The following is a 72,089-nucleotide window of genomic DNA, read 5'->3' as shown; positions in this document are numbered from 1 at the left end:
ATAATCAAAGCATTGTTTTAATGTATATTTTATAATTTAAGTGATTTTTAGTTTAATTTTTCTAAGCTGGAATATTTCATATTATAATTACTACTCTTAGAAGATATTTCACTTTTATTTATACAAATATTTAGCATTTATGAGTATATGTATGCCTTTGGGCCAGTGTAATACTAAATTATGGAAACTACTACTATTCATGTCATTTTTATAATTTAGTATTAAACTTTTTCAAATATAGTATAAACATGTCTACCTGGCACATTTTCCTGCTGGACTCTACTATTGTGCTCTATGTAAAATGACATTTAGTTTGCTTCTCATTGGTTATAATCAATAACATAAATTTCAGTTGTGTACTGGGTTAAAATATGTTTTCTAGTTCAGCCACATTGTGAATTAAGTATTTGTGTGGACAGGCCTGAGAAACTGATCATCTTTTGTCATTTCTTCCCAATTGGGAAATGGCACTCAGGGTTCTAAATAATTACCCTCATAACCAAATGTATACAATAAATGTTATTAATAAATTTGGAATCTGCTTTTACTAAGAGGAATACATTAAGATCAGCCTTTTTTCATAAAACATAAATGGAAAACTAAGTCAAGATAATTTGATCAGTCTTTGTTTCTATACCTCAAGATTTCAAGCCAAACTGTGAGCATAATACAATTTAATGTGTATATATGTTGTGATGTCAATGTTCAAGTAAAGTTTTCATTTTATTGGGTTCATCAGCACAATCAGAACTAAAGCCAAAAGATCATGCAGATTCTTTATCAGACTGCTATAACTGAAGGCCCCTTAAAACATTTGGACCGCCGGCGCCGCGTCTCAATAGGCTAATCCTCCACCTGCGGCGCCGGCACACCGAGTTCTAGTCCCTGTCAGAGCGCCGGATTCTGTCCCGGTTGCCCCTCTTCCAGGCCAACTCTCTGCTATGGCCCGAGAGTGCAGTGGAGGATGGCCCAAGTGCTTGGGCCCTGCACCCCACGGGAGACTAGGAGAAGCACCTGGCTCCTGCCTTCGGATCAGCGCCATGCGCCGGCCGCAGCGGCCATTGGAGGATGAACCAACGGCAAAGGAAGACCTTTCTCTCTGTCTCTCTCTCTCTCTCACTGTCCACTCTGCCTGTCAAAAATAAAAAAAGATAAAAAAAAACATTTGGACCAATATGTTGATTCAATAAGTCCACATCTGAGAATTCTATCAAAAAGTCTGTTTTCTGGAACTGTGGTACATATCATACTGTGTTGACTACTCCCTCATTACTAAACATGCTACTGCCTTAGCTTCTGTATTGGTCAATAATAGGCTGGATTATGCTAGAATGAAAAATTAATTCTTAAGTTTCAGTATTTTGCTGTAAATAGGTTTATTCCTCTATGACACTAAATATTCACTGAGTGTGGAGGAAAGAGGGGCAATAAGAGTTTGTTCCACATTGTGACTCAAGAATGCAGGTGATAGATGCTTCACCATCTGGGACTTATTGCTCTTTTAGGCAGGTGAGAGAGCCAGACAGTCCCTAAGGGGCTTTTCTCTGACTAAGCTAAACCTATCACTTCCTTTTGCATTTCATCAGCTGGAATTAGTCATATGGCCCTGGTTAAAAGCAGATCTGATAAGTGTAGTTTTGCATTGCATAAGAAGGAGGAATGTGAATCTGAATTTGGTGACCTAACACTGTCTCTGCCATAATTTTCATGACATTAACTGTACTGGTTCTATTATTCTCAGACTCTATTTTTCTCCATCTCTTCAATGGATTTCTCCTTCTTGATCTCATCCCATCAACATTGATGTTTCTCAGATTACCAAGTCCATTCCACTAATCTTTTCTCTCTGCCACTAACCTCAGATAACTTTACCTACTCCTAGATTTCTAACAAGTAATGATGCACTACTAACTTCCAGATCTATTATCCCAACCCTTGATCTACTCACCAAGGCTAAAACACAATTCCACCTATGATTGTTCATGACCTCGAATTCAGCATTATAAAGCAGAAACTCACAGTTTTTTCCAAAACCTACTTTCTCCTCTTCTTTTGTTCCTTGTCCAGTTATCTGCCGCATCATATTTGCAAGTCTGGAATATTGCTTGTCATTTTCCACCTGTTATATCAGTCTGACCAGGCTCTAGTGCCAACTTGTTTGGTCAAACACTGATCAGATGTTGTCTTTCTTAGATGTGATGACACCCCATAAATATGTACAATTTTTATGTGTCTGTTAAATGTAAGAAAAAGTTTTAAATAAAAATAACATTTAAATCATTATATCTTTAAAAATTTATTTTATTTACTTAAAAGACAGAGTTACAGAAAGATAGGGAGGGAAAGAGAGAGAGTCTTCCATCCTCTGGTTTACTCCCCAAATGGCCACAACTGCCGGGGCTGGGCCAGGCTGAAGCCAGGAGCCAGGAGCTTCTTCTGGGTCTCACCAGTGGGTGCAGGGTCCCAAGCACTTAGCCATCCTCTGCTGCTTTCCCAGACACATTAGCAGGTAGCTGGATCAGAATGGAGCAGCTGGGACTTGAACTGGTGCCCATATGGGATGCTGTTATCATAGGCAGTGACTTTACCTGCTAAGCCACAACTCTGGCCCTAGTCATTAGATTTTTAAGTAAAGCAGATTATCAGCCATTATGTGAGTGGGCTTCATCCAATCAGTTGAGAGTCCTAAAGAACAAAGAGGCTTCTCCAAGAAGAAATTCAGCTTCAAAACCTCAACATACAAACCCTGTTTGGGTTTCCTGATTCCTATTTGCCTGCCTTGCCATAACCTGAGGATTTGACATTTGTTTTTTTGTTTTTGTTTTTTTTTTAAGACATAATTACAGAGAGAGGTACAGACAGAGAGAGAGGCTTTCCATCTGCTGGTTCACTCCCCAGATGGCAGCAACAGCCGGAGCTGTGCCAATCTGAAGCCAGGAGCGAGGAGCCTCCTCCAGGTCTCCCACTCGTGTGCAGGGGCCCATGGACTTGGGCCATCTTCCACTGCCTTCCCAGGCCATAGCAGAGAGCTGTATGGGAAGTGGAGCAGCCAGAACTAGAACTGGCACTCACATGGGATGCCGGTGATTCAGGCCAGGATGTTAACCCACTGCGCCACAGAGCTGGCCCCAGAATTTGACATTTGAAACTATAACATCAAAAGGCATCTCAGTTTCCTTTCCAGCCTGTCAGTTTGCCTTATCAATATCATACTTGCCAATCTCTCTCTCTCTCTCTCTCTCTCTCTCTCTCAAATAGATAAATAATTGTCTTTAAACATTTTAAAATTATACTTTGGTGGCCAGTGCTGTGGCTCAGCAGGTTAAGCTACCCTCCTGTGACCCCAGCATCACATACGGGCACCAGTTCGAGTCCTTGCAGCTTCATTTCAAATCCAGCTCCCTGCTAACGTGCCTTGAAAGTCCCTGGGCCCCTGTCTCTATGTAGGAGAGCAGGATGGAGTTCCAGGCTCCTGGCTTTGTCCTGGCCCAGCCCACCCCCAGCTGTTATGGAGTGAATCAGCTGATGGAAGACCTCCCTCTGTCTTTCCCTCTTTCTCTGTAACTCTGCTTTTCAAATAAAGAAAGAAATATTTTTAAAAATAATAATACTCTGGGACACAAATGTTTGGCCTGGTGGTTACAATGCTAGTTGAGACACCAGAATTCCATATAGAAGTATATGCATTTCAGAAACTCTGCTTCTGATTCCACCTTCCTACTAATGGGCACCCCAGGAGGCAGCAGTAATGGATCAAAGAGTTGGATCCCTGCCACCCATGTGGGAGACCTGGATGAAACTCCAGGCTCCTGGCTTTTGCCTAGTCCAGCCCTGGCTGTTGCAGACATTTGAGGGTTAACCAGTAGATGGAAGATCCTCTCTGTCTCCTTCTGTCTTTGTCTTTTTCTGCCTCTCTATCTCTGCTTCTCAAATAAATAAAATGAATACATAAATAAAAATTTTGAAATATATGAAATACTTTGTAAATTTAATATCATATATTAAATATCTTCTAATAGAAATGATTCATCCATACATTGAATTGTGCATTGTATATATAATATTATGAGAACAAATATTTCTCTACCTTAATCAAAATTTTTATGCCTATGAGAATGTTTCACTGATATGTCTATTTGTTAAAAATATAATATATTTTATTGATTATGTATTTAAAATATATTTCAAAATGTGATAAGTTAGTGAAACAATAATGTTGTAGGTAAAATTCCCACTCACTGCTCTTCTTTTTCACAATTTCTTAGCTCTTTGTAGTATTTATTCTTTCAGTGATTTTCAGGATTACTTCACCAAAATCAAAATGAAATTCTATTGGAATTTTGAGTGGAATTAAGTTAATCCTACATATTTTAAAAAGACACTCATAAGCTAGTTCGTCTTTTTGACAGAAAATATTTGTTAGCCTTATCCTACTTCAGAGATTCTGAAATAGCTGGCTATCCTTTTGTGCTTGAAATTGTCTCTCAAGATGCTTATGAAATTCAATTCATCATCAGTTTTCCTGGCTGAGTATTTCTGACTCCTTATTTTCGTTTTCCAGTGGTCTTCCATTCTGGGGTCCAATCTTGAAGCATATGTCCTCAAAGATTCTGTGTTTGGCTCTCCTCTGTTTCCATCATATAAACTCCCCTTGAAGACCTCATTCTCTTCTATGCCTTCAACCCCTACCTAAGTGTTGATGTATCTTTAACTCAGCATCCTGTAAGTAAAGATCCTTCAATACAGAGACCTTGGTTGCAAAAAGGCCTTGCTTAATTTCCTCCTCTACTGTGAGGTCCAAATGCAATCCTAGGATATACATTCACTAAGATATCTGTCAGGAATTTCAAATGAAACCTCTCCCAAATCTAAACTTAAATATTCTCCTCACCAACCTGCTCTTCCTTTTTTCCCTCCCTCAAGGAGTACATCATCACCATATTCTCAGTTACTCATTACAGAAACCTGGGAGTCAACATTAACCCCTATTTCACCCTCAGATATTCAGTTTTTCACTGGGATCTAGCGTATCTAACTATGTCTTAATCATATTTCACCACAAAAACGCTGCATAATAAACTACTCCAGAACTCAGTGGCATCTAACAATAACATTTGTTCTCATAGTCTGTGATGTTTTTGCACAACTCTGCTCCAGATTGAGTCTGAAGGTTTGGAAGGTCAAGCCCCAGATATCCCTTTATTTACTTCTATGTGTCCCTCAAACCCTCTCTTCCCTAAACCTTAAGAAAGCCTCATTTTTACAATTGTTTGTTTTTTTGTGAGGGAATGAGGGAGGGAGAGAGAGAGAGAGAGCAAGAGAGAGTTAGAGAGAGAGAGAGAGAAAGCAAGAGTGAGTGAGAGAAAGAGATAGAGAGGAGAGAAAATCTCATCCATTTATTCCCCAAATGCCCACGATGGCTGAAACTTTACCAGGGCCATAACCCGGAGCCTGGTAGTCAATCCAGGTCTCTCATGTGAGTGGCAGCAACCCAATTACTTGAGCTGTCACTGCTACCCTCCCTCTAGTGTGTACATTAGCAGGAAGCTGGAAAGAAGAGCCAGAGCTGAGACCAGAACCCAGGCACTCCAATATGAGGCAACAGGCATCCCAAATTTACTGCTAGACCAAATGCACAAACTTTTAGAGAATCTCTTTTCCCCCAGTTTTGAAATATATATACATATTTATATATAACCATATTACATGTATAAACATATATAATACATCTTATATATAAATATATTTTATATATTTATAATTATATAGTTATATAAATGAATTATGTTAAATATATAAATATATATGCATATACATTTGTATACACATGTATATATTTATATATATACATTTATATATATATTCATGAATGTGGAGAAGTAGACTGAGTTACATAAATCCTATACTCTGATAGTCCAAAGGTTAGACAGTAAATATTCTAAGCTTTGTGGGCCATATGGTTTCTATTGAGAGTATTGAACTCTGACTTTGTAGCATAAAAACAGCCATAGAGAATAAGGAAATGAAGAGTGAGCATGTGTTCCAATAAACTTTATTTACAAAAGTAGACAAAGATTGGAATTTGGCCAATGGGGGATGGTTTTCCAACCCGTGCTCCAGATACTTTCTTCCATCCAAGTTCCTTCCACAAAGCCTCCACACTTACTCTCACCTCTTTCTGGGATGCTCTTTTCCCTCTTTTATTTCCTGATTCTGCTCCAGCCTTCAGTCCTCAACTGAAATGCCATGGCTTTGGGGAAACTTTTCTTACATTCTCTTCATCTCTTTATTTCCCCTTTTATAGACACTAATTTATTTCCTCTATTATAGACACTCAGTATACCCTATGCATTTCCACTGGAGCACTTGCTTCTCCAGTTGTTTTATATTTATTTTAATAACAACCTATGTAATCATTTGTTTAAAATCTCCCTCCATATGGCCAGGGGCTCTGTTTTCCATGTTCACTACTGGATTCAACAACAACAAACACTACCTAATCCAGAGTGCTCAGCAAATCTTTGTTTAATGAATGATAGAATTATTAGACCTAAAATTTGACATTTGAACTAACAAGGCAGTGGTAGTACTCCAATTTGATTTCCTTGTTCACAGTGTAAGACAATGTAGTTAATCAGTCCATCTGAAAGGGTGGTTATACTAATGTCCTAGTACTTCTGAGAATATGGAGAAACAGCTAAGTTACACACATTTTAGTGTCAATTTAGCAGCATTAGTCAAGAAGTTATAATAAGAAGCAGTTCACGATGATGAAATGAGAAATTAAAGCCAAAGTGACCACCTGGATTAAGAAAGTCGCCATTACAACGAAAGTGCTGATGGAAACAGCCCTCCACTACTTCAAAAAACAGATTTAAATCCAAGGCTTTCATCCCTGTTCAGTCTCTTTCCTCTTGAGTCTCCACCTTGGGTTGCTCATATCAAGGCTCCCAAGTTCGGTGCTTACGCTAGTTTCACCCGCACTTTTCCTCAGGCCCGTTAAGAACATGAACAGGGGAGGTGGGTCAGCCACAGTGCAATCAAAGAAACAGAATCACTTGTAATGAGGTAAATGACTTAGTATGGGGATTTGAACTTAGAAAACTGTCACGCTTAGTTCCACAGTTTCTTCTGTGTTTGGCACTGATCCTGGAGTCACAGGGCACAAGGTCATGAAGGAAAGATGGATGTCAAATAGAGGAGAGGAGAGCACTGGAAACTACCAAGAATAAGCTGCATCCTGCATCTGTCTCTCGTGAGAATCCATATCTTTCTCTTTTTAAAAAAAGATTTATTTATTTATTTATTTATTTGAAAGCCAGAGTTACAGAGAGAGGGAGAAAGAGAGAGAGGTCTTCCAGCCACTGGTTCACTGCCCAAATGACTGCAATGACCAGGGCTCGGTCAGGCCGAAACCAGGAGTCAGGAGCTTCTTCCGGATCTCTCACTTGGGTACAGGGGCCCAAGCACTTGAAGAACCCATATCTTTCTCTCCCTGTGTCCAAGCCTCCATCTTCACTGCCAGGTGACCTGAGGGAGGAGCTAGTTCTTTCATCATCAATATGCACTTGTTTCTGGCTCATGATCTGTAGAAGTTGAAGCATGATTTATGAGATCTGGAGGAGCTATAGGCAAGGCTACTGCCCATATTAACAAATGAACCAGTATATCCACATAAACCCGTGAAAGTTGCAATAGGGTTCAATCCAGATATACCCTGAAGAGTAAACATGGCTAATGATTCACTTCAGCCTTCTAAGTCTCATGCAAATCACTTGTGTAGCTAATGCTAACAGAGCACATACAAAGAAGGGAATTCTAGAAGTCATAATTCAACTCAGCCACATTGACCACTCATTAAGAAGCCAGGTTCGGGGAAAATAACAATAAAGGGTATGACTATAGTCTTCTTAAATATATCTTTTTAAATATATAGTTTGTGGTGGGAAACATAATTTGCAGAGAAAGTATCTGCACAGTTTCAGTACAAGATTGCAACACAAAATAGATGCTTGGGGAAATTCTCCGTGGCCAACCACAGAAGATGTTTTTATGTCAAATGGTATTTTTAGGGCTTAAACATTTGGAGGTAGTGAAAATTGACAGTAATTCTTCTGAACAAAACATGTTTTTAAAGTGCAAAAAGTTACCAATATACTCATGTTCCCTTATTTGCTTTTTCCCAAAGTTTATGTATCATTTGAAAAGTAGTCTTGGAAATGAATTTGGACTCTGGTTGTAATTGACAGAATACTGGGAATATTGTGGGTCTGTATATCACCGACTCACATTGTAACACTTCTTTTGTGAATCAATTTTGGGTTTCATCTTCAAGAACTCTAAATGGTGGTTTGGATGGTTCTTGACACATTTCCAATTATCTCCTTCTGATTTTGTGCCCTAGCACTTTGTGCTCTTAGGGTCCTACAGTAATCAACCAGAATTCAAGGATTCTAGTTAAGAATTCTTGAAACCCGGAAGTGGATTGAGATTTGGGAGGCTTTGACGAGGAAAGGAAGGCATCGTTTCTCGATCTTATACAGCCAGGTGGCAGTGTTGCTTCTTGGAAGATAGTCATCAGAGGGTTGTGGCTTTGAACTGGGTTTAGAGCTTGACCCTTAGCATTTATTTCATTATTCTACTAATAGTATTCTCCCTGTGCCTATTTCTCCCCAGCCATGTCACTGGAGCAGCAAACCTGGCCTGATTCCCTACTTTTCTCAAAGTATCTTTATTCTTGTTCTTTTTTAAACACACCTCTGATTCCCTGGAGGAAAAATATTAGCCTAAAAAAAAGACAGTATGAGGAAGAATTAAAACATAATTCCTGGCTGCCTTTCCTGCGGAAAGGTTCATTATCATGGCGGCAATAGTAGTGTTTTAGCAACAGATTCCATGCAAACTGATTTGAAACCTGTAGCGAAAGAACACAAAAAGCAGTTTAGTCCAGTCCGTGAGACTGCAGGTAATTAGTGAAACGCAGATTCATCAAAAGCTTGCTAGGCAGCAGGGTAATTTGACTAACTGGGTAATGAAGTGGAGATCGCTCTTGGGATTATACAGAAATCCATTATTTAGAAAGATGCTTTATCTTTTAGACAAGAGATCTTTAAAACTGGAAATATTGTAGCTTTGCCATCTAATTCTGCTTCATGCCCTCACTGACCAAAGTTTGAAGGACAGCATAAGAGAAGGGAATACTTCCGGGAACGCTCTCCAGGACCACTCTGATACCTGTCATCAAAGGTAGAGGATGCATTCTGTGTTCTTCTAGCCCATGGCACACACCATCTTATCTGAGCCCCACAAACACAAGCCTTTTCAAGCAGGTGAATAGTTATCACTCTCACTTTTTCATAGGTGATGATGTTGAATCTCCAAGATGTGAAATGCTAGTTTTGGGTGTAAATACTAAGAGCATGAAGAAACAAGTTTGTTTGTTTGTTTGATTAGCAATGCCTATGGTAGTTGCCAGGCATCCATGCTCAGGCTGAAACTGAAAAATTCTCTTTAAATTTTGCTCAGGTAGGCAGAGTGGAAAATTCCACACACACATTATTTGGCAAATTCTCAGTTTCATGGCTGATATGAGCACATTTTTGCCCAGGTGAAGTTTTCAGAGATAAATAAATGAAAACAGCATCCACTTCTTATTAAATTAATTGAGAAGTTTCACTCTACCAGGAATAATTAGCCTTAGACATGATGGAAAGAGGTGTCTGCCTGTGTGGCAAGTTTCAAGAAGCATTTGACACCAAATGGCTTCTTGCTCAGCCTTCATACAAATCCCAATAGATCTCTGTCCCTTCCTATTACCATTCACCCCATTGGGAGAGTACAGGACTGGAAGTGAATGGTGCTGTCCGCATAGCACAGCACAGAAATTCTAGATCAAGTGGATGGAATGGAACATTTGGTAAAGGAGCGAACAGAAAGAAAACAAATATCTAGACTTTGAGACCTGAAGCATGAGTAGAGTTTAATTCATCTTCCCTGTGAGGGATCAGAAACAGAAAAGAAATCAACAGTGGGTCCAGCATTGTGGTGCAGCAGGTTAAGCCATCACTTGTTTTTTTTTTTTTTAATTTTTTATTTATTTATTTATTTATTATTTTTTTGACAGGCAGAGAGAGACAGAGACAGAGAGAAAGGTCTTCCTTTTTGCCGTTGGTTCACCCTCCAATGGCCGCTGCAGCTGGCACATCGCGCTGATCCAAAGGCAGGAGCCAGGTGCTTATCCTGGTCTCCCATGGGGTGCAGGACCCAAGCACTTGGCCATCCTCCACTGCACTCCCTGGCTACAGCAGAGAGCTGGCCTGGAAGAAGGGCAACCGGGATAGAATCGGTGCCCCGACTGGGACTAGAACCCGGTGTGCCGGCGCCGCAAGGTGGAGGATTAGCCTGTTGAGCCGCGGCGCCGGCAAGCCATCACTTGTGATACTGACATCCCATATCATTATGCCAGTTTAAGTGCAGGCTGCTCCACTTCCAATCCAGCTCCCTGCTACTGCTCCTGGGAAAGCAGCAGAAGATGGACCAAGTACTTGGCACCCTGCCACCTATGTGGGAAACCCAGATGGAGTCCCAAGCTCCTGGCTTCAGCTTGGCCCAGCCCTGCCTTTGGAGACCATTTGGGAATTAAACCAGTGGATGGAAGACCAATCTCTCTCTGTGTCTCTCCCTCTTGGTCACTATGCCTTTCAAGTAAATAAACCAAATCTAGAGTTTTGGCCAGCATTGTGGTTTAGTGTATAAAGCCACTGCCTGCAAAACCAGCATCCCATTTGGATGTTGGTTCTTGTCCTGGCTGCTCCACTTCTGATTCTGCTCCCTACTGATGGCCTGGGAAAAGCATCAGAAGATGGCCCAGGTACTTGGGCCCTTGCCATCCATGTGGGAGACCCAGAGGAAGCTCCTGGCTCCTGGCTTTGGCCTGGCCCAGCCCTGGTCATTGCTGTCATCTGGGGAGTATACCAGCAGATTCTCTCTCTCTCTCATTCTTTCAAATAGATAAATAAAACTACAAAAATAAGAGTTTGTTTTTTAAATCACCAGCAATAATACAACAGTACCAAGACTAGTTCTGTAGGGATTGTGATGCATTATGTTAGCTGCCATGAAGGATGGAAATTGTCCTGCCTTCAAGGAATATAGAGCTCATCATGAGAGAGACAACACAGGTGCATATAAAACCACACCTAACTGTCCAAGGGAGTTTACTGCGAATGTGAAATGACTGATCTCGGAGTAGAGACCTACCTGAGCCAGTAATAAAAGGTGATATCTCTTTTATTTTCTTAATGTTTATTTTGAGATTTGGGAATGCACCAGAACTTTTCTGGGGTTATAATGTAATATTTTAGAGGAGGATATATAGGAGTTCAAAGATGTTATTTTTCCTCCCTTAAAATCTAAAGATATAAAAAGAATCCAACATCGTCTCTCTCTTTTTCCTAACTATAAACCACATAATACAATCAGCAAGAATTGACTGAATTCCACTTATACATGAGATGTCCTATATTTGTGTAACATTTAAAAAATTCCAAAAATACATGCAACTTTATGTTTTCCATGTATCCTCATAATTTCTCTGCTAGGTGGGTGGGTCAGAGATTACTCTGGCAGTCTATGATCGAGACCCTAAGCACACTGTCAAAATCAAAGGGTCCTTGACTACACTGCCTGTTAGCCGATGGTTGTGCCACAAAGTCCATTGGCCCAGTACAGATAGACATATAAGTCACACACACGATAGAAATGGGGGGAAATTATAAAGAGGTAGTAAAATTAAAGGGATCTGGTATCTTGGCCTCTCAATCAGAAAATTTTGGCTTATATCCTGATGAAGCTAGTCATGCCAAGTGAACCCAGACTTCTTGAGATCCTAATTTTTCAGCCATAAAACTAGGCAATAGCTCACTTCAAAGGATTGCTAAGACATTTAATTAAGCTTACTATGTGAATAATCTTTTTTTAACTTTTATTTTAAAAATATAAATTTCCAAAGTACAACTTTTGGATTACAGTGGCTTTTTCCCCCTCTAACCTCCCTCCCACCCGCAACCATCCCATCTCCCGCTCCCTCTCCCATCCTATTCACATCAAGATTCATTTTCAATTCTCTTTATATACAGAAGATCATTTTGGTATATACTAAGCAAAGATTTCAACAGTTTAATCTTTAAAAAGAGCTCTACATAAATGTGTGGCATTCAAACGGGAAAGCATGGGGGAAAGTGCTCGGCATATCTGTTAAGACACTGTTTGTGACACTGGCACCCCATATCAAAGAGCCTGGATTTACTTTGACTATGACCCTATCAGAATAAGATCAAAGTCGGCGAACCCTAAAGGCTTCCATAGCCTTGGCAACTCATGACTAGAGCCTAGGGAGATTACTGACACCATAAACAAGAGTGTCAAATTGTTAAATCAACAACAGGAGTCACTGTGTACTTATGTCTCATGTGGGATCTGTCCTTAATGTGTTGTCCAATGTGAAGTGATGCTATAACTAGTACTAAAACAGTATTTTTACACTTTGTGTTTCTCTGTGGGTGCAAACTGATGAAATCTTTACTTAGTATATACTGAATCGATCTTCTGTATATAAAGATAATTGAAAATGGAAAAAAAACCTGGTGTTAAATTGGAAATTGTATAGAAAATTAATCAATTTTTAAAAAATATCATGTAGGATCTCTGTCTTTAATGTGCTGTACACTGTTATTTAATGCTATAACTAGTACTCCAACAGTATTTTTTCACTTTGTGTTGCTATGTGGGGGCAAACTGTTGAAATCTTTACTTGATATACACTGAACTGATCTTCTGTATATAAAGAGAATTGAAAATGAATCTTGATGTGAATGGAAGGGGAGAGGGAGCGGGAAAGGGGAGGGTTGAGGGTGGGAGGGAAGTTATTGGGGGGAAGCCATTGTAATCCATAAGCTGTACTTTGGAAATTTATATTCATTAAATAAAAGTTTTTTTAAAAATAGCCTGGATTTGAGTCTTGGGTCTACATCCAATTCCAGCTTCTTCCTAATGTGTACCCTGAGAGGCAGCAGATGATGGTTCAGGTACTTGGATCTCTGTTCCCACATAGGAGACCCAGCTTGAGTTCTGGGCTCCTGACCATAGCTGTTGAGGGCAACTAGGGTGGGAACCAGCAGACGGGAGATATCTTTCTGGCTGTCTATCTCTCTGTCTCTGCCTTTCAAATAAAATGAAGACAAATAATGAAAAACAATAAAAAATAAATATCAGGAAGACGTGGAAAAACAATACATCTTGTTAATAACAATAAGAAACATGCACTGGTTGCTTACTATTTCCAAAAGCTGTCATCACTGCCTCTATCTATCTATCATCTATCATCTGCATAACTTTTATTTCCACAATAACTTTTGAAATTGGTACTATTACTACATTTTATAGGTGGGAGAAACTTAATTTAAGATGTTTAATCAGTTATCCAAGCTTACATAGCTAGTATGCATCAGAGCCACTAGTGAAGACTTTAGCATATTGTTTCTGTCATTGTTCTGTGTGATTTCAAGGAGGAAAAACATAGAAGATGGTGAATTATGGTACTGCAATTTCCCTACTGAAGCTCATATTTGGACATTTATTGTGGGATGTTGTTGAATATGTTGATTATCATGAAGAAATTATTAAACAAAAGTAATGTGCTAAATGAAATCAAATTATAGCCTTTTAAAGTGGTTTGTTTTGAAAAAAATATAATTCCAAAATGAACCATTAGGATAAAGTTTACATTTTTGGAGATGCCAGTTAAAGAATACAATGGAGTAGATATGTAGGATATAGCTTACTAGGCTAATCCTCCACCTGCGGCGCCGACACCCCGGGTTCTAGTCCCGGTTGGGGCGCCGGGTACTAGTTCTGTTGCTCCTATTCCAGCTCTCTGCTGTGGCCCGGGAAGCCAGTGGAGGATGGCCCAAGTGCTTGGGCCCTGCACCCACATGGGTGACCAGGAGGAAGCACCTGGCTCCTGGCTTCGGATCGGTGCAGCGCGCCAGCCGTAGCAACCATTAGGGGAGTGAACCAACGGAAAGAAGACCTTTCTCTCTGTCTCTCTCTCTCACTGTCTAACTCTGCCTGGCAAAAAATAAAAAATAAATAAATAAAAAAAGTTTTAGATATATGAAATACAATTTGAGGACTAAAGTAAATAAATTGTGCTTTTATTAGGAAATTTGTTAAATAAATAGATTTTGGATTATCTTGTCAAACAAGTAGCTATGTGAGATGATACATATGCTAACTTGCTTAACTACAGTAAACATTTTATTTGTATGTATCATAACATCACATCATAAATGTCAAATTCACATAATAAAATTTAGTTTCTTAAATTTTTATTGTATTTATTTAAAAGTCAGAGTTGAGTGGGGGGGGGGGGGCGGGGGACAGAGACAGAGCGAGATCTTTCACCTGCTGGTTCACTCTTCAAATGGCTGCAACAGCCAGAGCAGGGCCAGGCTGAAGCCAGGAGTCAGGATCTTCTTTCAGGCCTCCCACTTGAGTGCAACGACTTGGGCCATCTTCAACTACTTTACCAGGCTCATTAGCAGGGAGATGGATCAGAAGTAGAGCAGCCTGGACTCGAACCGGTGCCCATGTGGGATGCTGGCATCCCAGATAGACACTTAACATGCTACACCACAGTACACCACAGCCTCAATAAAATTTATTTTAAAAATTGCTCATTTAAATGTACTGAAATGTTTCCATATGTTTTCTTCTGGTAGTTTCAAACCTAGTTCATATATCTAGGTGTTGAATTTATTTTGAGTTGATTTTTCTGTATATAGTGAGAGATAGAGATCGAGTTTCATTCTTTTACATGTGCATGTCCAATTCAACAGCACCAACTATTAAAAAAGACTGTACTTTTTAAAATGCATATTGTTAGCATGTTTGTCAAAGACCATTTTGCTGTAGATGTATGGGTTTACTTCCAAGATCTATATTCTGTTCCAAATGTCTATGGATCTGTTTTTATGCCAATCCTATACTATTTTAATTACTATGGCTTTATATTGCATTTTTATTTTATTTTTAAGAATTTTAAAGATTTATTTATTTATTTGAAAGGCAGAGTTACAGAGAGGCAGAGAGAGAAAGAGAGAGAGAGAGAGAGGTCTTCCATTTGCTGGTTCACTCACCAAATGGCTGCAATAGCCAGAACTCTGCCAATCCAAGTCCAGGAGCCAGAAGCTTCTTCCAGGTCTCCCAAGCAGGTGCAGGGGCCCAAGGACTTGGGCCATCTTTTATTGCTTTCCCAGGCCATAACAGTGAGCTAGATTGGAAGTGGAGCAGCCAGAACTCGAACCGGTACCCATATGGGATGCCGGCACTGGAAGCGGTGGCTTTGCCCACTATGCCACAGTGCCAGCCCCTATACTGCATTTTTAAATCAGGTAGTATAATGCTTCCTGTTTTGTTCTCTTTGCTCAAGATAATTTTGGCTATTCAGGATCTTTTGTAGTTCCATACAAATTTTAGTAATGTTTTTTCCAGGTCTGTGAAAAATGTCATTGGAATTGTGATAGGGATTGCATTAAAACGGTACATCACTTTGGGTGGTAGGCACATTTTAACAACATTGACTCAACTCATGAACATATGATATTTTTCCATTTCTTTGTGTCCTTTTCAATTCCTTTGAGCAATTATTTATAGTTTTCATTATTGAGATCTTTTACCTCTGTTTAAATTTATTCTTAGGGTGTTTTTTTTTTGTGGTAGCTATTGGAAATGGAATTTCTCTCTTGATTTCTTTTTCAGATGATCCTTGTAATAACAAGGATACTGATTTTTACATGTTGGTTTTGTATCTCGCTACTGCGCCAAATTTGTTTATTAGTTCTTGTAGCTTTTTGGTAGAGTCTTTGGGGCTTTCTATAAATGAGACCATGTCATCTGCAAAAAATTTCACTTCCTTCTTTCCAGTTTGAACACTCTTTATTCCTCCTCTTGCCTAATAGTTCTGGATAGAACTTTCAGTACTATGTTGAATAAAAGTGATGAAACCTCAAAAGTACAGCAAACAAAAGCAAAAACAGACAAATGGGCTTTCATCAAATTGAAGAGCTTGTGCACAGCAAAGGAAATAATCAAGAATGAAGTGCCACATCTGTTGAGTAGTTCTATAATCTTATAAAAAGTGGTATTTCCATTGTGTTTAATGTTTTCTGTTTCTTTCTGTCTCTTGGCAATTCTTTGAGAGCTCTGATGATCAGAACAGAGGCAAAACGTACCACCTCAGTCTAAGCCTGGCTGTTATGAAAGGTCAGTGTGAGTCTAAGACTCAGGCCCTCCCAGTAACTGGTTGCCTTGGAATGCCATTACCATTATTTTCTGGAGACACACCCAGAGGACCAATCTTGGAGGCCAGAGCAAAAATGATGCTGATTGACTTTCTCACTAGTTTAACTCTGGTATATGACATTCATCTCATTGGGGTCAAATCTAGGCAACATAGTGGAGGTGGCTGTTGTTGGATGAACCTGGATGTGGCACAACTGAAGAAAGCTGTGCCTTGTCCTCCTGAAAGTTGAAAACTAAAAACCTAAAATATCATTATTATTAAATGCATGAGGATTAAAAAAAGCCTTCTGTGTGTTCCAACAAACTCTCCTCCTTTTTAATATTGATCAAAATTTACAAATTTACAAATATGGAGTGTAGAATTCCAAGTTCAACTTATACTCAAAATGATTACTGGGATTCTGTTGTGTTCTTCTCTCCTCATAGCCTGCAGAATTTTTAAGATAACAATCAAGATCTATTCTTTTCATAAAACCATCTCTGACATGCCCCATTCTCATAAGATAAAAATTCTGGGCCAATATTTACTGTTTCGATACTTTTCACCATCAGCAATCATCTAATAATAATTAAATAAAATTATTAATAAATAATACTTTGTACTCTAGTTATACACAAGAGGACTTTAAAAAGATTATAAAAATGGAATTCAGAGATGCTTATTTTGGTGCAAAAAAATTCAAATTCATGAAGTTTGTTCATGACATTCATTTTCTATGTTTTTGAAAATTCCTTGTATGTATTGTCTTACTGTGTTTCATATATATCATCATTGTATAAGGGTGGAGTGGGGCAAGTAAAAATCATGATTTTGCTGATAACTTAGATATAGGAAAAAAGTAGATGTTCTACCTTGATATGCATGATTTCAGCATGCTTTAAGAATTGTTACTAAAACAGGAATACATTTTATTCTAACTGAATATTCAAAGCACTACGATCCATTTATAGGCAGAGATGTGATCTAGGGAACCACTGAGACAAGTGCCATTGCCAAAGTTTGTGATCATTTGTTTTCTTTGTGGAGTTTTGTTTCTCCTGCCTCCCAGACAGCAGCTTGCTTTACAGAGCAGGTATCTTAGAGACTGAATGAAGTGAAAGGTTTGCCACCATTATAGCATTCTGTATATTTACTCTTCAAGTTTAATTCTTGTCTTCACAACTCTGCATCTCAGGGCTCACAGTTGTCACATATTCTCATCCATATTGATTATTGATATTTGTTGGAAGTTTCCCTCTTACTTTCTCTAACTCCTGATTTCTTTTTCTTGAGTAACCTTTTCTCATTTCTGTTTTCATAGTTTATTTTGAGCTCATAGATTGTTGTCATTCAATTTGTTTTCTATAGGTATTGCAGAGTTCTTACACAAAGTTTGGTCATTATTACACTTCTTAATATCTGCCAACCTTTGGATAAAGAAACATCCAAGAACCCCTAATATTATTTGATTAAGTTAATATCCAGAATAACATTCGATTTGTATGAAAAGTCACCACTTATCAGTCTTGGGTTAATAGAAACATTGCAAATTAATGGCCAATATTGAATGTGATAATATAATGCTCAAGAAATTATCACACTTTATTTATGACCACTTGTAATTTGAGTGCTAATTATTATGCTTCCAATCCAGCTTCCTTTTAATGCACCTAGGAAGGAAATGGCAGATGACTCAATTGCTTGGGACCCTGGAGTTCCTGACTTCAGCCCAACACAGTTGCAGCCATTTGGAAAGAGAACTGGTACATGGAAGATCTCTCTCTCTCTCTCTCTCTCTCTCTCTCACTCTCTCTTTCTCTCTTTGTATGCCACTAGGTCTTTCAAATAAATAAATCTATAAAAATAAAATATATAATTTTAATAGAAAATTTGATATTTATACTTGTTTAATATGCACATTTACTTAAAGTATAAAATCACAATAACAAAAATAAATAGTTGTTTGTTGTGTTGTTTTGACATGGTAGGCTTTTGATAAACATATAACTCAACAAGTCTGGAATCAGAAAGGCAGAGCATGTGTTCTAAGACATGCCTTCTAGACAGACATATTCAGTCTCTGCTGGGAGTCAGTCCAAATGCTTAGCAGAGAATGCAGGGCTTCACTTAATCAGGATGGTAGTTGATAAGGAGGGCTTAATTAAGAGAATTTTTTGTATAATTTATGGTCTAGAAGATTTTGCAGCACCTACCTAAAGCCACTGACCTTCATTATTTCATTTGTCTGCATTTGAAATGCTTCAGTGTTTTGAAGATACAGGGTTGAATGAACCACACTAGAATAGAACAACAGATAGATATTACAGGGGATGAGACTATGAAAGAAACAGGCCACAGTTTTTCTTGGAGACAACCTGAATTAGCATACCATTTGGCCACAATTTTCTAGAGATCTGGGAAGAACTCAGGGGAGGCTAGATTTGAGTCATACACTATCCAGTGTTTAAAGACTCCTATGTTTTAAGCATGGCAAAGAAGAGACAGAAAAGGGTACCAGGACTCTGAGCAACCCAAAGGTTACCATTAGACCCAGGATTTTTGGCCAACATTGAGAGAATGGAAGTCTGAAGAATGGTTAGGGCAGAATATCTCACTGCCCCTGTAGGTTAATGTACTTGGGGGCCAATTTTGATTTCATTTAAATAAATAATTTATTTTGAAAAACTAAACAAAATTGATACATCATTGGCACAACTAACCAAAAAAAGAGGGAGAAGACCCAAATCAATAAAATCAGAGATGAAAAAGAATATGTAACAACAGATACTACAGAAATAAAAAGAATCATCAGGAATTACTAAAAACAGCCAAATGTCAACAAATTAGAAAACCTAGAAAAAATGCATAGATTCTTGGACACATACAATCCATCAAAATTGAGTCATGAAGACATAAGAATCCTAAACAGACCAATAATCAAGACAAAGATTGAACAGTAATAAAGACCCTCCCAACAAAGAAAAGCCCAGGACCCGATGGCTTCACTGCTGAATTCTCCCAGACTTTTAAAGAAGAACTAATCCCAATTCTTCTCAAACTATTCAAAACTATTGAAAGGGATGGAATACTCCCAAACTCCTTCTATGAGACCAGCATTACCTTAATTCCAAAACCAGAAAAGGACACAACAAAGAGAACTAGAGGCCAATATCACTGATGAACATAGATGTGAAAATCCTCAACAAAATTCTAGCTAGTAGAATCCAACATCAGAAAGATCATGCACACAAATAAATGGAATTTATCCCTGGTGTGCAGAGGTGGTTCAACATTTGCAAATCAGTAAATACGATACATCACATTAACAAATTACAGAATAAAAACTATATGATTACCTCAATAGATGCAGAGAAAGCATTTGATAAAATACAACATTCCTTCATGACAAAAACTGTAAGCAAATTGGATATAGAAGGAACATTCCTCAACACAATAAAGGCAGTATATGACAAGCCAACAGCCAGCATCATATTGAATAGGGAAAAGTTGGAAGCATTTCCACTAAGATCCAGAACAAGACAAGGATGCCCACTTTCACCATTACTATTCAATATAGTCCAGAAAGTTTCAGCCAGAGCCATTAGGCTGAATATTTGTTAAACAATGAAGGTTTAGGTTAAGATTCATTCCTGTTACATAGATAAGATTGTCCTTTAAGTATAAAGATTTGGAAAAATCATGTTAAAGGGACATTTTCTAAGGACAACAAAACATGGAAGGTATTATATTAACATATTTTAAATGCCTATTTTGGAGGAAATATGATTGACAACAGAAATGCTAGGTAAAAGAAGGGGGGAAAGCTAAGGTAGGTAGCATCTGTACAGCATTGTCTGGGAAATCAAAAGCCCAGTTATGTCGACCTGATCTCCCCAGCAGTGAGAAGTTAGATTCCTGATGACATTAAACATTTCAAACATTTTTATTCTTATTGCCTAATAATGTATTCAACAAGTGAAGTTCTGATATTTTGGCATCTAGCATAGTATATCTGCTGGGTAAAAATGGGCGCATCAAGCTGGCTTCAGTGTGTGATCTGCTTGACACTTTTATTTTTCATTATAAATTAACTTTCCAGTTTATGTGATTGCTCCACGAGCTTTAGCTATGTCCTAGATTCACCAAGCTCTTACTCATGGTGGTGGTTTAATACATTAGTGCAAATTCTTTTGACTTTCTTCTCATCAAGAAGTCGAGCCTATGTCCTCTCCAGCTGAAACCAGGCAAGCTTTTGTCACTGTTTGACAAAAAATGCAGTGGAAGTGACTCTGGTGGGTTGGAAAAGGCATCTGCCTATTTCTCCTACACACTCGCTTTTTGAGCCCTAGACGCAAAGTAGCAAGTCAACTACCTTGAAGCCATCAACTTAAAGAGATCACATGAAAAGAGCGAAATGCCTCCTGCTACTTCAGACCGTGCTCCCTGCTCATGCATCAGCCACCAACTGACTACAACCATATGAGAAACCCTGAGACAAAACCACCAACTGAGCGTTTTCTCAATTACTGGGGCACAGAAACCGTGAGAGGTAATACATCTATTGTTAGTTGAAGTGACTAAGTTTTGGAGCCGTTTGCTAGGCAGAGATAGGTAACTAGAAGAGGTACTGAGGAACTTAGATGTCTAGGCTGGGCTACAAACTGCCAAATCATTTCCACAGTATGAGGCTTCCTAGGGGACAGTCAACCATATTTAGCTTCTGCCACTTAGATGTGACATTTGTCTTTAAAAAGTTCACTCCAGATAGAAATTCCTTATGGACAGTGAAACAGTATTACATTGCACATAATCCTGCATCTTCCTAATTTGATAATGGAGAAATAATGAATGAAAACGGATCAAGAAAAAACTCAAAAAAGCAACATCATGAAAATTGAAAAACAGTGTCTCCAAATCCTTGACTTAATCAAAACTGGCAAGGGAAATCATAACACCACCAGTCACACGATGGAATATTAATAGCTAACATTTATGGCGTAATAGAACACTTTGTGCCTAACATTGTTTCTGAAACTTTCTGTGCTTTCACACATTTAAGCTTTATGATATCTCTATGATTACCTTCAATTATTCTGATTTTGCAGATGAGGAAACTGAGTCACAGAGAAGTTTACTTTTCCAGAGTCACTCTTGAGTGACAGGCTAAAGTAAGATCAAAGCATAACCTGGCTGGATCTAAAACTTATTAACTTATCTATTACAACTTACTGATTCTGTATAGAATCCCCAACATGAAGTTACTGATGGCTGTTTTTATTTTACCCACAAAACTTTTATTTAAGGTATACAAACTTCCTGCATTTCTTTTTTTTTTTTTTTTTTTTTTTTGACAGGCAGAGTGGATAGTGAGAGACAGAGACAGAAAGGTCTTCCTTTTTGCCGCTGGTTCACCCTCCAATGGCCGCTGCGGCCAGCGCATCGCGCTGATCCGAAGCCAGGAGCCAGGTGCTTCTCCTGGTCTCCCATGCGGGTGCAGGGCCCAAGGACTTGGGCCGTCCTCCACTGCCTTCCCGGGCCATAGCAGAGAGCTGGCCTGGAAGAGGGGCAACCAGGATAGAATCCGGCGCCCCAACTGGGACTAGAACCCGGCGTGCCGGCGCCGCAAGGCAGAGGAGGATTAGCCTGTTAAGCCACGGCGCTGGCCCCTTCCTGCATGTCATAAATACAACTTTAGGAACATAGTGATGGTTGTTTTTATATAAGTAATGCAGTAAAGGAAAAAGAACACAAGTTTATGTAAGCTCTCAGTCTCTTATGGTTACACAACTCCTCTGAACCTTTATTTTTTTTAAAAAAAAAGTCTATAAAATGTAGATAATAATGCCAACCTCAGGATTATATTTGATAAAGCTTGTTGGGAGCATTAGTTGCTATTACTGTTTAATCAACTAACTTTGGATGGCAGTCAACCCCTAACTTTCTCCAGCCAATAAGGCCAATCATAAGATGGGTTTACCAGCCAAACAAACAGGCTTCACACACTTATGAAACAAGAGTTGAGTGGAACTCTGTTAAAAAGATCATTCAAAAATTCTATGGTGGTGTCATATCAGCCACATATTCAACTTTTGAGATGTCAGCTTCCCAAATTAACAGAGAAAACTTAATTTCATTGTGTATGAAAGTCCAGCTATCTTGAGCCTGGGAGTCAGCATGAGATGGGACTGATGAATCTTCTGTCTCACAGTTTCTGTCCTCAATAGCTCTGACACTTGAGAGCTTCTTACCTAATGAGTCTGATTTTAGCACCACTTTTAATTTTTAAAGAAAACATAAGAAAATTGTTTACTCTGGTGGTCACTTGGAAAGGGAAATGTATTCCAATAATGTTGGACAAACCATAGTGATAGGAAACACCATGAGGATCTCCACTGGAGGTAAGAGGGGGGGTCTTCTTTCAGGAATTTTTAAGGGTGATATTGACTATGGTTAGTTTTGATTTTGTGGCCTTATCTTGTGATAGCATCATATTTTCAACTTGGTTTATTTATTTCCTTTGCTCATTTAGGCTCTTAATCTTTCTTGAAGAAATTAGTCATAGTGCACTTGAGTCATGGATAGGAAAGCACACTGCGTGATAAAATACATCAATCAGCTAATCATTCCAAAATTGTTTATATTTTTTCTTACCTCCAAACGTTTTAAAGAAATTGTCTTTTCACACTACTGCAAATTCTTCAACTATCAGTATAAATTTTATATGAGAACAAATTGTTCTGGCTTTCTGTTCAGAGATTGTATGGTTGGCTATATCCCTGACTATACCAGCGTTTCTATTGCCAGCAATCTTATCTAGAAGGGAAAAGGAGGAGTTCATGTTTTTATCAGTTTGTTGATGCCTGAGGTTTAGAATTATTCCAAGGCACTGCTTGTCAGCTCTCTTTGAAGTGTCCAAAACCTTTTCAATTGCTGCATTTTTTACATGGAGTATATAAACATATGCAGATTCCCTTTCATACTTAATGTTGATGTACTTGGTTCCTAATCTTGTTATACTGTCAGGCAAACCATGCGTCAAGTAATAGAGGCCTGGTACACTTGAGATACTGGTGTTTATCTTATGGCTTCTTTTTCTTTTTAAAATTTTGATTAACATGTAATACTTACATATTTTTATGGAGCACATTGCAATATTTCAACACACATACACAGTATAAGCTGATTAAACTGAGAAATCAGCATTTCTATTTCCTTACCTTTTCTTTCTGTTTGAGGCCTATCAGCTCCTCTCTTCCCATTCTTTATACAGGATATAATAAATTATTGTGAACTATAGTCACTCCACTGTGCTGTGGAACAGTAGAGCTTATTACTTCTATCTGTGTTATGGCTTGATTTTCTGAATTATATCACTATATAACAAAGGTTATTTGGTTTTGTTTTTTTTTTAAGATTTATTTGTTTGAAAGAGTTAGAGAGGAAGAGACAGAGAGAGAGAGAGAGATCGTCCATCTGCAGGTTCACTCCCCAGATGACTGCAGCGGCCAGGACTGGGCCAGGCTGAAGAGTCAAGAGCTTCTTCCAGGACTCCCACAGGGGTAGCTGGAGCCCAAGAACTTGGGCCATCTTCCACTGCTTTCCCAGGCACATTAGCAGGGAGCTGGATTGGAAGTGGAGCAGCTGGGATACAAAGCAGTGCCCATATGGGATGCTGGCGTTGCAGGTGGCGGCTTTATCCACTACACCACAACGCCGGCCACAGTAATTTGGTTTTAAGCAACAGAAGTAATCCTATTTTGCTGCAGTTAAATAGAGTTTAAATGTAAAACTACCAGAGGCTAACAGGGGCAAGGCTTTGAAATGGTCAGAACCAGGACTGTCTTTTAAGCTGGGAGACAGAAGTCAGCATCAGAGACAGTCAGAACAACCCTCACTTATCTCTCACTCCAAGAGGGAATAAAATTCCAACTATTATTAATCTTTATTCCTCTGCTCAAGATTTGGGCAAGTGCCCACCCCCTGGTTGGGGGAAGACAAAGCCTTTGTTCACAGCCTATCAGACTACATTCAGTGAAGAAGTAATTCCCTCAAACATTGTTGAGTGCTTCTATGGGGAGAAAATTGATGCTGGCCAATTAATCCTAACACATTCTTGTTTCAATCAAAACTTTTTTAATGGAAGGTATTTTACAAAATTATCATTTAGTTAACCCCTCCAACTCTCCTTCCCAACATAACAGGCTGAAATTCCTTCAGTTCTCCATGAGTTACATTAACTCCTACATGATGTAACTCCATCCCTGGAGCAAAGAAAATGAAACAAAACCAGTCCTGGAAGTGACTTTCTGGGATTGAGGATCTTTATGGAAAGCAGAGAACAAGAGTAGGATGACTGTTTGCTCCTCAAGTCTATGATCCCTTCCTACTCTCCTGACAAGGGTATTGGTTGTCGAGTTTCTGCTCAAGAGATCTTACAGCAGAAGAGGAGACGGACCAGTCTAGGCAGATGTGGCTAGAGATCATGCTGTCAAAAATGACAGGAAAATCTGGTCATACAAATACCTCCTTAAATCCCATTGCAAGATCTCAAGGATATTATGCTCTCTGCTTGGACAGTAACACAATCAATGCTGAGATGGATGCTTTGAATCAGAGAGTGAGCTCTGAAATTCTGGAGTGTCCAAGTCTCTAGTGAAGAAGCAAAGGCAGTCAATAAGCAAGGCCTTTTATTCTACATTCTGCTTCTACTTGGTCACAATGCTCATGACTTATTCTGGGAACTGGATGAGTTCCTTGCTGATCTCAGTTGAACGTGAAGGGAGGCCACCGGAATTGGCTAGAGTTGATTGGCGATCCCATATAAGAAGAATCATGCAGTGTTTTTCTTTCTATGACTGTCTTATTTCACTTAGCATAATGTCCCTAATGTTCACCAATTTTGTTACATATTGCAGGATTCCCTTCTTTAAAAGATTGAATAGTATCCCATCGTGTGTATAGACTGTGTTTTCTTTATCCATTTATCTGTTAATGAACACTGAGGTTGCTTCAACATCTTGGCTATTGTGAATAGTGCTGCAATGAACTTGGGAGTGCAGATATCTCCTTATCCAGAGCCTATGCAACCATACAAGAGAGCAGGTAGGGACTTATTGGGAGGGGTCTAGGGACTTACTGGGAGGTAAAAATCTAATGGGTGACATCTCTGTGGCCTTGTAGCAACAAGGAGACACAGGAGGGACAAGTAGATCTCTATGAAGTGCTAGGGTCAGAGTTTGCTGCACTCTTGGGCTTCAAAGGCATTTTTTCTCCATAATGTAAATCTACATCCAGAGTTTTCTATTTCACATTTTATTTCTTTTAGGCTTAACTTATCTTTCCTGGAATATTAAAATACTACATTTCAAAGAAAAGCAGACCTGGGAAGTAGAAATCCTTTCTCAGAAGGGCAGGGAAACCACTCTGCATTGCCAAGGTGTCTTCTTGGACTTGAAGAAGGACATCTGGGAAAACTCATGCTGCAGAGTGACTGCAGCACTGGAGCCAGCAAGGCTGCTGTCCCTGTCAAAAGGAAGCAAAGATTCCCTACCCTTGATTGCTTGCAGCTGTTGCCTGCTCACTGAGCTCTGGAAAGAGATTCCACTGGGGTGCCCAGCAGCTGCTACTATTCAGAAGAGGAGGGGACCGCATCAGGGATGGGTAATGCTTCTTTGCTTTGCAGCCCCCATTCAACTTCGCCTTGTCCTAACGAGGGCAGGATTCCTGAGACAGGTGCTGCAAACATAGACTGGAGGCAGGGTGTAGTTTGGTGTGCAAATCTCTGAAGTGTTTAAATTCCCTTTCCGGATTTTCCAGTGAGAAAGTTAGTTTGGGCCTCATTCTCAAGGTCATTTAAAAGATAAATTGTATTTTCCTTTGAGGAAGTATAATCTGAGTTAACCTCCCTTTCCTCCTCTCATTAAAGACAATAAAGCAACATGATATCTTCCTGATAGGCTAGTGGAAAAGCAAACAAACAAACACCTTAGAGGAAGGGACATTTTTCATTCTTGTGTTACTTTTTGATGTTATGAAACTTTGAAAAACAAAAGTTAGGAGCTGTTGTGGAGAACTTATCTTGGTTTATCAGGTAGTTTCCTAAGAATGGATTATTTGAAATGTCCTTGAAAAGTAGACAAAATTTTAATCATCAGATGGAACTTTTAGAAGAAGGAGGTAACTGAATGACTCAAAAAACAGCATAGTTTTTCTTTAAAAAAGTGATAGACTTTAAACAATATTAACATGAAATAAACAGCAACAAATGTCATACAACTGCTGATGTTTACTGACTTGTGTTTTGACGTTAAAAACAGATTTCCCAGAGGCAGAATTTATTCCAGTTGTCTGAATTGATGAGTTTTACATTTCCAGGTTAACTTACTGCCTTGCTGTTCCTAAGTCCCTATAAAACTACATAAGACCTTATAAAGAGAATTGAAAATGAATCTTGATGTGAATGGAAGGGGAGAGGGAGCTGGAAAGGGGAGGGTTGCCGGTGGGAGGGAAGTTATGGGGAGGAAGCCATTGTAATTCATAAGCTGTACTTTGGAAATTTATATTCATTATATAAAAGTTAAAAAAAAACTACATAAGACCTGTAATTTGTATTCCAAATTACTAAATGCAATAATGTGGAAGAGGGAATGCAAGAGTGACTGTAAAGACAGAGACAACTTTCACCTAACTTCTTTTCTTAAAGATTCATTTATTTGAAAGGCTGAGTTATGGAGTGAGAGAAGGGGAGAGAGAGAGAGAGAGAGAGAGAGAGAGAGAGAGGGAGGGAGAGAGAGAGAGAAAATCTTCCATCTGTTGGTTCACTTCTTCCTGGTCTCCCACATGGGTGGATGGGGCCCAAGCACTTGGGTCATCTTCTGCTGCCTTCTCAAGAAGGCTAGATCAGAAGTGGAGCATCCAGGACAGAACCAGTGCCCATATGGAATGCCAGTATCACAGGTGGCAGCTTAACCCGCTATGCCACAACACTGGCCCCATCTAACTTTTTGCACATCTATATTTGGAGAAAGAGATTAACCAATGAAAGCTCTCAAAAATTTCACCTCCTCATATTTGGACAAATAGTCTAGCTTTGGGTATATTGATATGTCTGGCATATACATGCTAAAGAAGTATTGGTTAAATACATAAATGTTTGCTATTAAGAAGTTGATTGTGGTGATAAAGCTATTTCAATACTTCATGGTCAAAGATATTCAGTCAAAATGGCCTAGCACTGATTTGTGTCTCTTACTGATTTTTCCAGTTCCCTATAAATAATGGCCATCTACTAGTGAAATAAAACTGATATAGCACAGTTATCTAAATATTTTTGAACAAATAGTCTATTTTTATAGGTTTTTTTTTTTTTTTCAGAATTATCCAATCTCTGGCTTTACTGTTGCTCCAGCTGTAATGAAAAGGAGGTAAAAAGCAGAGGTTTACTGAAGAGGAGTGAATAAGGCAGAAGGAAGACAGGAGAGGCAATGATTTATTTCTAGCCAACCCATAGTTAAAATGTAGTTGCTGAAGATTATTGTTTATGTGTAAAGCATCAAAATGTGGAACACTTCAGGGTGAGCTACCTGTCCATCCAAAATCAGACCTTAAGCTTCTTGATAGCACGATATTTTGCACATCATGGGAACTCTGTGTTATTTGGATTGAACTGAACTCCTGAAGTTGTTTGCTTTAATTACTTGCTGACCTAGATGGCTTTGCCTAAAGTTACAAAGTTCCTACCATTTTGAGGGAGGAGATAGCTGATATAAATTACTACCATATGGAGAGCAGTTTTATTGCTTGTTAAAATATATTTATTTATTTTAAAATAGGTTTGTTTTAATTTTTATTTATTTATTCTCATTTTATTTTAAAGGCAGAGAGAGAGAGAGAGAGAGAGGAAAGATAAGAGACACAAAGGGCTCCCAACTGCTGGTTCACTCCCCAAATGCCACTCTGGAATGGAACAGAAGGAAGCTGGGAGCCAAGAACTCAAGTCAGGTCTCCCACACTGGTGGCAGAGATCCAACTACTTGAGTCATCACCTTCCTCCAACAGTGCACATTAGAAGGAAGCTGAATTGGAAGCAGAGGAGCTAGGACTTGAACCAAGCACTCTGATTTGGGATGTGAGAGCACCAAATAGCAACTTGACAGCTGTACCACATGCCCACCTCAATTAAAATTTATTTACGTGGGGCTGGCACCATGGCTCACTTGGTTAATCCTCCACGTGCAGTGCCGGTATCCCATATGGGCGTCGGGTTCTAGTCCCAGTTGCTCCTCTTCCAGTCCAGCTCTCTGCTGTGGCCCAGGAGTGCTGTGGAGGATGGCCCAAGTGCTTGGGCCCCTGCACCTGCGTGGGAGACCAGGAAGAAGCACCTGGCTCCTGGCTTAGGATTCGGATCACCTGCCGTAGTGGCCATTTGGGGGGTGAACCAGCGGAAGGAAGACCTTTCTCTCTGTCTCTCTCTCACTGTCTAACTCTGTCAAATAAATAATAATTATAAAAAATTTATGTTTTTGGTCTTATTAATGGAAGGTACTTCATTTAAAGCCTTTATATGAATTTACAAGGCTGCACTATGTGTACCCTTGTATCATATATTAATTTCAACCCAAACCAAAGAAGATAAAATTATGGGTGTAATTTTTTGTAGAGTCAGCTTTAAGTTCCCTAGTATCGACTGATTTGTAACTTTATCTGTCTCTTGACATCAACATCTTGATGGAATTAAAGACTAAGTTTTTTTTCCACAATTTAACTTGCTATCAGCAAGCAGTGAAATGAGAGCAGAAAAACAAATACAGTGACTTCATAAGCAGGAAGCCTGTGCATACCTCAGAGGAACTCAAGCAAAGAATGTAATTGCATGCTGAAATCAAAATGATTATTGATCTACAAATCCTTACCTATGTACAAAAAGAAAAAAAACGCTAACAAAGAACACTCAATCCACCCAATTGTAAAATGCTGACATTTTGCTGGCATGTAAACTAAGTGATAACTAAGGGAAAGGCCTCACCTACATAATTTTCTGTGCACCTGTGTGTGTTTCCTTGGAGTCTGATTTTTGTTCACATCAGTACTCAAAATTGCTTCTTCAGATACTCTAGGCTGAAATTCATGGCTCTGGTTTTCAGATTCCTCCTTATAAAAAACTCAGCAATTGTCTTTACAATTCATGAAAGCTTATTGATATTAAGTAGTAATTTTTAAAGTGGACCTTAATTTCTGTACTTAGAAGTGCAATCTGGCATTCAATAGATTATGCTTCAGTTTCTATCTCCTAGAACATTTTGTTAACCTTGTGCATAAGAAATTTCGGTGCATCTTATCTGGAATAAAACACTCTTTATCTTAGCTGTTCATTGTATCAGAGTCCGATGAGGAAACAGAAATAGCACCAGTAATTTGTATAAAGAAGATGAACATATATAATTAATGGCTAATAAAAGGTGCTTAAATACTTAAAGGGTTACAAGAAGATTCTGAAGAGTTCAAGGAGAGCAAGTTCTAAAACAAACAGAAAAACATAGTACGTGTGCTGTAGAGAGTTGAGAGTGTGGGAGCATTAAATTAGCAGAGGAAACATCCCTTCTCCCCCTCTGGACTGAGGGTTCAGATGTCATCAAAGAGATCAGGAAAAGGCAGCCTCTAGGAGCAAAAACACTTGCCAGAGGGCATAGATCACAGCTGACAGGCCAGTGAGTAGTGAGAACGTGTGGCCTGAGCTTGTGGCTGGCTGGAGCCGAACCATGACACTCAGTAGGTTCCTGTGCTGCTTAATAAAAAAGGAGGACCAGAACCAGGAAGGAAAGTACCTTCCTGTTACCATTGTATTTCAGGGTCACTTAAGTCTCTCTCTCTCTCCCTCTCTCTCTCGCTCTCTCGCTCCCTCTCCCTCTCCCTCTCCCTCTCCCTATCCCTCTCCCTCTTCCTCTCCCTCTTTTTTTCTTTTTTGGTTAACATCAACATTGTGCTAACTGGCAAAAGAAGATGTTTACAAGATATTCTTCTGATATCACAAACAGAGGCAAAGAATGGAGGAGATGAAGCTTGGACTCAAGGAATGAATAATTAGCCACATTTGCAAATACAATGAACTTATCTTAAGTGTCCACATTTTTTAAAAGGTATAATGACCATTATCACATAATTATATGTTTTAGTTCATCTCCTAAATCAAGTGGAATAAACTGACATGATCCTACAGATCCATAAAATTACTCAAATGAGTGAAATAAAATATATAATAGGACGATCTAGAGTGGGGTGAACTACAGTGAAGTGGAGAGGACATGCCTTACCTCCTATAGATGTTTTGATCCACAGATTTACATCTGTAGGCTCTATGGAGATCCAGTTTACAAGTGATGCAGAGATATTCCATAATACTGGGTTAGTAATTATAGTTCTGCTCCCTACGAAGCAGAGAATTTCATTTTTATGGGGGATATGGCTGAGAACTACCATTCTTAGTTTAGTTATGGAATCAGTTATCCAACAGACTATAGTGGTTTATCATTCATGCACTATTTAAGTGTTGTCTCCTGTAAGACTGCCAAATAAATAATTCATGGTATTTATTATTTTAAAGATTTATTTATTTACTTGAAATTTACAGGGATGGGAGAGAGAGAGAGAGAGAGAGAGAGAGAGAGAGAGAGAGATTTTCCATATACAAGTTCACTCCTCAAATGGCCTCAACAACCAGGGCTGGGTCATGCCAAAGCTAGGAACCAGGAACTCCATCCTGTTTTCCACGTGGGGGGGGCAGAGTTCCAAGAACTTGTGTCATCTTCTGCTGCTTTCTCAGAAGAATTAGCAAGGAGCTGGATGGGAAGTGGAGCAGCTGGACTCAAACCCGTGCACAAATGGAATGCTGGCATGGTAGTTGGCGGCGGTTTAACCTGCTGCACCACAAAGCTGGCCCCTGGTTCATGGTATCTAACCAAACATATCTGTGAGTGGGCTCACGGATAATTGAAAACAATCATTTTTATTTTGTATTAGAAAGTAAGGAAGTACAGAAGCCAGGTTCCTTGTATTTTAATATTCTACATGTTATGCCTAATTTGAATTAGGATACATTTTCCACTTTGGTAATTTCCTTGTTTATAATTTAAATAGCAATGATAATAGTAGCATCAGGCTATATTACAATTACTTTGTGGAGGTAAGAAAAGAAATAACCACTTAATGCATTGTAATTACATCAATGTTATTAAATCCTCTACGTGTGTTTTTAAATGTCAAAATCCTAACATTAATTACCTTTCCTCACTGAAGCATGAAATGGCTTCAAAGTTCTTAGCTAAACAAGGATTATGACTAAATTAGTAAGGGTAAAGACTAGACCTGTGAGCAATGAAAGGATTCGGCTATAAAAGTTAGAAGTATGTTTTACAGGGCCACATGTTCGCTCTTTTCAAACTGGACCTTATTTCATGTCACTTTATTTTTCTTTTCAATTCAGGTGATTTTGCCTTTTCATTTTCTATCTTTCTAAGGTTCTTAATATAAACCTTTGTAAGGTTGTTAATATAAATATGTGTACATATCTGAAACTCTCTTTGCAAAATTTTATGTCCCAATTTCTGGTTTGGAAAATGGGCTCATCGTAACTACATAACAGCAAAAAAAAATTACCCATCATCAAAAATCATAAGTAATCTTAGGTACCTGGATTAGAAAATTAGATGTTCAGGATATTGTATAAAGTGTCACAAATCTACTTTCTCCTGTAGCTTCTGTAGCGCAATTGGAAAACAGTATGGTATGGTAGGAAGTCAGAGGCTCTAATCATCCAAGACCACTTTCGGATTCTAGCCATGCTTCATGCTGCTGTTGGGGTCTTCAGGGGAAATACCCAATTGCTGAGCCTTTATTTTCTCATCTGGGGAAATGGTATTTAGCTTGGAGGACAATTGTGAGGATCAAAAGATATGCTCCTTGAAAAGTACTCAGAGTAGTGCGTGGCACAATAAATATTAGCTTTTTTATTTGGAATGCACTATAGTTTTTGAATCTATGTGTAGGAGTAAAATGAACAACATAAGAATATGAACTATTTTAGGAAAATCAGACATTTCTTTTATATTACAACAAAGTTATTTTTCCTGATGATTTTGTCCCCTACCCTCTTCTAATTGCTACTGTCCAGTTTTTGTGCTACTGTCCAGTTTTTGTGCTACTTGTCTTCACATTTTGTTTTCTGTAGACAGCCCTGCATATTTCTTGAATCACTTAAAATGTTGAGTCTTCTGTTCTCCACAATCGAGCATGCAGTTTGGCGAGATTTTTCTGACTTAAAACATCAAGTGCAGGATTAGACATCACTGCTTACTTAAACAGAAGCCCATGACTAGAATAGAAAAAAAGTCTAACCTGGCACTGTTGAGCTATACAAAGTCTATCAAACTAAATGAGCAAATACCCCCCCCCAACTTCCAGATATTATTACCGTAAAACACTAAATGTTAGCTGTTTCAGTTCCCACATATAACTTAACTGGTGTGACAATGGCTGTGTATACATTTCAAGGAATTTTTAAATAGCTTTATTTCTCTTCACAACAGTATCTCACTCATTTTGACTTTCGTGGCTATATATCTACTAACTTCAGAATGAAAATTAATCAAGATGAAAAGAGATTGTAGTGCTGCAGGAGGTTCCATCAACCATTAACAGAAAAAGAGGGCAGCAAACGCAGGGGGCCGCTGGAGCTACTCACTTAGAATTTTTAAATACGTTGTTAATTATGGCTTCTCTCCAGAGACCTTCTTTTGCCTATCACTGGGCTCTCTTACCTGTCCCCCTTCATCAGTCCACCAGCTTCATATATCCAGATCAAAATTCCCTGACAAAAATCATCCAACAGTCATCTTCTGCCTCAGTAGAGACAAACTCCCATTTCTTCAGTTCACCTTTTCCTGGTGATTAGTATTATTAGGAAGGAAGAGTGGGAGAGAGGGAGGGAGGGAGGGAGAGAGGGAGGGAAGGAGGGAAGAAACCTAACTTAGTAATTCTAAGGTGTGAGCCTCTCTGTTGGTATAAGTAATGTATGAATCAAACCAATCGTTACAAATAGGATTCAGCAACTATGGGAATCGCACACAGGAACCTTAGAACTGCCTTTCCTGAGCTGAATATGGGCTTCAATCCATCACCTGATGAGAGAACATTTGAAGCTCTCTCATGACAGTACTGCCTGCCCACCAACAGTTGCATTTCTGAACTTTTGCCATCTTACTGTGTGCAATGAAGTGTTTGTGAAATATTTAAATAGTTTCTTGTACTTTACCCTTGCCCTAATTATTTCATAAAAAAATAAAAAGTAGAAAAATGAAAGAGAAGTGAGGCTCAAATTTAACACAAATGAAGCAAGGATTGAAATCATCTTGTATGCCAAGAAAAGATACTCACTAGATTTACATGTTGACCCTGGGTCCAACTATTAAGGAAAAAAATTAATGAATGAAAATTAATAATTGAATGTTAAAATAGAATTCTTTTACCAGTTTCTGTGGAGGCACAAAGAAAACAAGATGTCAAGCCAAATTTGAAATCATGAAGCAGGTACTATAAAGTTTAAATGATTCTTAATCCCTCATCAAGCATGTGAAAGGATTGCAAGTGATCAGCAAAAGAATTGTTTGAGAAAACTGTGCTGTGGGCACCCCAAAGGTGGGAGTGGTGAAGGTACTTCCCCTTTCAACTCAAGTCAACAGAAGGACTTTGAAGAGCTAGTCTGTGTCCTTTGCACTTTGGGGGAAGGGAACATCCACTGGTTGTGTCTGACTTTTCACCTGGAAATCTGAAGGTGGCAGACAGAGCAGGTGGAACACACTGTGGCAGAACATGGAATAAGTGGTAGGGCTGGGCTGCTTGTGCTGTCAGTTTGCCAAGGCAAAACAGGAGAGTTCCCTTTCAAAAAGGGAAAAGGGAATGCACACACACATTCTGCCATAGGTTCAAGTTCCATCCTGTCCGAAAGAGTTGTTTAGAGGAGTGAAAACTTATTAGAAAGAGCTACAAGGAGAGGCTCACACATAGGGGCTGAGGAAGGAGATGTAAAACCAGAAGGAATATAGAGGTATTTGTAGGAGAAAGATCCCAAGTGACCATGGCTGAGGGGGTGAGGGGAGTATGGAGGAAGTTCTCAAAATAATTTAGAAAATTAGCCTCAGAGGCTGGCGCCGTGGTTTAACAGGCTAATCCTCCGCCTTGCGGCGCCGGCAAACCGGGTTCTAGTCCCGGTCAGGGCACCGATCCTGTCCCGGTTGCCCCTCTTCCAGGCCAGCTCTCTGCTATGGCCAGGGAGTGCAGTGGAGGATGACCCAAGTTCTTGGGCCCTGCACCCCATGGGAGACCAGGATAAGTACCTGGCTCCTGCCATCAGAACAGCGCGGTGCACCGGCCGCAGCGCGCCTACCGCGGCGGCCATTGGAGGGTGAACCAACGGCAAAAAGGAAGACCTTTCTCTCTGTCTCCCTCTACTGTCCACTCTGCCTGTCAAAAAAATAATAAAAAAATAAAAGAAAATTAGCCTCAGGAGGCTGGTGTGTCGTGGCACAGCAGGTAAAGCCACCTCCTGCAACGCAAACATCCCCTATGGGTGCCAGTTCACATCCCACCTGCTTCACTTCAGGTCCAGCTCTCTGCTAATAGTCTAGGAAAAACAGCAGAAAATGACCCAATTGCTTGAGCCCCTGCCATCCACATAGGAGACCCAAATGAAGCTTCTGGCACCTGACTCCTGGCTTTGGCCTGGCCCAGCCCTGGCTGTTGTGGCCATCTGTGGAGTGAACCAGCAGATGGAAGATTCCCCCCCTCCCATCTCTTCTGTAACTCTGCCTTTCAAATAAATAAATCTATAAAAAAAAAAAGGTACCCCCAGAAAGAGTGTACTTTAAACCTTGGTCATGGCCAGAGAAAACTACAAAGTTGGCATCAATCAGGGAGGATCTGTTCTGCCTATTTCTTCCTGGTTGGTGTCTTCCAAGCATGAAGGTCCCTGCAAATGTAGGGATAGATGTGCAAAAGGCTCTGAAAATGTTAGAAGCCCCTGCTGATCCACTGCAGGCAGTTACATGGAAATATCTCAGATAGAAAAATTTAGCAATTAACTGTCAGAGATTCTAAATTATCAGTAGACTCTCCCTCTTTGAGAAGGCAGTAGACAGAAATCAGGGATTCTGAGAATTTTAAAAATTTTTTATTTATTTGTTTTATTTATTTAAAAGGCAGAAGAGAGTGAGATCAGAAGCAAAAGCCAGGAGGGAGAAATTTCCCATCTGCTGGTTTACTCCCCAAATACACACAACGTCTGGGGCTGGGCCAGACAGAAGCCAGGAGCCAGGAGCCAGGAGCCAGGAACTCAATCCAAGTCTTTCATATGGGTGGCAAGGACTCAACTGCTTGAGCCATCACCTGCTGCCTTTCAATGTGTACATTAGCAGGAAGCTGGAATCAGGAACAAAGCCAAGACTCAATCTCAGGCACTGAGATTTGGGATGCAGGAGCACCAAGCACTGCCTAAACCGCTATGCCAAACACCTGCCCAGTTCAATGAACTTGAATGAGAAAAAATAGTTAGAAACTTATTTTCATCATCCTTTCACTAAACTCAATATTTCCTTTAATTATGAAAGGAAGTAACATAACACAGAAGTATTAGCAATACCTGTGTGATGGGCTTTGGACAGACCAAATACCATAAAATTTAGTTTGTAGTTGCTCCCTCCTCCCAGCAGGAGAATAAAATGCTAAGTAGCTCCAGGGCTGGAGAGACTTTAGATAAAGCAGAGGGAACAAACCACTCTAGCCATATCCTGAACCTAGCTGCTATTACAACTTCCCTCTCCTTCCCCTGCCTTCCATTCCAGCTGGGTTCTATTGGCAGCTGGGATGTGGACTCTGAGTGACAATTGTACTGCTAAGAATTTGAGTAAACATGTAATGAGAAAAGAAAGAGAACTTTAAACCACAGCTTTACATTTGTGGCTATTGGATCTGGCTGTGTGATAAAATTTGCTATGAAATGTTATATGCATGTAATTCCATAAATGACAGAGGGGTCATCTCAATTAGAGAAACCTGCAAAGAAAAATCATGTTAATGGGACACAGCCTCCTTACTTTTTGTCACAGGTGAGTGCATAAGAATTTAAACTATTGATATTGGAAATAAGGCTCTGTAACATAGGATTTTTTTTTAATAATTTTGCCAATTGGAGCCTCTGCACAAAGGGAGCCAATTTCCAGATGGAAATAGACTTCTAGGGTTTTATAAAAAGACTTCTAGGGTTTGGGTCTGACTGGGAGGTGTGGGGAGTCAAATTCTTTATTCTTGCAGTTTTGTTTTTGCTAATGAATTCTTGCAAAATCAGATTGTTAATCCTTTGGGGCTTATAACTTTCTGGGCTGATGTGCATATTTTTGCTTGGATCAATTTGGACAATCTGGACTGCCAGCGAGAAAAGCATTGCTTTTTGCTTAGACTTGGAACGCAGATGGCTGGCCCTCCAGCGTCTCAGCGTCGCTGCTGTTGAGGAAAAGCCTCTGGCTTTGTGGGAATACTGAATTCGCAGGTCCTAATTTCCTGGGTTTGACTCCAGGCTGAAACCTGATACTGTCTGCTAGGCTCTGTTTCAATTTCAGCACTGAGTTGTGCTGAACTAAAAGCAGGCACAGGCTCAATGTCCAGCACAAAGTAGCTGGGGCTGTTGCAAATGTAAGATACCCCTCTGCAGAGTCGTAAGCTATGCAATATCATGGATGCTGGCCAGGCCATCTAGGTCACTTGCTGCTCACCTAGAGGAAGGGCTGGTTCTCTGATGGGACCCTCTGAAATGGAGCTGCTGATCAGCTCTCTATTTCTGATGCAAGATCCTGACTTGTGATTCCTGCTGAAGTTGCACTATAGGGCAGAACACACCACAGGCACCAAGAGATCAGACTCTCAAGCATGCTTGTTGACTCGTGTCCCCCCTTCCGGATGAGTTGCTCTTGCAACAATGGATTGATAGCCAGACTCTACTCCTCTTACCTTTCTCCTGCTACAGGCATTTCAGTAATGCAGCTTGATCACTCAGTGCAGTTGTCACCAGAAAGAGATTTGTCTTTTCTAGTTTGCTTATTGGATAAATGACCAGGACAAATGACTTGGGGAAGGGCTATGTAAATTCATTTGGGAAAAAAAATATCAAAAAATCAAGATTTTGCCCTGAAAATTCCTGAACACCTTTGTCTTTCTGGTTAAATTGTATTAAAAGGTTATTCTGTGTGTTTTTGTCCCTCTTGCTCACAATTTTTCTAGACAAAAGGTCTGGGTGAAAAAAAGAAATGCATAGGGAAAATTGTAATGTTAGGATTACTGAATAGAACTCACTGATTTCATAACAACCTAGGAAAAAAATTGGTACCTGGGAGGCTCAAGGGAGGGAGGAGGGCATTAGTGATTTTTGTTTTTAGGAACTGCTTCTGGAAGCTTTCCTCTCTTTCTGATATGGTAGGGGTGAGCCATCTCCTGCATGATCCTGGTCCCTGCAGACAACTGGCAGAAGCCATCTAAAGTTTCCAGGTGGATAAACTAGTGTCACTGGCTCAACTGTAGCTGTCAGCCTTAGGCCACCCTTTCTGAAACTGTAGACTGAACAGAATTCTTTTTTTTTTAATTTAAAATTTTTTTTGACAGGCAGAGTGAACAGTGAGAGAGAGAGAGACAGAGAGAAAGGTCTTCCTTTTGCCGTTGGTTCACCCTCCAATGGCCACCGCGGCCGGCGCGCTGATCTGAAGGCAGGAGCCAGGTGCTTCTCCTGGTCTCCCATGCGGGTGCAGGGCCCAAGGACTTGGGCCGTCCTCCACTGCTTTCCCAGGCCACAGCAGAGAGCTGGACTGGAAGAGGAGCAACTGGGACTAGTACCCGGTGCCCCAACCGGGACTAGAACCCAGGGTGCTGGTGCCGCATGCGGAGGATTAGCCTATTGAGCCGCGGCACTGGCCTGAACAGAATTCTTTGCACTGGATTGAGAGAGGCCCCTTGGGGACCTGACCAATGCATATCCTGCTCAGTGTGCCCTGATATTGTCACCCATTTGTCTCTAGGGACCACATATGCTTTCAGGGACTCTGTGTGTGTGTGTGTGTGTGTGTTATCATGACACTGCCTTAGCCCTGGCAGGTGTCCAGGTCAGCTTCCACTTACTGGCCAGAACTGTGCTGGGCCTGAATTGATACCTTGGACCAGGTTTAAAAAAAGATTCATACAAAAACTGAGGGAATCACCTAACTGCCTAAGACAGACCTTTACGGTAAATGGGATTCGTTTCAAAAGGCTGGGTTCAGAACACCTAAAGGGCATAATGAACATTGCAGGTTGGTCTCATCCTGCTGTGCAGCATCCTAGTGATAATTCTTCTTAACCCTTTGCCAGGGCTTAAGGGGTAGACTGTGCAGAAACAGTTAACACAACGGGTCTGAGACTGCTTCCTTAATGACAGCATGGCCTGTTTGCAAAGTTAGCCCTTGGCTGACATCAAAGAACTTCAATCTGCGGAAGCATTCGGGCCCTTCCCTAACCATAAGGATGACTCACTGTGCCTAGACTGACTGTGGAAACAACGTAGTTTATGCTGAGCACCTGCTTTCTGTCCATGTGTTCGGAATTTGGGTGCAAGCTAAGTATCAGGTTCCTCTATCAGCTCTCAATGAAAATCCTAAACTCTGAATCTCAAATCGTTTCTCTAGGGGAAATATTGTACACATATTGTTGAGTTTTCACTTCTGGGGAAAGAATGCTCCCTGTGTAATCCCTATGGGAGGGAGAGAGAATAAGGAGGCCTGCACATGGATTCCTCCAGACTCCACCTGGGTCTCTGTCCCTTGTATTCTGGCTATATAGCCTGACGGCATCTCTGTAATAAATCTTAAAGCTGAACACAGCTATTTACATGACACCTAACACACCTTGGAATCAAGCAGTGATCTTGTGGTCTCTCAATCAGTGGAAATTTCAGCTAATTTCATGCCACTGCACATGGGTATCTTTACTATTAGGGAACACTGATCACTGCTTTGAAATTAAGACAGTAATTAGTTCTGAAATTAAGAGACTTATTAGTTCTGCCACTATGTAATTTCTCATTTACTGTGTTGATAGAGAAGCACATATACCACATGTAAAAATATGTTAAATGTTGTGCTTGTACATAGCTTATTTCATTTTCTTAAGAATGTTTTGCTATATTGCTCTGGAAGTCTGATTCTGAGAAGATATCCACAGGATTCACCAGACTGCTAAAGAGGTCTGGAAAGTTGAAGACCCCCTTCAACGGGTTATTACCGTGGATGATGTATGCTTATTACTAATCAGCAACTTGTTACTCATAAGTGAACAAGTATGCAGTGCCCTAAATTTCATCCAGGGACAAAGAAGAAGCAGTGCTATGGATTATAATGCAAGAGGTACCAGGAACCCATAGTGAAGTCACTTTACAATTTTCTGCCATGGTTTACAGTCACACAGACAACACATCTAAAAGGTGAAAGATAATTAGGGGTTTATAATTATATTGAGCTCTGGAACTATAACTCTTCCTTATAGAATGTAAACTTGATTTCAGTTCCATAATGGTGTATGGAAATATCCCAAAAGAAAACTAAAAAATCTCATATTTCATTTTTTATGAGGCTCTCCAATCAAGACTGCTTCTTGTCTCCTTTTGTGTACAAAGACAGTCTTCCATGTAGCTGACAGGTGTGGAAATGAAGACAGAAAAAAGTCTTTTCCCAACAACACTGGCAGGCCATAATATCAAATGTCATGTTACTTACAGAGGTATTTTTTGCTTATGTTGACTAGGTTTTAATAAGTTTTGAAGTCTTAGTTAAGCCCCCAATGAAACTTTTCAGTCATGTTAATGGTTAACACCTTAAAATTTATTAAAATGTAATATTACAAATTCAGTTTGAGCAGGTACAATGGAGTCAATGACTAAGCTTGTGGAGATAGCTGACTAGTGGAATACCCTGCTCTTTTCTTAAAGATGTACAGAAGTGTGTTACCTGTTGACAAACGTTTTCCTTCACAATGAAACATCATAGAACAGAGGCTTTGTTAATCATCTTTAACTAAACTATTTCTTTAATTGAATACAAAAATACTATGCATGTAAAAATAATAAGAAAGTTTATTTCACAATATTTGACATTCTTCTATCCACACCTCTTATATGGTTAACTTGGCTTGTATGGGCTAAATGGCTTCATAACTTCGCACAAAGCATCTCCAGCATCATATCATCCATGCTGACTGTGCCAATGATGGGCCTGAAGAACAGTTCAGCAATGACATTGGCATTGATGAATCTCAGCAGGAAAAGAGCACTGTTCAGTTCAGCGAATCTGGCCTGGTGCCCTCGGTGCGTCATCCTGACGTGTTCAGTGAGTATCTGCTGAGTTCCCCACTGAAGTCCCTGAATGTACTTCACGCACTGCAGGCCTGGCAGGTCTAGAGGGAGAAAAATCTCATTGTTAGAAATGGCTCATCACAAATCCTTTGCTAGATTTTTAAATCTATCCTTTCTGCCTCTGCCCAATTAAACAAAAGCTCAAGATTCCTGATTCAAGGATTCTGGAGAGCACAGTTAAAATACCAAACCAGTTGTAAGTTTCCAGAAACAACACTTCCAAGAATGAAATATTAGGTGATTTTTCTTATTAAATATCCACAATGCTTGTATACACACATTTAAAAATACTGGCTGTGAGCCAACAAGTGCACGCCTAATTTGACAGTCAAGTATACTTCAATGAATCATTGTGCCAGTTCACTTTTTATACAAATATGAAAAAAAAATCATGCTATCTCAGGAGGTGAGTACCGGGCTTTATACCATGGGAAACAGTCCACTGTACAATAAGTTTTGCCATCTGCAAATATTTTACCATTCGTCCACAAATTTCCCACCATGATACTGATTATTCAGCCAATAGTGGTAAACTCCACAGCCACAAACTGTGACTCCTGGGTTTCATTGTATTATTTGCTGCAGATCAATATTAATCTAGAGGCCCAAAATAATGTAAAAGCTAATGCTGGCTATTTAGTTCATTGTATCATGGTTTCTGTATGGGGGAGGGCTTATAAAAAGGGGAGGTGCTTCTAATGAGTGTTCCAAAAGGCTTTTTAAATAAATATATATATATATATTAAAATAAAAGATTTTAGAAATAATTCTCCTCCAGTCTTGAGAGGGTTAAAAGTAAACACTAGAATATCACGGACCGCAACACAGTTCAAACAGAACTTTTTTTTAATAGACAATGCATGACCTCTTTTCAGTCAAGTGGATACCTAAGTAAAAGTGAATGAAAATACAACCCTGGAGAGAAGGATATATATTAATATACTATTTTATTATATTGTATTATATATATATATTAATCCTTGTACAGAAGGTGGTAAGAGGAGTCTGCTTTTAAAAGCCCTATGAGTCTCCATGACAGTAATACCGTTCCAAAGTTCTTTAATTTGTATTCAAGTAAGTAATAGTTTATCATTATGATTAAATAATGCCAATTATGATTGCAATCACTTCCCTTCCTTTTTTCTGCAAAGTTTAACAAAATAATATTTTATGATTATGCTAATCATCACAGAGTAGCAGAACCAATCAGTGATCTCTAAAAACTAATGGTGACAGATATGAGGCACTCTTCTAACAGGCAAATATCTGATCAATAAAGTAAGAACAAAATAAAGCAGCACTTCTAACCTATATCCTAATTCAGATTACCCTAGTCCACACATTAATGTCTCCTACTACCTACAGCTCAACATCCAGGCTTGAAACTCAATTTTATTGTGTTTGAATTCCACTGATGAAAGGAAGAGGCTTGCATGAAACTCCACCAGAAACTCGGAGCTCCTCCAGGTCCAGAGTCATGGTTCATGAAAACTTCATCTTGTGAACTCCATGTTACTTTTCTCTGCTATCACACCACACCCATCCATGTCCACACCCTCCAAAATTGTGGCTTTTTCTACAAAAGAGACCTACCTTTAAAGTAAAGAAATAGAAATGACAGGTGGACTCCGCAGTTTCCTAATTCTCCTTATCTTTATGTTTAAACCCAGAGAGATTATAGGAATAGAATTAAAAGATGAGTTTATTTTTGCTGCATTTTTAAATCCATGCATTGTTTTTTCATAAAACTTTTTTCCATGAAGTTTTTGAAGACATCTTGGGGGGTAGGGTTGAACAAGTGAGTTTATTAAAAGTACATATGGGTTTATACATAAAGATAAGGGAATATGAAAGGATAAACAACAAAGAAATACCTTTCCCTCAAATGCTGCTGCATTTTATTTGCGTTTCAAACATGCTCAGCTTAGCTAGTTAAACTGCTATTGAGAGAGGATTTGGAAAAGCAGAGGAAGAATAACAGAGAAGAGAGGGAGAGAGAGAAGAAGGAGAGGGGGTGGGAAACAAGATCAAGGAAAAGAAAGAACTATTGACATATACACTTCTGGACGCTGACTTTGGTCTCACTTGTGCATCCCAGTGCACAAGGCACATTACAAATGATTAGTAGCACTGGCTGAAGGAGTGAGGAAGCTGTGTTCCAAATGATCTTAAGTATCATCTGGGGCACTATTATAAGTATGTATTTGCAGACCCTGGGCCAGAACTACTGAATCAGAATCATCAGGGGAGGAGTCTTGAAGACTTAACTCCCTGCTCCTCAACATACGTGAGTACTATCTCATGCACAGGCGAGTTTGGAAAACAATGACATAAACAAAAAGATGATCTACAATAGTCGCTGGGATGAGCTGAGTTCTCTAGATCATGAAACATGAGTGAATTATTGTCTCATCTAATACTGCTGTTATACTCTCGAAAAGTGCTACACAAGGGCCAGGGACATAATCAAAGATCACTAGTGTCTCGGGAAAAGGATGTAGAAGGAGCATTATAAAAACTTTCCCAACTCAAGTTGCCTGGAAACTTCCTTCCCACTTGTGACCCTCTCAGAAAGACGCTGGCTGAAGATGACTCTAGGAGCAGGACACATCTGAGACAATGTGCCACACTGCCTGAGGCCATGGTCTCCCGTGATTTGGTTGCACTGTGAGAGTCCAGCACCCAACAGACAACCTGAAACTGTGCTGCAGCTGACATCTCATTGGGCCCAGAAGACAGGACACGCAGCTGCCATGGAACACAGGCCATTTATTTTAGGGTAAGGTCACCTTGGACTCAGCAACGTATTCTGTAAATTAGGGATGGCAGAAGGGTGTAGAAGGGATTGATTAGGGTGCCTCTAAGGTCCCCTCAAGTTGCGAATCGGTGCCCCTGATGTCCATTCCTACTGTGTCTTTTCTCTGCCATTTTCCCAACCTGACATTCACAGAAATTTGGAGGATGGGATGGTTCAGATGCTAAGGACAGTACAAATGACCATTCAGAGGCGACCAGTGAAACACTAAATATAGTGTCCTGACAGCATCCCCAGGGGATGGTCTCTCCACCAAGTCCTTCACAAAGGTTTCCCTTCTTACCAGACCTAATCAATTTCCTCCAACAAAAAGATTCTAGTAAATTTCAGAACGGGCTTTCCAGGGAGCAAAAACTTCTTCTTTTGAAGCCATGCTACTGGATTTAAAAGTAAATTAGAGAAGAAATGGTTGTGTCCCAGGAAGGCACAAACTTTTCCATAGTAACAAAAATATGTAGAGAATCAAAAGCAAACCTCAACAAGCAATTCCCTTCTGTCTACTGAGTTTCTGGCAACAGCTCAGCCATGAGAAGTGGTTCCCACAGCATCCCATCCCAGTCTGCTGAGTGTCTCTGTGCCCCGAAATCCCCGCCCCGACCACTGAAAACACTAGCACCTACACCCCGGGGGAGGGGAGAACACACACTGCTCAATGCTTTTCTGAGCTGGGAGAAGCTGACGCCCAAGGCCAGCGCCCTTACCCGGGTTAAAGAGCACGGTCCCCTTGAGGTAGGCATACTCCTTGGTACTGATGTCCAGACTCCAACACTTGGCAAGGAAACCCTTGATGGCTTGGACCTCTGCTGCTGAGGGCAGCGGCCTGGCCTCCGGCGGCGGTGCCAAATGTGACTGCAATGTGGACAGGGGCGGTGGCTCGTTGCCCGCGGTCTCCTGCCGCCTACTGGTGAGGATCCTCTGCAGCATGCTGGGCTCCGAGGTCTCCACGGTCTCAAAGTGCAAGCGGTCTTGGGCTAGCTCCAGCATGAGCAGGGGCGCCCAGCAGCTGCGCACCAGCACCAGCTGCTGGTCCAGGGGCAGCACCTGGAAGCAGGGCAAGTACTTGACGAAGCGCAGCGTCTTCAAGAGGCCCGCCGAGGCTGCCTCGCAGACCACCTGTGGACTCTTGAGGGCCACCGGTCGCAGCGCATCACAGGAGGTGTCCCACCAGAGGGCCCCCGGCTGCATCTCTGGAGCTGCGTGCGTCTGATTTGCGCTCCTGGCCATGCTGTAGAGGATGCTGCTCCGCTGCGGGCGGTCTTCACCGCAAAAGCAGCAGCGGCACAGGAGCGACAGGGCTCGGCCACCGGATAGCCCCTCTCTAGCCCCCAGCCCCGGTGCACCGTAGGAGCGCTCCCACCAACAGCCTCTCAGTGGTGCCTCGGGCGCTTCTGGAGCCACGTGCGACTGCTTTGCGCTCGTGAGCAAGCTGTATAAGATGCTGCCCTGCCGCGGGTGGTCTTCACCGCAGAAACAGCAGCGGTACAGAAGCGACACGGCTCGCCCGCCGGACGGCCCCTCTCCGCCCACCAGGGGCTCAGCGCCGCACGAGCAGCCCCAGCACGGACCCACGAGCCGCGCCTCGGGCGCACTGGGCGCGGCGTGCATTTGCTTTGCGCTCGTGAGCATGTTGTAGAGGATGCTGCCCTGCCGCGGGTGGTCTTCACCGCAAAAGCAGCAGCGGTACAGGAGCGCCAGGGCTCGCTCGCCGGGCAGCCCCTCTCCGCCTACACGGGGCTCAGCGCCGCACGAGCAGCCCCAGCACGGACCCGCGAGCCGCGCCTCGGGCGCCTTTGGAGCGGCGTGCATTTGCTTCGCGCTCATAAGCATGTTGTAAAGGATGCTGCCCCGCCACGGGTGGTCCTCGCCCTCCATGGCCCGTGGCGCCCGCAGCCCGTTCTGCCCAGTGGCCGCCTCCTGGGACCTATTTATACTAAGCGCGCACGCAGGCGCGCCAGCTGCCTCCTCCTGGGCAAGGGCGCGGAGGGGGGCGCGGCGCTGAGCTCCGGTGCGTTCGCCCGTGACCTGGGCGGTTCAAAGGGGCAGATACTCTTTGCAAGCTGGAAATAGAAGAGAGACGTCAGCCAGCGAGCTCCGGAACACTTCCCACTTTCCTCTCATAACTCCTTCTCCTCCTTCGGGAAGACGGCGAGCCTGGCGCCTGGAGCAGGGAGTTGGGGCGCTGTTTGGACACTTTCCATTGAACCCTGACATCTACTTTATTCCCTTTATCTGGAGGCCAGGGATGCCTAAAAGGGGAACACCTATTTCTGTGCCATCTGTGTAAACGTTCATTAAATGATCACATTTTGTATGACTTATATCTTGTGTGTGGGTGGGAAATTCTCTTTTTCTGAGACCTTGAAAAATAGACTAGCAGTATCAGCATCATATGAGAAGTCGGTGGAAATGCCCAATCTCAGGCCCAAACCAGACCTTTACACTGGATCTGCCTTTTAATGAAGTTCCCATGGGATTCCCATGTGCCTTAATGTTTACAAAGTACCGATCTAAGTATGCTATCATAAACGTTCCATTTAATTCAATCAAGATTTAGAAGTGCTTACTGTCCTGGATGCTGTATTGGAGAGCTGGAGGCAGCGACCAGATTAGGAAAGTGGAAATAAAATAACCACCAGAAGTTAAAAGATGGTTACAGTAAGAACTTTCCATCCTTGTGGAGGCATTATATTGGTAAGTGTGTAATTAACATTGCTTTCCCCACCTTCTCTAAGGCAACAGTGAGAAATAGAGGCATCAGGAAGCCTGGATCTTGTGGTCTTCACGTGCCACGCAGCCTCTCTCGAGTTCCACACAGACACTGAACTCCGAGGATCACCCCATAGCAACACCTATCCCTTAATGTAACAAGGTCGTTGTTTCCCCGCCAACCAGCCCAGCCTAACTTCAAAATCACAACCCTTTCATCCTCAAATGTCTCATCTCTAAAATGACATGTTTATGTTGGTAATCTGTGGATCCAGGGCTGAAGATATAGAGCAGGAAAGGGGATTAGTATACACCAGCTGACATACAATCCCCTTTCTTTTCTCTCTCAATCTCCCTCCCTCCCCTTCTCTCTTTCTCAGACCGGGAATTCAGAGCACGAGAAGAAAGCATGAAAGATCCTCATTTTTCTTTCAACCCCAAATTTTATTCTGTTTGTGACAGGCCCTTTACCAACGTGGTTAATTCTTTGGCACTGGCACCAGATTGCCTCAATTTTAATCCTGGCCATGCCAGTTTATAGCTCTGAGGCCTAGGGCAATGTATTAGTTCCCTATGGCTGCTGTAAAAATTGCCACAAATATTGTGGCTTAAGGCAACACAAACAGCACAGATTTACAGTTCTGGAGGTCAGAAATCATTTTCACTGGATTAAACTCAAAGTGACATTCCTCCTGGAAGCTCTAGAGTAGAATCTATTCCCTTGCATTTTCTAGCTTCTAGAAGCTGCCCACATTCCTTGGCTCCTAGCCACATTACTCCAACCTCTGCTTTTATGTTCTTCTTTTAAGAATCTTTGTGATTATACTGCATTCAGATAATCTAAGAAAATATCACTATCTTCAAAGCCACATCTACAAAGTCTTTTTACTTTGCAAGATGAACAAATTCACAAGAGCATTATTTATCTTTTATAGGAAAACTTCTTAAGCCATCTGGCCTAGTTTTGGCACATGTGAAAGTAAAACATGACCAATAGTCTCTGTGAGGTAATCCTCGTACACAAGTCAAATCATTTGAAATGCTTAGAAAAGTGTTCAGTATAAGGTGTTGGATGTATCGACCATTACTTTTCTTTCTTTTTTAGGACAATATAGGGGACTTGAGTGTGAGAAAGTGATACTGCACCAGCACCAACATAATTCTCTCTCTCCCACTTTTTTAAGATGTCCACATTTCTTGTCACAGACTCAGAATGACAGATGGGTCACCTTATCCACAATAATAACATGTATTGGCAATATTACCTCATTGCCAGTTTCATTATTTGCCGTTTTCAATACTCAAGCTACTATTTTGGGCATTATTGCTGCTGCTTCCACAATGTTTCTGCTTAATGAACCCACCTACCAGCCTACCTGAAAAACCCAGCTTACTTCAGCCCTAAGTTGCCAGTACTGGTTATCACTTTGTTTTCTTACCAATACCTGATATGATTTGTTTATTTAGTTACTTGATGATTACTGATACCCCCATAACACACATGGGCACGCATACACACACAGACACACACACACACAAAAGAAGCTTGAGGACAAGGAATCTGTCATTCTTTATCACAGCAACTAAAACCATGGCTGATACATGCTAGATGCTTAACAATCTGTATTTGTTGGCAACTGTACCTTTGCAGAGAGTAGGAGGCTACAGCTTCTGCACTCAATGATGAGACCAAGTGTTCCCACAGAGCTATTGCTACATTGGCCTGGAAGGGAGGCAAAGTTAGCCAACTGTATTAGACACAGAGTTTTCCTGAGGCCTATTTTGTTGCTCACAGTGCTATAGGCACTGTGGTAGAATAACCAGAGAACTGGACTTACGGTCGAAAGATGTGCCTTGAACTAGGGCTTTTACACGTTAGGGCTTTTTACGACATTGAACAAGTTGTTTAACTTTACCCTTCTCATTTGTGATATAGACACCTTGTTCTAAATCATTAAAGAGTTATGATATTTATCTCTCAATATGGCAATTTACAGAAATGTTTCCCGGAACCTCCTCTACACTGAAATAAAAAGTAACTTAAGTTCATACTGAGTTGCTTTCTAATGGTTTAATGTTGAGCAAAGTATTTAACATTATGTTAGCCATTCCTTCCATGAAATGAGGGAAAAGTGCTATAAACTTGCTTTAATATATGCACCTTAGCCCTATAGGACGTTTCTAAAAACCCTTACATCTAAACAGCTATAGTTTTAAAAATCCTGGAAACTTAAACTCATTTTGTGTGACTTTAGTCATTCACACCTTACACATATTTAATAATGCTTTTGCTTTTAAATTTCAGACATTGACTGAAATTGAAGCTTAAGTATAAGGAGATTTCAAGAAGTTTGTGAAAAAATAGAATTGAAGACAAGTTTATTTTGTTGCAAAAAGTTTTTGATGTCCATGTATAGTTTTTTAAACAATACTTGTTCTCCATGAAATTTTTGAAAATCCCTTGTACAGAACCAAGAATCATGAATTTGTAATATACTGGTCATAATTCAAGTTCTTTCCCAGAGAAAGAGTCTTCTTATTTTCTTCTGTTTTTCTTGAAGTTGTGATCTGATCTTCTATTTGAAATACTGGAGAACTTTCTGGGCTCTTTGGATTGACTGTTTCAAAGGAGAGATTGCCTACTTATCCTTCATAAGTATTCATCCTTGGAAATATCAGGAGAAACCAATTTCATCTTTCTACTTTTCATTGTTTCCCCTGAACAAATAGCTCCTGAAAAACCAAATCATCCAAATACACCAGTAAAGAGATTTTCACCAAGTAATGCCAGCCTGCTGATTGCTAAAGCGTTAGTGAAGACGTACCTTCTAAGTCAGGCACAAGCTTTCGCATTTGATTTGTCCCATGTTCTCAGACCACTGTGACAGTTAGACAAAAAGACACTCATCAACTGCATCTGTCATGTGCTGAGTTTGTCCACACTGCAATTTGGATATTTACACTGACTCATTGTGCGATGACCTTGTCCAGTTGGACACCTGCTTTGTAGAATCCATTATCTGTTCCAACTCTGGGTGGGAGGAAAGCTCCTCTGCCTGCCTGAGTACAACCTTCAACTTCAAAGTAATGCAGTTTTCGCTAAAGGATGTAGGAGTGAAGTAAAGGTGGAGATAAAGCTGGGTAAAATTGTATAACTGGCCTCTGACAGCAAGCTACTCTTGACCTGGGAGGGCATGATGATCTGAAGCATGATAAGAATTTTTAATATGGACTTAAAAGAGCTGGACTGCCTTAGAATTCAGTTCCTTCAGTAAATAGGATACAGGGAGTATCAAAAATGCTTTCCTTATTTTTCATGGTAAATATCAGATAAACACCATTTTAAATGAACAGCAGCAGATAAAGCTCAAGAGATAGCCTTCCTCCTTTTCCTTTCCAAGACCCACAATGTTTAAAGCTTTATTTATGAAAGAATCAATAGGCTTCAGCTGCTGATTCATGAAGCCCCTATAGCAGATCAAATCATCATTATTTATTTCCTTCAGATAAACTGTAAAGAAAATAATCAGTTGCCTTAGGGGCCACATAATTGCTGAGCTAGAATTATGACTCTTGTATTTACTGTAATCCTGAAATGTCCTAAAGTCAACTTTCCAAATCAAACAACCATTCTTTCCAAGGAAAAACTGATCATCAAATCCATTTACTTCATCGGATTTACAAATTTTGAGACCATCCCAACACCAGATGTTTATTGAATTATCTAATTAGCAAATTCAACTGACAGGTGGAAAATTTTTTACCCCATTACTTTGATCGGTTTGAAAAAGCATTGCTTTGTTTGTCCACATAGCTTAACCCCTAATGGGGATGGTGAATTTAGTAACAGATTTCAACTGTATTGTGACCTGTGGCTATTTTAATATCTCTCTGCTTTCTTTTCCCTTCTAACTTTTCTTAGCAACTTTCTCCATACAATCATACTTCTAGAGTACTGCTATGGTGTGGATATGGTATGAGAATATCCCCCAAAGCTTCATGTGCTAGAGCCTTGACTTTCTGTGCAGTGATTTTTGAGGAGTAATGGAACCTTTAAGAAGTGGGGCCTAGTAGGAAGTGACACTGCCCTCGTAAGGGATTAATGCAGTTTTCATGGGACTCCAGTGTGCCATGTGTCACATTGTGATGCAGCCAGAAGGCCCTCACTAGATCCAAGCAGATGTTGTCACTGTGAGCGAAATAAATCTCTTTTCTTTGCAAAGCAACAAGTGTCAGATATTTTGTTACAGCAATAGAAAATTGACCAAGAGAAATGCCTTGTTACATTGCCTGGCTTACTGAAGGCACTCAACAAACACCTGCTGAGTGAAGCAGTGAGTAAAGCATTTCTTCCGCATCTAGGTATCTCCTTATTTCATTAGCCTACCAAACCTTCACTCCTTGCCCCAACTGTTTGGGTTTGAAAGACTACAGGCACCTTCTGCCAAACACCAGCTACCTTTCTTAACTCCTCTTATTTCTAGTTTGACAATTTATAACATGAGAGTAAAAATATTCTTTACATCTTTTCACAAAGTGGTTTAATTTACTAAATGATGTTATACATTTTTTAAATATTAAAGTAATTAATATTAAAATATTAAAATATCTCACAAATGTGACTTACAAGATCTAGACCACAATTTATTTAAGTCCACAGTATCAAACTTTGGAAGTGATGTATTTCCCAATTAAATTGAATTTGTGCATTTGAAATTCTTTGTACACAGACATGAAAAATACATTTGGAATGGGGGTCACTATAGTCAATAAATAATTGAAACCTAGAATTAAATGCATTCAACATTAATTGTTGCATAAACCTAATTGTTTTCTTTGAGCCCATGATGCCAACCATATGACAAACAAAAAAAAATGTTGTGAATGGACATAGGTAAATTTCTTTGCAGCAAATCAAACTCTTGGTGGTGAAGAAAATCTGAATTTTTATTTCCAAACTGGCATTTTTTTCCATGATGGATGTGACAGTTATTAACAAGAAGCTATCTTAGCTTAAGTTCTCAGAAGCAGGGTATAAGATGAAGACTATGTGAACTCCCTTGAGAGATGATCCCAGAAAGTAGTGGTGAAAGTGCAGGAAAAGTGAAACCGGGAAGAAGGAAAAGCCAGTGTGAAGGGGTGTGACTGCATTCCTCTGATGAGCTTGTTCATCTTTGAAAACCATGTTACCATTATGTCCCAAGATGTTAATTTCTTTAGATAAGAAAGATTTTAGTGGAGGAAATCGGGCAAAAACATTTACCCAGAACTAGATAGTTTGTCCTGACTAAGCCTTTACTCAACAGTGTTACCAGCCATTCTTGTAGATAGGCAGTGAAAATAAAAACACTGTTTGCTAGCAAAAGAATAAAATTTCACCAGATAGAGTTCTGCAAATTCAGAGTTGTGGCCTCCCCTGTACCAATTAGGTAATTCTGAATAGCTTGCCATTGTACACAGGTTCTTAATATTTTTTCAGTCTTTTCTAATGTATTTTAACAAAACCAGAAACTTTACACAGGCCTCCTCTTGAGGCTTGAGGCATGGCTGGTGTCTGGGTACTCCAACTACATTGCCAGGATGTGTTTCTTGAAGGCTTCTATCTTTTATACCAAAGTAAATTATCTCTGATTCATATTCTGCAACCCACCCAACCGATTTAGTAGCAAATTTCATCAACTCTATCTTCAAAATGCATTTCGGAACCAATACTTTCCCATTACCACATCACTACCACCTTAGACTGCGGCTGCCATCTTGTCTGACCTCAAACTACAATTTCCTTCCTGGTTCCCTGCTTCCATCCCTTCTCTACATATAATAAGTTCTCCAGATAAAGAGTGTTGCTTAAAGAATGATCGTCCACCCATCAAAGCCTCCGATACCTTTCCATTGTATTTAGAAAAGCGTAGCCTTGTAGACCCTAGCCATCAAACTCTTACAGGATCTGGCCCTGGCTCACTCTCCAACTCAACTTCTCAGTTCCTTTGCCCTAGCTACATGACCTCCTAATATGCCTCAAATCCACATTCCCCTTCCCCACATCAGACAAATACATCAGGCCTTTGTTCAGATTCATATTTTCAGACAGATCCTCTCTGAATTCCTTTTCTAAAATAGTATCTATTCATTCTTTATCCTTGGTGTCTACTTACTTTTTTCTCCTTGACTCATTGTTACGCATATGTTTATAGGATTTGTTTTTCACACATTTTTTTATTGTTAGCTTTTTCCATGAGAGTATGTCTTCTATGAGAGTAGAAACCAAGGCATTCAGTGCTATGTCCTTATTACCATGAGCATTGCCTGAAACATGGAAGGTGATGAATAATGTGGACTGGTTTTTCTCTAAGCCTGTATCTGACTGCCTTTCTGGAATTTCTTTTCATTTGCCTGTTGACTGAGCCAACTATTGTTTAATTAACCACCTGAAAAACTATCCGGCAACCCATTCCTTCTTTTTCTCCACATCTGCCCTTTATGCTTTTGGAGCTTCCTTTAGAGTTCTGCCGCATAGAAAACGCTACACTTTTCAGGAGCTTGACCTGAGTAAAGGTATGCATATATCTTAATGTATTTTCAGAGTCAGATTTTTCCCTGCCTTGACCTATCTATAAAACTATATCTTCTTTCCATTTTCAAAACTATCCAAATCTCTGGCCGGCGCCGCGGCTCACTTGGCTAATCCTCTGCCTGCGACGCCAGCACCCTGAGTTTTAGTCTCGGTTGGGGCACCGGTTCTGTCCCAGTTGCTCCTCTTCCAGGCCAGCTCTCTGCTGTGGCCCGGGAAGGCAGTGGAGGATGGCCCAAGTGCTTGGGCCCTGCACCCCATGGGAGACCAGGAGGAAGCACCTGGCTCCTGGCTTCGGATCAGTGCAGCGCGCCAGCCATAGCAGCCATTAGGGGAGTGAACCAATGGAAAGACCTTTCTCTCTGTCTCTCTCTCTCTCTCACTGTCTAACTCTGCCTGTCAAAAAAAAAAAAAAAACTATCCAAATCTCTGTTCCATAAACTATTTTCTTCTCACAGTTGGAATGGATTTATACCATGTGTATAATTTACTTTGTCATTGCCATAGGATTGTGTGAGAAGAGATAAGTGTATGTATTGCAACTGCTACCTTGAGCCACATCATCCTGGTTATCAGTTCATCAAGCATGTAATTGTTGGCTCGCTCTCTCTCTCCTTCCCCCCTGTGTGTGTGTGTTTGTGTGTGTGTATGTTTCTTTAGAAATTGGATTATAGGAAGTAGTATTCCAGGGATTTAACAACAAGTGATATGCAGGATGGTAGAATTTGGTTTGAAAATGGATGAAAGAAAACTGTTCAGTATCTTTTCAGTAATCTTCTAGCTGAATTTTTGATGGAGGGAAGTAAAAGATACCACTAGAGAAGCAGAACCTAAAGATTGTTTTAACAGCCATTCAGCAGCATTTGAAGTGGACATTCCATATTTAATAAATGAAACAAATAAGAAATGAAAGCTAGGATCCAGCAAAACTAGAAATATATAGTGTGTCATTTTACTTTTTCTAGAACTTACGTGAAAAGGAAGTAACGTGTTGGTTATTGGCATTTTTTTTAATTCTGTAAATCAACTTTAATCACAATAACAACAACCTTTTCAGACAGAAAAGGTCATTTTAAATGGTTTTACTGTGTTTGGCATCTGTTAAATGTTCGTTTAGCATTCTTAATTACTATTATGCATTGATTTGCTAGGTATCCTTTTAAAGTTCTCTGATTAAAGGTCAGTACAGCATAGCCTTTCACGTATCAAGGCCATTAATTCCTATTAAAAGGATAAATTGTATCACACATTGTTTCCCTATGTGCAAATCTCAGCTGTGTTTTACTGAAGTAAACACACTTGACTTTTTAGCACTCAGTCCATTACTTGAATACAAAACTGATGGCCAAATAAGGGATGCATACGCGAGCAAAATTTCAAATGTAGCCCTGGAAGCAAGGAAAAGAGAGAAAAATCTTCCTAGAAAATCACAAATAATAGTAATTCTGTTAAAATATCCTAAAATGGTTCTATAACAGAGGTATTAATTGTGCACTAAGTCCTAGTTACCCAAGTGTGGTCCTCAGACGTGCAGCATCAGAGCTTGTCAGGAAGGCATAATCTCAGGCCTTATCCCATTCCTATGGAATCAGGATCTGCATTTGAACAAGATTCCCAGAGGATTGGTAAGCACGCGAAAGCTGCAGAATCACTCTGTAAATCTGTGCTTCTCAAATTTGGCTGCACTTTGGTGTCATAAGGACATCCCCCAAATTACTGATATTTTTTATTTAATCAGCAGAGAGGGTTTTTGTTGTTATTAAAATTTGATAACTATAGAGTTTGACAAACTCCAGGTAATCATAATGAGCAGAAAAGTTTGAAAAGCATTGCTCTTAAAAATAGAACCCAGCACCATCATCATTGTGTTAAAACAATAATAACAATACGAAGAAGATGAAGTTATATTGGGGGATAAGGCATCAGAAAGCACATTTGAAAGTGAACATGAAAACTGAAATTAATGGGAATGTTTTGTTCTATGACCATGTTTATACTGACAATTTTATCACATTTGAAGAACAAAAAAGGAGTGGAACAAAAATGGTAGTGGAGAAGGGTAAAAGCCTAGTATGTTAGATCCTGGGAAGTACCAAACATAGCAAGGGTTCAGTAAATAAACTGGTCTGGTTGCCAAGGGATCAAAATTGAATTCACCTTTGGAAAATTGAAACTCAGGAAGCTACAATTGGTTCTCTTGTGTTTTCCTTCCCTGTTGAGGGCATTGATATATGTACATGTCACCTAAGGAAATGATAAGGGGAAAAAGTCAGGTATTATCACTACCATAGCCTGAAGCCATATCATATCTTGATTATTTTGTAGCACTGAACTCTTAACTAGTCTCATTGCCTTTCTTCAGGCCTCTACCGCATTCATCTCCCACCTGCTGCCAGTGATCTTTCTTTTTTAAAAAAAGAGATTTAATTATTTATTTGAAAGTCAGAATTACAGAGAGAAGGGGAAAGAGAAAGAGAGAGAGAGAGAGAGAGAGAGAGAGAGAGAGAGAGAAATCTTCCATCCACTGGTTTACTCCCCAAATGGCTGCAAGGACCAGGGCTGAACCAGGCCAAAGCCAGCAGCCAGGAGCTTCATCCAGATCTCCCACGTGGATGACAGGGAATCAAACACTTAAGCCATCTTCGGTTGTTTTTCCCAGGCCATTAACAGAGAGCTGTATTGGAAGTGGAGCAGCTGGGACATTAACCAGCGCCCATATGGGATGCCAGTACCGCAGGCGGCAGCTTTACCAGCTATGCCACAACTCCAGCCCCCAGAGTGATCTTCTAAAGTATGATTTGATCCTATCCTTTCTTTGCTTATAAAACACTCCAACCCCACCCTCTTACATGAAATATCATCTACTTAGCATGATGGGTCTGAGGGAACTAAGATTTATTGAGTATTAGTTAGTTATTTTATTCTCCAACTCTAATCTGTTAGTTGGGTTACTGATCCCATTGCAAAATACGAAGACATTAACAGTTCTTTTTCAAGCAGAGAATATTTCATGGCAGACAGAACCCTAAGCTGCCTGTATCTCCTCTACCTCTCTTGTATGATGTATAAGGCCCTCTGTAATCTAACAACCTTTTTGGATTCATCCCCCAGTCTTCTCCTCGTATTATAAATTCACCTATAGACATTAAGCATCTCAGAAACACATCATGCTTAGTGGTATCCCTTTACAAAATTAATTTTCAAGGACAGCCAGCATCTTATATTGGAGTGTGGGTTCGAGTCCTAGCTACTCTGTTTCCAATTCAGCTCCCTGCTAAAGCACTTGGAAAGTCACCTATGGGGGAGGCTGGAATAGAGTTCCTGGCTCCTGGCTTCAGCCTGGCCAAGACCTAGCTCTTGTGGTCATTTAGGGAATGAATCAGCAGATGGAAGAGCTCTCTCACTCTCTCTCTCTCTCTCTTTCTCTCTCTCCTCCCCCTCCCTCCCCTCCCTTCCTCCCTCTCTTTCCGTAATTTTGCCTTTCTAATAAATAAACCTTTAAAAATATTTTCTTTTATGAACATGCTGTTTGTTTCTAAAATGTCCTCCTTTCTGAAAGAAAATCTTCTACTCTTATGTAGTATTCTAAGTTCAAATTCACAAAGCATTCCTCAAAGCCTTCAAATAGAGTATGTCTCTCTCTGGTATAGTATTAATGCTTTGCATGTGCCCTATTAGCTTTCAATGTACTGTTTTGTAATTATTTTGTATCTTCCCTATTATAGAATGAGATTCTAGAGGATTCAGTTCACATTTTATTCATTAAGATATCTAACAGTCACCTCACGTTAAAATATGCCACATAACAAATAAGGCTCCAAACTTCTGTGACCTACAATAGCAAAGGTGTTTCTTGCTTATGATATCATGGATATGTTGTGACTTTGTTTCAAGACACTTCCTCTCCCTGACACAGGTTAATAGAACACTTTTCATCTGAAACATAACAACTTTCTGACAGAGAAAAAAGAAACAAAAAATAATCCATGAGATTGCAAATTGTATGCTTAGAATTCATACATACCACTTCTCAAGTAAGACAATCACACTTCTAATTTCAATAGGATCAAGCAATATAATTTTATTGAAAGGATGGACGCTTCCGCTTACATGGCTGAGTCTGATGTCAGAGATACAGGGATATGTAAGTCCCCCTCTAATGAGAGGAAGTAATGAACTTCACCTACCACAGGGCTTCCTACATCTCGGGATCTTTCCCTGTTCCTTACACATAGAAGTTGCATTTTACACAAACTAGCATTGTTTTCATTTAAAAATAGTATAAAATAGTAATAAAATCCTACTACAAGCATAACATGTGAAATAATAAAAATTTTTTACATCTAAGAGTTCACCCCAAATCATAGAGGGCTATGGAGATTGATAATGCTTTGCTGTGTTGACCCAAGGCAACAGTGGAAATATCATCATGCTTTGTCAGAACTAGTTTATAATGATATTAAATATCAGAGAACAAATTCTTTATATGTAGTTTTATTTATTATAGGCAAACAATATATGTTTCAAACATATCTGTCATTCTTCCACTATTAACAATATAAATCTCAATTTCAACCTTCATAAGATCACTGGTTAGTACAAAAGAGCAGATCTGATTCTATTTTCCATTATCCAGACAGTTACATAGTCTCAGAAACTTTTTCCTTCTTTGTCATCATAAGCCTAGTAAAACCTTAGTCTGAAGATTAAGCTCTGCTTAACACATGCCACAAAAATGAAAAGAAGGATTTTTTTCCTGTCAAATGTACACCTTCTCTATGTAATATATCAATATCATAGACATAACTCATCTCTGAGTATATTAATATCTTAATATATGGCAATGCTGATATTTTTAATTATCACTAAACCTGCTCTTTCTCATGCTCTTAAGTGTGCCATGAACATCTTATAATTGGTGTGATGCTTCTTTGAAACATGAGCTGGTAGGGGCCAACATTGTGGTGCAGTGAGTTAAACTGCCTGTGACACTGTCATCTCATATGAATGTGGATTTGATTCCCTGCTGCTCCATTTCTGCTCCAGCTCCCTGGTAAAGCACCTGAGAAGGAAGTAGAAGAATTAAGTGCTTGGGCCCCTATCACACATGTGGGAGACATGGATGGAGTGCCAAGCTCCTGGCTTCAGCCCGGCATTTGAGGAATAAACCAGCAGATGGAAGATTCTCTCTCTCTCTCTCAATGCCTTTCAAATAAATAAGATAATTACTTAAAAAAAGAAACATGAGATGATGACATAGAATTTTCTGCAGTAATCATTCTGAAGATAATTAGGCAAATATTTTTGCCCAAATATGAGCAGTGGATAATTAAAGTGTTTTGTGCCTAAATGCTTTAACCAGTGTCCATATGGGATGCCACAGATGCAGACAGCAGTTTTACCCACTAAGCCACAATGCTGGCCCAAGCTTGATATTTTTTTGTCGATTCTTTGTCTAGTTTTTTTTTTTTTTTTAATTTTTGACAGGCAGAGTGGACAGTAGAGGGAGACAGAAAGAAAGGTCTTCCTTTTTGCCGTTGGTTCACCCTCCAATGGCCGCTGCAGCTGGCGCGCTGTGGCCGGCGCACCGCGCTGTTCTGATGGCAGGAGCCAGGTGCTTCTCCTGGTCTCCCATGGGGTGCAGGGCCCAGGCACTTGGGCCATCCTCCACTGCACTCCCTGGCCACAGCAGAGAGCTGGCCTGGAAGAGGGGCAACCAGGACAGGATCGGTGCCCCGACCGGGACTAGAACCCGGTGTGCCAGCGCCACAAGGCGGAGGATTAGCCTACTGAGCTTCGGCGCCGGCGTTAATTCTTTGTCTAGTTGTTCTAATTCTTATTGAAAGTAAGATATTGAAGTCTCCAGCTATTATTGATCAACTATTTCTCCCTTCAATTTCTGTCCTTTTTTGTGTCTCTTATTCTGAAGGCTTTCTTGTTAAGGGCGTATATGTCTATAATTGCTGTAACTTCTTGATTGATTGATCCTTCCATCAATATATAAGGTTTTTATCTGTCCCTTATAACTTTTTTTCCTTAAAATATATTTTACCTAATATTTGTACAGCTGCTCCAACTCTCTTTCTGTTATTGTTTACATGGAATATCTATTTTACATTCTTTCACTAGAACCAATATGTGTCTCTGAAGCTGAAGTTAGTCATTCTAAACAGTATGTAGTTGATTCATGTATTTTTCTCTTTTCTCTCAATGCTCCCATTTTAATTGAAGAGGCAATCACTTTATACTTAATGTAATTACTAGTAAAGAATTTTCTTTTTGTCTTCTATATGTATTAGCAATTTTTGTGTTTCTCAGTTCTTTCATCACTGTTTTGTCTTATGTTTAATAGTATTTTTCAGTACACTGCTTTGACTCTTGTTTCATTGTATATATTAATTATATATTTTAATATACATGTTATTATGTGATTATCCTGGGAATTACAATTAATGTATTAATTGACAACAATCTAGTTCACATTAAGATCAACCTATATTCAAAGCCAGCCCCGTGGCTCACTAGGCTAATCCTCTGCCTTGCGGCGCCGGCACACCGGGTTCTAGTCCCGGTCAGGGCACCGGATTCTGTCCCCGGTTACCCCTCTTCCAGGCCAGCTCTCTGCTGTGGCCAGGGAGTGCAGTGGAGGATGGCCCAAGTGCTTGGGCCCTGCACTCCATGGGAGACCAGGATAAGCACCTGGCTCCTGCCTTCGGATCAGCGCGGTGCACTGGCCGCAGCGCGCCGGCCGCGGCGGCCATTGGAGGGTGAACCAACGGCAAAGGAAGACCTTTCTCTCTGTCTCTCTCTCTGTCCACTCTGCCTGTCAAAAATAAAAAAATAAAAATTGAAAAAAAGGAAAAAACCTATATTCAAGAAATTGAAGATTATATAGAGATGTTTTATGACTTCAGGACATTGGGAATGGGGTAACTTAAGGGTTTTTCTCAGATGAAGATAAATTCAGAAAAAAAAAATAGGGAAAATCCAAAACAGTGCCCAGGTAGATTGGTGAAACGTAATTTTAAATCAAAGGATTTTATAAGTGACCTGAAAATTCAGTGAGGGTGATTTGTAGAAAAAAAACAGGATAATTCCATAGCATAGATAGGCAGATTTACAGAGGTTTTAGAAAATATGCTCTCTGCTATGGCCTGGGAAAGCAGTGAAAGATGGCTTAAGTCCTTGGGCCCCTGCACCTGTGTGGGAGACCTGGCGGAAGCTCCTGGCTCCTGACTTAGGATCGGCCCAGCTCTAGCCATTGCGACCAACTGGGGAGTGAACCAGTGGATGGAAGACCTTTCTCTCTCTCTGTCTCTCCTTCAATATCTGTGTAACTCTGACTTTCAAGTAAATAAATAAATCTTTAAAAAAAAAAGAAAGAAACTATGTTTCTGACTTCAATCATGGAGACTAGACAATCCAAATGATTTAAGCAAATGGTAGTCATTTAAAATTTGTTTTTGAGAAATTATGGTATATGCAATATAAGTTATTAAATATTTAATGGTTGGGATTTCCTATTTTTGAACATCACTGAAAAAAATCATTGTAGATAGGAAAATAGATGGGCAACAGTACACTATGCACAAGGACATATCATATTTTACCATAGAGGGAAATTCTGTACTCTTCTATTATATACTTATGCCAAAACAGTGGTAACCATTACATTTGGAAGGCTAATGGAACCATTGTATTTAAAAATTTACATCAAAGTGCTGGCACTATGGTGCAGAGGGTTAAGTTGCTGCTTGTGGTACCAGCATCCCACAGCAGAACACCAATTCAAGTCTGGCTGCTTTGCTTCTGATCCAGCTTCGTGCTAATGCACCTGAGAAAGCAGCAGAAGATAATCCAATTGCTTGGGACCCTACCGCTCATGTGGGATACCCAGATGAAGCTCCTGCCTTCCAGCTTCAGCATGGCCCAGACCTGGTTGCCAGCCATTGGATAGTAAACCAGTGAATTAAAGATTCTCTCTCTCTCTCTCTCTCTCTCTCTCTCTCTCCTACTTCCTTCTGTCTTGTTCACTCTGCCTTTCAAAAAATAAATTTCCAAAAAAGTACTTACAGCAAGAATTTTCTTTCTAACAGAAATTCAGAATAAGGGTCTTTTTAAAACAAATACGTACAAGAATGGAGAAGTACAGCCGGCGCCGCGGCTCACTAGGCTAATCCTCCGCATTGCGGCGCCGGCACACCGGGTTCTAGTCCCGGTCGGGGCACCGATCCTGTCCCGGTTGCCCCTCTTCCAGGCCAGCTCTCTGCTGTGGCCAGGGAGTGCAGTGGAGGATGGCCCAAGTGCTTGGGCCCTGCACCCCATGGGAGACCAGGAGAAGCACCTGGCTCCTGCCATCGGATCAGCGCGGTGCGCCGGCCGCAGCGCGCTACCGCGGCGGCCATTGGAGGGTGAACCAACGGCAAAAAGGAAGACCTTTCTCTCTGTCTCTCTCTCTCACTGTCCACTCTGCCTGTCAAAAAAAAAAAAAAAAGAATGGAGAAGTACAAATCAACAATATTTCCAAGTAATACTTTGTTACTTCCAAGTTTCATATCCATCATCACTGTATTTAACACCAAAAACTACAGGGAAACGGAAAAACGGCAGGCAGGCAGGAAGGCTGTCATCTCCAAGGATAATTCTAAGTGACAATTTGTACAGTTTTTGAATAATTAAAATAAATATTTCGCTTCCTAGGTGAACTATGAAGACTATGTGGTCTTTGTGTTATTCTTTGTTTTTCTACATGGGCTTATGTGTGGTTAAAGCCTAATGAACCAAAGAGACAAGCCTGTAGTCTGTCAAAATCATATTTATTACCTTAATGAAGTTAGAGGGGCACACCCCAGATGGACTGTGGACTGATAAAAGCACCTTTAGTAAAGTTTGGGTTTCAGCCAAACAATTCTGTGGAGGGTCTCAGGGAAGTGGGGATCAGTTCCAGTCTGATTAGTGTTTCTGAGGTGGGATCAGAAGAAGTGGGGATTAGCTAGAGGAGTCAAGGGCAGGTTAGGTACTCCCAATAATAAGTGAGAATGGTAAAGTGTACCTGAGAGTGTAATTAGTAAGAAAGAAAGAAATACTGAAATTGAGGCAAGGGGTGGGGAGGATGGTTATTATGGCAATTAAAAACAACTACATAGCTTTGGGAGAACTAGTGATTTCTGCTAATTTTGCAATTAATATTACGTGCCTGTCCTCCCAGTACGATTGATGACAGAGCTTCTTTTTTTCTGTTTTAGTGCAAAACATGGTTTTTAATTCTAGACAGAATATTACTTGTTCAGTATATAAGGGGACTTTTAAAAGTTAATGAAAAAGAGAATTAAAAGATAAGTTTATTTTGGTGCAAAAATTTTGAAATCCATACATACTTGTCTAGCTATCTGTTCAATAGCACACATAGTTAAGAGTTTATTTAGTTTTAAATACCATTAAATCTTTAAAGGTGCCCTTAAAACAAAATAACAAGGTAATTCCTACTCTTCTGATTACAATTGCATTCTCTTTTTAAAAAACTGAGTAGAAAGTAAAAGTCCCTAGGATTTCCTTTTCTGTCTTGCTCCTTGACTTTTAGGGGATGTAAAGCATTAGGGTTAATCAAGCTTTGCCTCCAGCAGTTATACCATGTGTTTTTCAATCTTTAACACTATCAAAGAGCTAGTTTCATGCAAAGCACAGTCATAAATAAATTGGCCCAGGGTATGGGCAAACTCCTTGAGGGCAAGAATTTTGTTTTATTCACATTTGTACCCCTTCACAGCTTAGCACAAGGCCTTGTCTGTGTGATTCTCAATAAATATTTGTTGGATTGCATTTTATTTGAAAAAGAACTTTGAGAGCACTATATAAAAGATTGAGTATATTGTAAGACAAGAAAAAGAGAAATGTTGATCTTAACTGTACCTGGAAGTGTGTATGTCATTTTAATGCCTTCCCAACGGCTAGGGGATAATCAATCTCCAGAGACAAAACCATGTTCTTTATTTCAAAGAGAAAGTGAGTTTTCACATAGATTTAGTGAAGTAATGTCCTATCTTTTACTGAATGTCTTAAAATTATGTCATAGTGATCTTTTACTTTTCCATCATTCTATCTGAAATTTAATGAATATAGAAGTATTTACCAAAGTATAAAATTATAATAGTATTCATCTTTATTACTTAGCATACCAACAATTACAATTACTATATATAACTGTACACATATATACAAATATATATATATAATTATACAATTACTATATTTAGTAACATATATACATATATCATAGTATTTACTATAAAAACAAAGTTTCCTGTTATAGAGCATGGAAATGTATAAAATCTATTGATAATAACCTTTTCTATTTTCCTTCTTTGAAAAGCTGTGTCTATGATCTGCAGAATTTTAGATAGTAGTTTGTTTTGTTTAATTTTTAAAAATCTGTTTTCTTCAAATCTACTTGTTTATAGTTAAAAAAGACATTGTTTTGAACTGAGCTTGTATCCATAGTTTGAACAGCATATATATATATATATATATACACATACATATATATGAAGCCCTCAAAACATTAATAAAAATGCATATTATGAAAGCAGTGCATAGATTTCAAAATATTTTACACCAAAATAAATTTAGCTTTTAATTACATTTTCCATGAACTTCTTAAAGTACCTTTATATGTATATTTATATTGTTAGGATATTAGATAGCTTCCCAGTGGTGTTTCCAATAAGAGGAATATACAAAGAATTATCAGTGTTCAAACAATCCAGCAATCTCTTTGGTCTTAAGAATGCTGAACATGATTTTACACAGGTTGCATGTGAGCTGGATGATAAGAAGAGGGATACTCTTTTTCATGGGCAGGAAGCATTTTCTAAGCAAGGGGATATTGTGAATAATGAATAGTGATGAGAAAATCCTCTGGGAGTTCCAAGTCAATCAGTTTGGCGTGGAGTGGGCTTTAAGGTTAATTTATGTTAGCTATGGTGAAAGGCAATTTTAATTTGGGTTCCTCTAAAAGTTAATCATGAGACAAAGACTTGGGTGCAGGTGGTTTATTTGGGAATTAATTTCAGGAAGGGTTCAATGAAGGAGTGAAGCAGTGAAGGAAAAAAAGCAGAAAAGGGGTTCAATGACGAACAAGTCCCCTAGTAGGCAACTAGGGCCCAATCCCTCTAGGGAACTCCCTCGCAAACCCTGTGGAACACAGAGAAGAATTATTCCACTGGAGGACAGTAAAACTGAAGTATTTATCTGTCAAGTGCCATTTCCCATTGATTGATGAATAAAGGTTTCTATACAACCACACCTCCAGGTTGCGACTGCAGAAAGCTAGGCAAGCCCTCTGGTTGCTGGAGAAATCCACAGATAGCAAAAGAGAAACACCAGTGCGCTGAGAGGAAGATCCGACAGCAGACCGAACAGTGCCTTTACTCCAACTCAGGTGAATTCAGGTGAGCTGAAAGTACATGGGAAGGAGGCATAAACAGAGTGGATTTGAAAGTCTTAAATGTCAATCTTTGAATTTTTTTTGCAGATGATGGTGCTCTTGAAGCTAGCTGGAAAAAGTGCACATTATGAAGATGGATATATTGGAAGCTACACATAGAATATCATCTTTCTAATATGTCTTTAAGGCTATTGGAGGATAAACACTGGAGAGAAGGGCAGTCAGATGTGGGGCAATCGATATAATTTATGCAACAGGTAATCAACTTTCGGATTACATGTGGGGTGGGTATAGTGAGTCATATTGGGAACAGAGAGCAGTAATAGTCTGGAAATTATTTCAAGAAGACATCTTAAATAATTAGTCATATCATGGGGTAGGAAGGGGCTGAGAAGTAATAGGAAGTAGAAATTCTCTGCTGGAAATAGATAACAATTTTTTAAGCATAAGTCATTTGGAGATTTGTGGAAAGCCAGACAGTATGTAGCTTGGGGGAAGGCATGCAGAGAAATGATGAAGTTAGATTTTTATCCTGTCAAACCAGAAGTATAGAGACTTGAAAATGTTCTGGGACAGAGTCTAGTTTAAGTCATGGCTCCCAATTTTATCTACCCATTTGAATCACCTGAGTAGGCCGATAAACGTCCCTGTGTCCAAGCTTATTCCTAGACCAATTAAATCAGACCCTTCAGGGGTGGCACCCAGGCTTCAGTGGTTTTTAAAACTCCCCAGTTGGTTCCCATGTGCAGCCATGATTTAGAACCATTTGGTTCTGTTAATAAGAAATGCCACTTTAATATTCAACATCAAGTCACCAGTTCTAATCCTGGCTTTGTCTTGGTAACTACTGCTTTTTCCTGAAAACAATCACCTTTCTTATTCAACAACTGTGGGAATTATTGTGAGGCCTCGATAACTTTCCTAACCCCTAAACCCTCTATGTTTTGCCAATTTTCCCCAGCCTTGCCAATATGTGAACTTTAGTCCTAAGGTGAAAGGCTTGTTGGCAGGTCTCTGATATCAATAGCTTGCCAGCTGGAATGTCATCATCACAGTTCTGTGGTCAATCCCTAACCAAAGGAAAACCTCTGATGAGTCCTACTGCAACTGAGATCCCTCCAAATTTCACAGCTAAACAAAGGTTTGCTTCTGTTGATCAAGTAGCGTGTTTCTATCTACCATGTAAAAAGAACTCCCTATGTTTCTCTTTTCTGGAAGAGCTGGGGGAAGCTTTAGTTTAGATGTTTCACAGTGTTAAATTAAAATTTGTGGGATATTTGCTATAAAGGTATTGAAGTGAGTTGACAAGGTGGGCATCATTTCCAGCCTGTTTACCCACTGCCACAGAAGATATTAAACTCTAAAGGTAGGGCCGGCGCCGTGGCTCACTTGGCTAAGCCTCTGCCTGCAGCGGTTGGAATCCCATATGGGCCCCGGGTTCTAGTCCCGGTTGCTCCTCTTCCAGTCCAGCTCTCTGCTGTGGCCCGGGGAAGGCAGTGGAGGATGGCCCAAGTGCTTGGGCCCTGCACCCACGTGGGAGACCAGGAGGAAGCACCTGGCTCCTGGCTTTGGATCAGCGTAGCTCCGGCTGTAGCAGCCATTTGGGGGGGTGAACCAACGGAAGGAAGACCTTTCTCTCTGTCTCTCTCTCTCACTGTCTGACTCTACCTGTCAAATAAATAAATAAAAAAAAAAGCTTAAAAAAAAAACCTCTAAAGGTAAAGCCTCTCGAAAATTCATCCTCCTTCCTCAACAAATACACCCACTTTTCCTGGACATGTGTCAACATTGCCTCTTCCCTCCAGCTTCAGTGTAGGATGTGTTTTTCCCTTTCCCTAATCCAGTGCAAACTCTTGTACTGTGGATTTCATGCTTTCCTTCTTCCATGTGATCTTCATTATTTTTCTCTCTTCAATTGAGTAGTTTGTACTCAATTAATTTACTTTCCCAACATATTCCAAGATGACTTATAGTAACTCTTCTTTCCTAAAACTACTATTGGAGAGATACCCAATGACCTTCCAGTTGCTAAAGCTAAATAAATGTGTTTGGTAATTGTCTGACATGTCCTCCCTACAACATTTGACAATTTCATCTACTGTCCCTTTGAAACCTCTTCCTGCACCACGTGGAGTGACATAATTTTCTCCTGCATCTCTAGACACTCTATCCATCACTTTCTTGACTTAACTTCCTCCACTCTTGCCTTCAATATATTTTTCATGGCAATCCAAATATTGGCACTCATCAACTTTATAAATTCTCTATAGTTAATTCATGCATATTGTTTATTCCAAGACCTTTAAATCTCCCATTAATCTCTTGTCTAACTTCTAGACCTATATTTTCAACCTTCCTCTACGTGTATCATCAACCTCTCAAACTCAAGTCTATTACTTTCCAAACCATTGTCACCTCTATTATTCTACTGAATCTGCTTGGGAAAAGATCTACTTGAAAATCCAAATGACATCCCTCCTTATGAAAAAGTTTTTATCTCCAAACTTTTGTATTCTCCTGTGTCATAGTCTTCCTCTCTAAACATTTGCCCATAGCTTACACCACTTTTCTTTTATATTTAGCTCCCTAGGTCTAGTTATCTTTCATATTCCGTCCTAGTGCATCAGCATTTGTGGATCACTTTCTGAGCAGACTCCTTAGGCTTGTCATGGTGAAGGAGGTGCATGTATACTGGGCAGAAAATTAAGTTCCAGGATATTAATTGAGGAAGATATAAGGAGAATGATTTTATCATGATTCATGATGAAACGATGTTGAATATTTAGGTCTTATTATAAGTGGCAACCTTTTTTGAAACAAGTATAATGACAAAGTCACTGTCCCCAGTCTCCAAGTTTCTACCCACACTGAGTCACAGCTATTAAAAGAAGACTGGGGCAACAACCAAATCTATTATAGCTTTCTATTTACTTGTGAGCTACATAAAGGCAGAACTCATACTTTCATCTGTAAATTTTCAGCATCTGATACATTACCTGATCATTGTAAAAACCTTAAGATATTTTGAAAACAATTCAAAGGCCCTCAGGGTGATAGGGGCATGTAATAGTTGATAATTTGCAAGGTGGGCCCAAACAAAGTTGACTGAAGCAAGTAGAACTAAAAATAACATATTTTAAGAAGACGCATTGGGTCCCAGGGATAGAGAAATGTACACATTTGATAGGAACACTGATGGGATAGAGGTAGGAGAGTACAGCTAGAAGGGGAAATTCAGTTTCCAGTCTTGGATGAGGAGCTGACTGATTGTTGACAAGCCTCAATATGTGACTACTGCAGAGGCAGATAAGCTACATGCACACAGGACAGTTCAAGAATACATGACTTCAAGTGGTTGGTGAAAGTGTGCTAACAGGAGTGGAGATTATTGCTGTGATTTAAGTGATAAAGAAAGTGACAAAAGTTTCTCTTCCTGAGAGGTGGCATAGCACAGCATTTGAGAGTAAAGAAAATGGATTCTGAAGCAGAGTCTGATTCACATTTCCATTGTTTATTAGCTGTGTGAATTTAAAAAAATTTCTCAACCTTGCCAACAAGCCTAAATAACATTCTCTGCATGGCAGAGATAATAGTATCTGCCGCATAAATTGTTGTCTGGAATAAGTGAGGTAATACAAGCGAAGTGCTTAACACACAATTGCTGATTCATAATAATCACTCAGTAAATGTTAACTCTCTCTCTCTCTCTCTATATATATATATATATATATATATACACACACACATTGTCAGTGAGGACATGATAACAACAAAATGAAAGTTGGCTTGATTTTCAAAAAATGAGATATGAGAGTAATTGTTTAAATTCATTCTAGTCATTAGGTCCCAGTAAATTTTTCCCAAAGAGCTGAAAAAATATATACCAATGTGATCATGAAAGTATTTCTAATAATCTGTAAGAAGTAACTTAATTCAGCCTGGGCTCTGTAGAAAATAAATCTTAAGCAAAATCTGAGTTTTAACATTTTATGAGGTATTCAATCTTAAGAATCAAGAGTGAGAGAAAGGAGTAGTGATGCAGAGAGTAAAAGCAAATGTGAAGAACCGTGTTTCCTTGTTAACCATGGCTTCGTGCGTGATCAGCTAATTGTTCCATCTGGCCAGATGGCCTGAGAGCAGTACTACCCTTAGACCAAGCAACAGGGGATGTTTGCTTTGAGTCATGTGCATCACTCACATACACACAACTAAAGAACACATGTGCCTTTTTCACTGGAGATGGAGCACTCAGTTCTAACATAGCCACACATATTTTATGAACATCTGCTCTCACAACTAACACCATCCAGTGCACAAAGAAATATTTCTTAATATCTGTAGCCTTATGCTATCTAAATGTAATTACAAGTTGTCCCACTATCATTGGAGATAGTCCTGCTTCAGATCATAGGGAAGATTAGAGTGACAGAAGCAGTTATGTAAAAGAAAAGAGAGAAATTCACTTGTATCCTTTCCCTCTGCCTGAATGAAATGGTATTACAAAGCACTATTTCCTAAAATTGCTTATTGTTTTATTCCTCACATCTGTTTTAATTCCAGTTGTGAGTGTGGAGATACAAATTAGCACATGGCCTCAAAGGAACATTTTTCAATAATAATCAATTCATGTCACTCTTAAGTTTGTGTATAAGTAGATATAGATGGAACATACTTGAATTGTGGTGTTTTTTGGAATGACAACTAAATGAACTTTGAATGCTTTAAGTAGTTGTTTTACCCTCATGATAATATTTCATAAGATTTAATTAAAATTTCCAAAAAAACAGTGTCAGTTTCATTTACATGAGCTTGATTTCAAATTTTCACACTAATTATAGTTTAAATTTATCTTTTAATCTTAAAATATGACCGCATTTTGAAAAAACCTTTTTGAAAACATGATACAATTATAATTTTTGCTTTGTTATTTGTATTTTGATAAAAATATGAGAGGACTTCAAAAAGTTTGGAAAATTTAATTAAAAAATAATGGTATTTTTTAAAATGATGGTTATTTTGGTGCAAAAAATTAAAAATTATGCATTCATAGGGGTTTCAAAAAGTTTATGGAAATGCATATAATGAAAAAACTATGCATGGATTTCAAAATTATTTTGCATCAAAATAAACTTTCTTAAATTGCATTTTCTGTGAACATTTTCAAGTACCCTCCTATATTTATGTTAACCCTTTCAATCTGTGCTGCTAGTATGGTGGCCATCAGCGCACAAGTAACACTAAGCACATGACGTGATCATTCCAAATTAAGATGTGCTATAAAGTGTAAAATACACATCAGATTTTGAACATTTAATATGAAATAAAGAATATTGAATAGCTTATTAATATTTTATTGGTCAAATGCTGAAATTGTAATATTTGATATATGAGTATGGGATCCTAAATAAAATATATTATTAAAATTAATTTCAACTCTATTTTTTAAGGTTTATTTATTTGAAAGACAGAGTTAGAGAGAAGAGAAGCAAATGGCCTCAATGGCCCAGGATTGGGCCAGACTGAAGCCAGGAGCCAGGAGCTTCATCCAGGTCTCCCATGTGGGTGCAGGGGCCCATGCACTTGGGCCATCTTCCACTGCTTTCCCAAGTGCATCAGCAGAGAGCTACATTGGATGTGGGACACATGGAACATGAACCAGCACGCATATGGGATGCTGGTGCTGCTTGTGGTAGCTTAACCCACTGCACCACCAGCTGGGCCCCACCACTTTTTTTTTAATTGGCTACTTGAACATTTGAATTCATAAGTGTGGCTCATATGTCTATTGAACAGCACTTATTTAATAAATTCTGCCTATAGACACAATTTACAGGGAATCTTGATTATAATAGCAGTGATTTTATCAGAATGAAAGCAAAAAAGATATTTTTGAATAAATATGTAACAACTTATTAAAGATATATGTATTAATTTTGTTACTCAGTCAAACATCTCCAGCCCTAGATACATGCAATGCAAATTCAAATTGATTGTCTCTGATATTTTGCGGCCTTTTAGTCACAGGAAAACAGTGGCTTTGCAGAATTTGTTTTTGTCACTATGATATATGATATTAGGTCATATTGTTGACTAGGCAGGATGACAGAAGGTATCTATCATCTGTCAACATCTATCACTCCTCTGCAGATGATAATATCTGTTGTTTTCTTTCTAGTACTTCCCAGGGCTTTGATATCCCTTAAGTGTCATTTATGCAAGCATCCCTATCCCACGTGTTCTCCAAGGGGCAACCACTTGCCTCACTCCAGTGCTCCTCACACTGGTTTGAAATGGAGATATAAATGGATATCTTAGTGCAGAAGAAGATAACTCTCACAGGTCATGACAGTGCAAGGGAAATAGAAGAAACCTGATGAATATCCGTATTAACCTCATGTTGGTATTCCTATAATTGTCCTACTCTTTTTCCAGAATTTGCAGCAAAGTTAACCCTTTCTCATAAGAGGAAAATGTTATGTGTCTCAGTCCTTTTTTGTCACTTACCTTCTTCACTCTACTACCTCATATTTTTAAAAGAAGATGCGTATTTCCGGTTCTATGAGGTAATGACAGAAGCAGGCAGCCCCCCCAATACCTCATTTCCTCTGCGCAGCAGCCTGAGCAGTGGAAACTTCACAGCTTATCTAGGAGGAACGCGTCTAGACCAGCAAAAGTCAAAGCCCAGTGAAACTATTGATAAACTTCCGGCTTCATTCTCAACCTGGTCATGCATAGACTTGATCTGAGGTACTAGATTTTAAGGACTAAGCTGACAGATCTCTTTTCAGGCCCCAAACTGGCCACTGGGTGGTGCACACGCGGGACAGTTCCAAATAGCATGGGAAGCCTTCAGTAACTGAAATGACATTGGTACCACACCTCACAGAAGGTAGGTTAAGATTTGCAACCTGAATCTAAACAAGTGAAGTACATGTTAACACAAAAATATCTTAACCAGTTCAAGTACCTGTTTAAAAAAAATGTCAACACTCTTTACAGAATTTAAAGACCCAAAACCTCAAAATGTAGAAGTCAAAATATCCAAGAAACAATCCCAAATTGCTCTGCATGTTAAGAACCCCCAAAGTCTCAACTCACATGGAAAAAGACAATAAAAAGATGCTAACAATGAGATGACATATAGATGGGAATTTTCTGACACAAACTTTCATGTACCTATAGAAGAAATGCTAAAATAGCAATCAAAGGGGGCTGGCATGTGGCACAGCAGCAGATTAAGTTTGTGTACTGGCTAGGCTACTCCACTTCTATCCAGCTCCCTGCTAATATGACTGAGAAAGCAGCAGAAGATGGCACACCTGGATGGAGTTCCTGGCTCCTACCTTTGGACTGGCCCAGCCCTGGCTGTTGCAGCCAGTTGGGGAGTGAACCAATGGATGGAAGACCTCTTTCTCAGTCTCTACCTCGTTCACTCTGTCTTCCGAATAAAATGAAATAAAGCTTTTAAAAAAAGAAATAACAATCAAGAGCACATTTGAAACAGCTCAAATAAAAAGTATAAGCAAAGAAATTGAATATATAAAGAAGAATCAGTGAATATTTTAGAACTTAAAAATACAATGGACATAAAAACTTCACTAAACATAGTCAATAGCAGAATAAAGATGACAAAGAAAAGAATTAGCAAATTTCAAGGTAGATCAATAGAAATTATCAAGTCTGAACAACTGACAAGAAAAAATTGAGAAAAAAATGAATAGAACCAAAGGTTATCTGTGA

The 72,089-nt window shown here is 39.7% G+C and overlaps 1 protein-coding gene across 1 annotated transcript; it reads right to left on the bottom strand.

Moving 5' to 3' along the window:
* Positions 1-40,610: 40,610 nt before the first annotated feature.
* Positions 40,611-45,501, bottom strand: NR0B1 (nuclear receptor subfamily 0 group B member 1). The gene is made up of 2 exons (XM_062184337.1): positions 44,331-45,501; positions 40,611-40,855 (listed from the first exon to the last, which is right to left on the bottom strand). The coding sequence occupies exons 1-2, from the start codon at positions 45,499-45,501 to the stop codon at positions 40,611-40,613; spliced, it is 1,416 nt and encodes a 471-aa protein (XP_062040321.1).
* Positions 45,502-72,089: the final 26,588 nt, after the last annotated feature.

The sequence above is a fragment of the Lepus europaeus genome, chromosome X, assembly GCF_033115175.1.
Source record: "Lepus europaeus isolate LE1 chromosome X, mLepTim1.pri, whole genome shotgun sequence".
NCBI classification, from domain to species: domain Eukaryota; kingdom Metazoa; phylum Chordata; class Mammalia; order Lagomorpha; family Leporidae; genus Lepus; species Lepus europaeus.
The sequence above is the reverse complement of the archived record's forward strand: the minus strand, read 5'-3'. Positions and strand labels throughout refer to the sequence as shown.

What these genes read in the sequence shown, in the direction of transcription:
- NR0B1 (XM_062184337.1), bottom strand. Translation starts at nt 45,501, where the DNA reads ATGGAGGGCGAGGACCACCCGTGGCGGGGCAGCATCCTTTACAACATG. An exon ending in GACCGTGCTCTTTAACCCGG is followed by an intron (nt 40,856 to 44,330) that starts GTAAGGGCGCTG and finishes TTCTCCCTCTAG; the next exon opens with ACCTGCCAGGCCTGCAGTGC.